At 41.9% G+C, this 65,376-nt stretch overlaps 1 protein-coding gene across 8 annotated transcripts; it reads left to right on the top strand.

The window, feature by feature from the left end:
- Positions 1 to 8,770: 8,770 nt before the first annotated feature.
- On the top strand, positions 8,771 to 44,493 carry Hnrnpc (heterogeneous nuclear ribonucleoprotein C). Of its 8 annotated transcripts, none has more exons than XM_042679734.1 (10): positions 8,771 to 8,910; positions 15,098 to 15,314; positions 15,599 to 15,624; positions 28,431 to 28,700; positions 31,183 to 31,297; positions 31,843 to 31,890; positions 42,399 to 42,559; positions 43,038 to 43,151; positions 43,843 to 44,024; positions 44,124 to 44,493. In XM_042679734.1, the coding sequence occupies exons 4-10, from the start codon at positions 28,460 to 28,462 to the stop codon at positions 44,205 to 44,207; spliced, it is 945 nt and encodes a 314-aa protein (XP_042535668.1). In that variant the 5' UTR covers positions 8,771 to 8,910; positions 15,098 to 15,314; positions 15,599 to 15,624; positions 28,431 to 28,459; the 3' UTR covers positions 44,208 to 44,493. The 8 variants fall into 8 exon arrangements, with proteins under 8 accessions (XP_042535668.1, XP_042535670.1, XP_042535673.1 ...); XM_042679736.1 differs by having other exon boundaries at positions 28,423 to 28,700; XM_042679739.1 differs by lacking the exon at positions 15,098 to 15,314 and having other exon boundaries at positions 31,183 to 31,258.
- Positions 44,494 to 65,376: the final 20,883 nt, after the last annotated feature.

Genomic DNA, 65,376 nt, shown 5'->3' with positions numbered 1-65,376 from the left:
GATGCCCCTGAATGGGGAGAGGCACCATTTCTCCATTTCCTGTGGGGGAGGTGGCCTTGTCAGCCTCAGCTAGCAATAAAACTCCTTTTCTTCTACATGACTATGTCTGTTTGGTCTTCTGGGATGGGTGCTTTCAGGCTTCAAACCATACTATTATCAGAGTTCAGCCTCCTGAGTAGTTAGGATTACAACATGAGCCACTGGTATCTGGGAGTCATTTTCTGTGTGTGTATGTGCCAGTCCAGGTGCTTGAACTCAGGGCCTGGGCTGTCTCTTGAGTTTTGTGCTCAAGGCTAGCATTCTACCACCCTGATCCACAGTTCCATTTTCAGCTTCTTGGTAGTTAATTGGAGATTAGAGTCTCATGGATTTTCCTTCCTGGGCTGGCTTTGAATCGTGATCCTCAGATCTCATCCTCCTGAGTAGCTAGGTATGAGTGACTGGGTCCTTGACAAGAAGTCTTTAGTTTGAGCTATCTTAGTGAGTAGGCCGCTGCATCATTAATTTACATTTCCCTAATAAGTAATCTTGTAGAACATATTTAGGGTACATATGCCATCTGTATGCCTTCCTTATGAGGAATGTGTTCAATCTTCTGTTTTTGGTCATCTTTTATTGTTGAGTTTGAGGGATTTTTGTTGTTGTTGTTGTTTGTTTTGTTTTGTTTTGGTCAGGATTGGAGTTTAACTCAGGGCCTGGGTGTTCTCCTTGAGCTCTTTTGTTCAAGGCTAGCCCCTACCATTTTGAGCTACAACACCACTTCTGGTTTTCTGGTGGTTAATTGGAGATAAGAGTCTAATTGGGACTTTTCAGTATGTTCTGGCTTCAAATCTTGATCCTTAGATCTCAGCCTTCTGAGTAGCTAGTATTATAGGCATGAGCCACTGGCACCAGGCTGGTGATGTGTGAATTTTTTTTTTTTTTTTTTTTTTTTTTTTTTGGTTGGTCATGGAGCCTGAGCTCTGGGCCTGGGAGCTGTCCCTCAGCTCTTCAGCTCAAGGCTAGTGCTCTATCACTTGAGCCATAGCGCCACTTCCAGCTTTTTCTGTTTATGTGGTGCTGAGGAATTGAACCCAGGGCCTCATGCATGCAAGGCAAGCACTCTACCACTGAGCCACCTTCCCAGCCCCTAGCATTTTTTTTTTTTTTTTTTGGGTCGGTCGTGGGACTTGAACTTGATGTGTGAATTTTTAAGAGTAAAGCCTAAGCTGTAATGGACACTCCAGGAGATGCTGAGAAGCTAGGATTGTCCTAGAGGAAGTCTCAGGGAAAAAGCAGAGGCAGCCTGGGAGACAGAACTAGTGGGCTGCAAATGGCCATTGCTGGAGTACCAGACATAAAGCTATGGGATTTAATGTTTGCCTGGCTGCATTTGTCTTGTTTTGGTCAGATTCTTCTATCCTTATGTATCTCCCTTTTGGAGAGGGAGTATTAACTCTATGCCATGGTATGTGGGTTATATAGCTTGTTTTCTGTGTGTGTGTGTGCGCTCATGCGTATTTATGTGTCTATACTAAGGCTTGAACTAGGCCTCACACATTTTCTTAGCTTTTTCTCTCAAGTCTGGTGCTCTAGCACATGAGCCACAGTTCCATTTCTGACTTTTTGGTGGTTAACTGGAGATAAGAGTTGTTACAGATTTTCCTGCGTAGGCTGGTTTTGAATTACAGTCTTCAAATCTCAGCCTCCTGAGTAGCTTTAATTACATGTATGAGCCACCTATGCCCAGCTTGAACTTGTTTAAATTATAACCTAAAATAGCTCTTTCACACTTTTTCTTTTTCCCCAGTCTTGAGTCAGAGCCCGGGCACTATCTCTGAACTTTTTGTTCAAGGATTTTTTTTCCTGTGTATGCTACACTAGAGCTTGAACTCAGTGTCCAGGCATTATTCCTTATCTTTTTTCCTCAGGGCAGCACTCTACCATTTGAGCCACAGCTCCACTTCCAGCATTTTTTGTTTTTGTTTTTGGTGCTATTCCTGGGGCTTGAATTCAGGGCCTGGGTTCTATCCCTGAGCTTCATTTTGCTCAAGGATAGTGCTCTACTACTTGAGCCATAGCATCACTTCCAGCTTTTTCTTTTTTTTGGGGGGGGGGTCCGGTCGTGGGGCCTGAACTCTGGGCCTGGGTGCTGTCCCTCAGCTCTTCAGCTCAAGGCTAGCGCTCTACCACTTGAGCCACAGCACCACTTCTGGCTTTTTTCTTTATGCTTATGTGGTGCCGAGGAATCGAACCCAGGGCCTCATGCATGCAAGGCAAGCGCTCTACCACTGAGCCACCTTCCCCGCCCACTTCCAGCTTTTTCTGAGTAGTTTATTGGAGATAAGAGCGTCATAGGCTGGCTCCAAACCAAGATCCTTAGATCTCAGTCTCTTGAGTAGCTAAGATTACAGGCAATAGGCATCACCGCCCAACTCACAACTTCTCTGCTGATTAACTGGGGATAAGAATCTTACAGATTTGGGCTGGGAAGGTGGCTCAGTGGTAGAGCGCTTGCCTTGCATGCCTGAGGCCCTGGGTTCGATTCCTTGGCACCACATAAGCAAAAAGAAAAAAGCTGGCAGTGGTGCTGTGGCTCAAGTGGTAGAGTGTTATCCTTGAGCTGAAGAGCAGAGGGACAGTGCCCAGGCCCAGATCTGGTTCAGGCCCACGACCGGACCCCCCCCCCCCAAAAAAAAGGTTTTTGCTGACTTTGAACCCTAATACTCATACCAGCCAAACTTTGTTTCCTTCCTTCCTTCCCTCCCTCCCCCTCCCCCCTCCCCCTCCCTCTTTCTTTCTTTCTTTCTTTCTTTCTTTCTTTCTTTCTTTCTTTCTTTCTTTCTTTTTTTCTTTCTTTCTTTCCCCCTGGGGGTAGAATAGAGCAGCTGGGTGCTGGTGGCTCATTCCTGTAATCCTCGGCTACTCAGGAGGCTGAGAGATGAAGATCACAGTTCCAAGCTACACTGGGCAGCAAAGTCCTTGAGACTCTTTTTTTTTTCTCTTCTTTTGGTGGGGCCTGAACTCTGGGCCTGAGTGCTGTTCCTCAGCTCTTCAGCTCAAGCATAGCGCTCTGCCACCTGAGCCACAGTTCCACTTCCAGCTTTTTCTGCTTATGTGGTGCTGAGGAATGGAACTCAGGGCTTCATGCATGCCAGGCAAGCACTCTACCACTGAGCCACCTTCCCAGCCCCTCCTTGAGACTCTTATCTCCAATTAATCACCAAAAAGCTGGAAGGGGAGCTGTGGCTCAAGTGCTAGACTTGTACTGAAAAAGCTTAGGGACAGCTCCTAGGCCTTGAGTTCAAGCCCTAGGATCAGCCAAAAGAGGAGGAGGAGGGGGAGGGGGAGAGGGGAGGGGGAGGGGGAGGGGGAGGAGGAGGAGGAGGAGGAGGAGGAGGAGAATAAATTTAGCACCTTTTACTTGCTAGACAATTTACTACTTGAGCCAATGTTAGCTACTAGGCTCACATAGGGTGTTCGTTTGTTTTTATGGTGCTGATCCTGTGGCTTGAACTCAGGGCCTGGGCACTGTCCCTGAGCTTTTTTTTTTTTTTTTTTTTCCCCCTCAAGGCTAATTAGTTCTATCACTTGAGCCACAGGGCCACTTCTGGGTTTTTGGTGGTTAATTGGAGATGAGAAGTCAGTCATACTGACTGTTCTGCCAGGACTGGCTCGTAACCATGATCCTCAGATCTCAGCTTCTTCAGTAGCTAGTATTACAGGCTTGTATTTTTTTGGTATTTAGATGTTTGTTCAAAAAGTCAGCCACTAGCATAATAGTAAAATAAGCTCTAATAGTGAAATGCAAGACTTATCAACTAGAAACCATTTTACAGGCTGTGTGAGGAATACCTTAGTGAAAACTTGTTGGAGTACAAAATCTTGTGTTTCCAAATCTGAGGGAGAACAGATGGCAAATGAATGAAAGAGGCTTAGTGTCAGAGAAGCCAGATTTAGGTCAAAGCAGATATGGATGTCAGAAGAGAAGCAAGGGGAACAAAGAACAAAGTAAAGAAACACTTTTCCTAAGAAAGGAAAAAGAAATAACAGAAGAAGAAATAACAAATGAATAGCAAATATGTACTCTCACAAGATCTGCTTGAAGGTACCTCCAGTATATAGGTTTCACAGTACTCTATACTTCTCATTACAATTTATTATAAACAGTTTTGTAATTACTTATTTAATATTGCTCTTAAGTTCAGGGCTGTGTCTGTTTTGTTTATTTCTATGTCCTTCTGGCTTAGAACAGAACTTGATAATTCATGAATGAATGGTAAATGTTTTTCCACATGGAAAACCTTATACAAGAATTTAGATAATTATTGTGTGGTTGTTAAAGTACATACTCTAAATGTACATCTTCCTGGATCAGAATCTTGGCTCTATCAAAAACAAGCTATGTTAAAGAAGGGATAACATTGTCCAAAAAAAGAAATTTCCATACCACCTGACTTACAAAATGATAACCCTTCTGTACAACACCTTAATGCTAACAATAAAAGTATATTAGAAAATAACTATCCATGTAAACTAGACGCTGGTGGCTTGTGCCTGTAATCCTAGGTACTCAGGAAGCTGAAATCTGAGCATCATGGTTCAAAGCCAGCCTAGGTAGGAAAGTTCATGAGATTCTTAATTCCAATTAATGACCAAAAAGTAGGAAGTAGAGCTTTGGCGCAAGTGGTAGAGTGCTAGCCCTGAGGGAAAAAAAAAGCTCAGAGACAATGTCAGGCCCTGAGTTCAAGCCCCAGAGCCTGCACACACACACACACACACACACACACACACACACACACACACACACACACAAATAGCTTCTCACCCAGGAAAAGGAATATAAAATTATAAAATTAACCATGATTCTATGAGGGAGGGTAGTTGTTTTTTTGTTTTTGTTTTTGTTTTTGTCAGTCGTGGGGCTTGAACTCAGGGCCTGGGTACCATCCTTGGGCTTTTTTGCTCAAGGCTATCACTCTACCGCTTTGAGCCACAGTACCACTTCCACTTTCTGGTTGGAGATTATTTGGAGATGCGAGTCTCTTAAGGACTTTCTTGCCTGGGCTGGCTTCCAACAGTGATCCTCAGATCTCAGCCTCCTGAATAGCTAAGATTATAGGCATGAGCCACCAGTGCCTGGTTTACGAGGAAGTTTAAAATAAATTGTAGGGGCTGGGAATGTGGCCTAGTGGTAGAGTACTTGTGTAGCATGCATGAAGCCCTGGGTTTGATTTCTCAGTAACACATAAACAGAAAAAGCTGGAAATGGTGCTGTGGCTGAAGTGGTAGAATGCTAGCATTGAGCAAATGAAGCTAAGGGACAGTGCCAAGGCCCTGAGTTCAAGCCCTAGGACTGGCAAGAAAACAAATAAAATAAATTGTAAATAGTACTGAGGCAATTATGGAGATTTTTTTTGGTATCTATTTGTATCTACCTTTGTATTTGTATCTATGTTTTGTATACTGTTTGTAAGTGTTTTTCTTCAGATTTCTCTTTCTTTTTTGGTCCTGGTCCTGAGGCTTGGGTGCTGTCCTGAATTTTTTGCTCAAAGTTAGTGTTCTAGCCAGGCACTGGTGGCTCACACCTGTAATCCTAGCTACTCAGGAGGCTGAGATCTGAGAATCATGGTTCAAAGCTAGCTCAGGCAGGAAAGTCTGTGAGACTCTTATCTCCAACTAACCATCAGAAAACCGGAAATGGTTCTGTGGCTTAAGTTGGTAGAGTGTTCACTTGGAGCTGAAGAGCTCAGGGACAGTGTGCCAGCCCAGAGTTCAAGCCCCACAATGGACCAAAAGAAAAAGAAAAAAAGAAAGTTAGTGTTCTACAACTGGAATCACAGCCCCACTTCTGGCTTTTTACTGGTTAATTGGAGATAAGTGTCTTACAGGCTTTTCTGCCCAGGCTGACATTGAACTGTCATTCTCAGATCTCAGCATCCTATGTAGCTAGGATTATGAGCATGAGCCACTGGTGCCTGGCTTTATCAATTTGGAAAATATATTTGATTGTTTTTTTTTTTTTGGTCCGGTTGTGGGGCCTGAACTCTGGGCCTGAGCACTGTCGCTCAGCTCTTCAGCTCAAGGCTAGTGCCCTACCACTTGAGCCACAGCGCCACTTCCGGTTTTTTTCTTTTTGCTTATGTGGTGCTGAGGAATTGAACCTAGGGCCTCAGGCATGCAAGGCAAGAGCTCTACCACTGAGCCAACTTTCCAGCCCCTGGAAAATATATTTGAAAAAGCACCAGAAAAGAATAAATGTAAACACCACACAGAATTGATCAGAAAAGAACCACTAACATTGGGCTGGGAAGGTGGCTTAGTGGTAGAGTGCTTGCCTCACATGTATGAGGCCCTGGGTTCGATTCCTCAGCACCACATCAGCAAAATGAAAAAAGCCGGAAGTGGCACCGTGGCTCAAGTGGTAGAGCACTAGCCTTGAGCTGAAGAGCTGAGGGACAGCACCCAGGCCCAGAGTTCAGGCCTCATGACTGGACCCTCCCCCCACCCCCCCAAAAAAAAAAAAAGAACCAGCATGTTAGCTCATACCTGTAATACTAGCTACTCAGGAGGCTGAGATCTGAGGATCGTGGTTCAAAGCCAGTCCAGGTAGGAAAGTCTGTGAGACTCTTGTTTCCAATTAATAACCAGAAAACCAGAAGTGGCACTGTAGCTTAAGTGGTAGAGCACTTGCCTTGAGTTGAAGAGCTCAGGGACAGTGCCCAGGTCCAGAATTCCAGCTCTTCCCTCCACTCCCCCCTCCAAAAAAGAACCATTAATAGCAGGTTAATTTTTTTTTTCTTCTGCTAGTCCTGGGACTTGAATTTTTTGCTCAAGGCTAGCGCTCTACTACCTGAACTACAGCACCATTTCTGTTTTTTTCTGTGTATGTGTATGTGGTACTAAGGAATCGAACCCATGGCTTCATGCATGTGAGGCAAGCACTCTACCACTAAGCCACATTCCCAGCCTCAGCAGGTTAATTTTTTCCCCCAATTCTTTTTTTTTTCCACTTGCACTTTTAATTTTTAAATATGCCACTTTTAACAACATCAGTTGTTAAACTGATGTTAAACAGTTGTTAACTGTTTAACAGTTGTTAAACTACTGTAGTAATGTATTACTCAACCCTAAGCCAATTTTTAAAAAAGTCAAATTAGTACACATAAAATAAAATAGTATAGAAAGGGTTATCAATGGAAAAAAATCCCCCCTACCCCCCCAGTAAGTTTCCTTGTGAATTTCTCTGGAATTCAGAAACACTCAAAACTACAAGTAAACTACCTTCACATATACATGTCTTTTAAAAAATGTATATTGTCACTGAACTGTGGAACTTGAGGGTATGGATGGGTTTGGGAAATGTGGGAAAGAACTTGGAAGGAGTGACACTGATCAAGATGCGTAGTATTCACAATCTGACTTGTGGATTAGAAATCTTTTTGCATATTTACTTAAAAAATGTACACAAGGGCTGGAAAGTTGGCTCAGTGGTAGAGCGCTTGCCTTGCATGCATGAGGCCCTTGGTTCGATTCCTCAGCACCACATAAGCAGAAAAAAAAAGTCGGAAGTGGCGCTGTGGCTCAAGTGGTAGGGTGCTGGCCTTGAGCTGAAGAGCTGAGGGACAGCGCCCAGGCCCAGAGTTAAGGCCCCACGACCGGACCAAAAACAAAACAAAACATCAAAAAAAAAACCCAAAAAATGTACACGAATAATCTGGACATGGTTGTGCATGCTTGTAATCCCAACATTTGAGAAGGTAAGGTCGGAGAATCAATTATAGAATGATGGTACATAATCACTTGTCTCAAAAAAATGTATAAAAATACATTAACTAGTGCTCTGCACCACACCGTAGCCATTTAATAATAGTTCCCTCCTAACACATAAGAAATCGCCCTTTTCTGTATAAATAAAACCAGAAAGGGATTGATTGATAGCCTGTGTCTGAAGGAAGTAGGCCACTTCAAGATGAAGAGGAATTAAGGGGACGGATTTGGAGGGGTAGCTCAATTTCTGATCTAGATTAGCGCAATAATTTGAGGCCAGTAGATGGGCGCAGTAGCATTACAAGCCCGCATTTACTTCTTTACTTTTCATAAGGGAAAGCCAAAGGGAGGTCAGCTGGTTTGGATGGGCCACGTGTTCTCTGCAGAATGGCCTGACAGGCTGAAGAGGGGAGTCACCTTCTGGGTAGCTAACAGAACCTGAAAACGAAAAGGAACTTGGGATTGAAGCACCTGTAAGTTTTCTATTCATTAACGTGGTCCAGTAATAATTGCTCCCTTCCCGTTCTAAGAAATGTGGTTTACACAGAAAGGTAAACGCTTTTTTTTTTTGGCGCTTTTTTTCCCCCAACGCCTGTGGGAAGGCGAGTGAGCACAACCTTCACCCCTCCCCCGCCCTCACGCCGCGCAAACTCCGGGGTGTAGGCGGATCTTGTACTAAGCAGAGATAGGACAAAGCAACCGCCAGTCAGATCTTCCAGATACCCGGATGTGAAGCAGAGCGCGATACAAAGGCGAGTTTCCACCCACCGCTTCAACTGGTACAGTGGCCAATAACCATTGCTCAAGCATTAAATGACATGAAATGTAACCAGTTACAAACTCGCTCCTGTCACGCATGTGGAAATTCTCTTACTTAGTCCAACCTACTTTTAATGCTGATTGGATACTGTTGTGAAGGGCGTTAGAAGTATCCAATTAGAAGTGGGAGCGAGGAAAGGGCCAGCCAATAAGAACGGTTCTCAGGAGTGGGGCGGGGGCTAGGTCTTCGCCTCGGCGGCAGAGGAGACTCGGGGGCCATTTTGTGAAGAGGCGAAGACCGGACGGTTGTATCCTCGTTGCCGACCTCGAGGAGCAGTCGACTTCTCACAGAACCTGGGAGTAGGAGATTCGAATAGAATCTCTTTTCCCTCCCGCCTTCAGGTAAGTTGAGGGGGGTGGACTCAAGGGAGGGTTGGCTTCCTGGGGCCGGGTTGAGGCCGTGCAAGCGGGTGCGGGGGAGAAAACGAGGGAACCATCCTCCCGGTAGAGTCGCAGGGCCCGCGTTTATTCTCTGGACGTTGCGTGATTACGTTTGAAGCGGGAGGGTTTCACAGGCCTCTGCGTTTTCGTGAGTTTAACCTGGTGTCCTCTAGGCCCCGGTCGGCAGGAAAGAATTCCTTCCCCTCCCCCCTCCCGCTCGTGTTAACGGCTGCTTTCTCTTCGTTTTCTCCAACCATCAGGACGCCGAGAGATAACACGAAAGTGAAGAAGGAGATTTTTTAAAAAATGTAATTGAGGTTGATATATTACTGATAACCTTTGTTCGATTGCCTTAATAATCGGGCGGGGATCGGGGAGGGTTACCTAGTAGGTAGCTTTAGGCGAGCTTCTAAATCTTGTCACGTGGCTTCATATTTTAACAATGGATCTAACATTTTCCTCATTTTGTTTTTTACTATTATTTGTCTTCCTCTGTGAGCAAATGATGGATCCTGGGAATATTTATTTTCAGTTATCTGTGTAAAAGGAAACGTTGTAGTGTAATTACAGCTGACTTTTTACCTTCAGGTTACAAATCACTTGAAATATTTAAGTTTAGTGCAACCTTGCTTGAGGTAGGTATTAATCATCTTTTACCAACAGAAAATTGAGTCATAGACGTTGGCTGCCAAGACTAAATCAGTAACAACTAAGAAGTTATCACTCCCTAGGGTGGGTGAGTAGTTTTACCTAGTTACCAGTAGTAGTTACTAAAAAAAGATTTAAGTCTTTCAGAGAGCCCGTTTACAGAAATCAGGAGGTAACTGAAAATGCTAAGCTGGACTTCAGAAAAATAACTACAAAACTTGGAATATACAACTTACGATGGCAGTACTTAAAATTTGGCATTAGTCCTGTCCATCTAAAGATTTTTAGACTACAACGTGTTAAGTATTATGCTCCTTTTTGGTAGGGTTGAAACCTGTTAGTTTTGTGATTAAATAAAATTGGGGCCAGGGTATAGTTTAGTGGCAGAGCCCATACTTTGCATGGAGGTATCCACTCTCAGTTCAATTTACTGTACCAAGATGAGTGAAAATTAGAAAAATTACATAGCTTTTTAGTGTCATATGTAGCTATTTGGGAATCAACCACTCATGCATATAAATAGTGTGTATTCACAAAAACTACAATGAAACATTATAGTTTAAATGTATTAAAGTTATTAGGAAGAAGTAAAGCAAGTAAGAAATAATTAGTCTTGGGCTGGGAAGTTGACTCAGTGGTAAAGCGCTTGCCTTGCATGCCTGAGGCCCTGGGTTCGATTCCTCAGCACCACATAAGCAAAAAGAAAAAAAGCCGGAAGTGGCGCTGTGGCTCAAGTGGTAGAGTGCTAGCCTTGAGCTGAAGAGCTGAGGGACAGCGCTCAGGCCCAGAGTTCAGGCCCCACAACCGGACCCAAAAAAAAAAAAAAAAGAAATAATTAGTCTTGTTTAAAAGATGGGCTGAGGATCAAACCCAGAACATCACAGTTGCTAGACGAGTGAACTTAATTATTGAGTTACATCCTGAGGCCTTCTAGCATTTTGGCAGTGCTGGGAATTAGCAACCCCTGTGTGGTAGGCAAGGTTTTTAGCTCTGAAAGGTTTATAAACTAATTGTGGGTTTAGAACTACTTGTTTTTCCGAATGACAAGAAGTGAGGTATTGGGAAGTAGCTATGCTAGTTAGTTACTGTATAGATTCTAGAAATAACGTAGATCAGTTACTTTCCTGTGAAGTGTTAGAAATAGAGAATATTGGGGATCAGGACTGTACCCAGATAATATTTATCAGGATTTGTTACCAGGATTTGTTCAGTTACAGAATAACCGAATTCTAGATAACATCTCAACTAGGTAAGTGTTGATACTATTTTAGTTTTGACTAGAGGAAAGGTTTAAGACTGATTAAATTTCAGGCCTTTGGTCTTTTTTCTGGTTGTCCAGCTATTCTTGGAAACACTTGGTTTTTGCTATTCCTTCTGTAGCAATTTTAAACACAACTTGTTCTTAATTAGATCTCCAGAGGGATTGACATAGCTTGTGGCTTTGTTTTGGATGAATTGGCTGTTAAAAACAAGGAATAAATCCCCAAATGGCTAGTTCTAATGTTAGATTAATTAAATGCTGAATGTTGTTATCAAAGGAGCTGGTAACAGTGGAAATGATCTTGACCTAGGAGTCAGAACTAGATTTTAATCCCTCTTGTATCAGTGTAAAGCAAACCATCAGCATTTCAGTTTTATAACCACAAAATAAGGAGGCCTAAGCAACCTAAACTGAAATGTCAAGCTGCAGTGAGAAGGCTGAAAAGCGCAGAAAGTTTTATTAAAATGGTATTCTAAACCAGGCCTTGGTGGCTCATGGTTGTTAATCCTAGTTGCTCAGGAGGCTGAGATCTGAGGATTTCCGCTTCAAGCCAGCTGGGCAGGAAAGTCCCTAAGACTCATCTTCACTTAACAGCAAAAAGCCAGAAGTGGGATCTGGCTCAAGTGGTAAAGTACCAGCCTTGATCACAAAAGCTTAGGACAGCATCCAGGCCCTGAGCTCAATCCTCAGTATCAGCAAAAATAAAAAGCTGTCTTTCTAAGTTGGTTACTGTCAGTACTAGCTAGCCTAAAGTTGATCTGCTTATACTTTAAACTCTGATTGGGAAAAGAGGTTTTGTGTATATTAGGGAATTAACTTGGCATAATATAGCTGCATGTTCTTCAGATAGTGAAAATTTTGGATTTATGAAAGGAAAAAAATTGCCTTAAGTTTTAGCTTCTCGGTACATTTATTCAGGCTACTATATTCTTGGGTTTATTTTTATTATGCAAATGTTTGAAGCTTTGGTGCTCAGTGCACGACAAGTGTCTAAGGAATGCAGTCTTAATGTCTGTGGGGCAGGGTATTTGTTTCTCAACTTGTGGGATAGGGCTTCCTTGTCCAAAAATCTTGACAGGTTGCTTCTCATTCTTGAGCTGAGGAGAACATCAGTTCAGCAGAGGGCTAATTAAAACAGGTAGTCTTTCCCACCAGTTTTTAATGGGTAATTCTAGTGGGATTGCATTTCAAAGTAGGGCCTGGAGATACAATTCCAGCAAAGGCTAAGTGTGAGGATTTTAAATTCAATGCTAGCCCAGGCACTTGAAAAAAAAAAACCTCAAAAAAATTTGCCTTGGGGCTGGGAAGGTGGCTCAGCAGTAGAGTGCTTGCTTCCACTGCTTGAGGCCTGGGGTTCATTCCTCAGCACCACATAAACAAAAAAAGGCAGAAAGCAGCACAGTGGCTCAAGTGGGAGAATGCTAGCCTTGAGCTGAAGGGCTCAGGGACCGTGCCATGGTCTAGAGTTCAAGCCCCACGACTGATTAAAAAAAATCAATTTTCCTTTTCAGTGCAAGGTGAAACTACTTATTCTCTTGGTGGAATTACTCACTTCAAGAGTACTTTTTGAAAGGAGCAGTCAAATTTCATGGGTGTTTGAACTTGGGACCTTATGGTTGCTAGGTTGGCTACATCTACAACCTTGCTTCCTAAGGCTATGTCCTCACACCTTAGGATCTCAGCCTCCAGAGTAAACTTGCACTACTTGTTTTTTAAAGCATTTTTTTTGGTCAGTGGTGGGGCTTGAACTCTGGGCCTGGGCGCTGTCCCTGAGGTCTTCAGCTCAGTGCTAGCACTCTTGCCACTTGAGCTACAGTGCTACTTCTGGTTTTCTGAGTGGTTTATTAGATAAGAACCTCTTGGACTTTTCCTGCCCGGACTGGCTTTGAACTGTGAACTTCAGATCTCTGCCTCCTGAGTAGCTAGGATTACAGGCTTGTGAGCCACTGGCACTTTGGGCTAATATCAGCATATTATGCTAATAAGTTTTACATCACATAGAGAAGACAAGTCTTTTTTTTTTTATTCTAGTACAGAGCCTTGAAATTTGTATGCTTTGTACATCTCTAGCCCATGCCCCCACATAAATGTCAGTCTTGGGGCTTGAATTTCAGGCCTGAGCACTGTCTCGGAGCTTTTGGGTTTTGTTTTGTCTTTGTGTCAGTTGTGGGGCTTGAACTGGGGCTGGGCTCTAGCTATCCCTTGGCTCTTGTGCTCAAGGCTAGTGCTCTACCACTTGAGCCACAGCGCTACTTCCGGTTTTCTGGTGGTTTATTGGAGATAAGAGTCTGCTTGGCTTGAGCTGAAGCGCTGAGGGACAGTGCCCAGGCCCAGAGTTCAGGGCCCACGACCGGACCCAAAAAAAAAATTAAAAAAGAGTCTGCTTGGGCTGGCTTGTGATCTCAGAATCTCAGCCTACTTAGTAGCTAGGATTACAGGCCTGAGCCACGGGTGCCTGGCTTTTTTTTTTCTCCCCCCTTTAATTGGATATGAGTCTCTCGGATCTTTACTTTTTCTTGGCTTTAAACCCCAATTCTCAGATCTCAGTCTCCTTACAAGCTGGGATTACTGAAGTGAGCCACTGGCTATCACCGGTACTTTAAATTTGAGAGAAATGTACTGTCTAGGGTGGCCTTGAATTCACACATCTTGACTCCAGAGTAGCAGGGATTATAGGCCTGTACCATGCCTGGTTTACCTACACATTGATCTTAAAAGATAAAAATCCCTTTTCCTATTACTGATTTTTAAGCCTTGTGGCACATATATCAAGGATTTATGGATGAGTCATAAATCCTGAAAATTAGGGTGCCTCTTTTATATTGACCCCAAATAAAATTGTTAAGCTGGACACGGGTGGCTCATGCCTGTATTCCTAGCTACTCAGAAGGCTGTGATAAAAGGATCCTGGTTCAAAGCCAGCCTGGACAGGAAAGTTTAGGAAACTCATCTCCAATTAACAACCAGAAAACTGGAAGTGGAGCTGTGGATCAAAGTGGTAGAGCTGCTGACGTCAGCAAAAAAGAGTTTAGACATATCTAGGACCTGAGTTCAAGCCCCATGACCACCAACAATAAAAAGTTGAATCGTGATTCCTTACAAAATGAAGTAACATTCAAATGTGCATTTTCAGCAGTTCAGTACATAATCTTGGTTTACATTCGTTTAATTTTATACATCAAATGTAAAAATAAAATTTGTCTTAGTTTAAATTTTTGTTCACTATATATGAAGAATAAGACCTTATGGCTGAATATGCAAGTGTGAATACAACCATGCTTATTTGCACAGTGAGCTAGACTAACAGCAGTTTTAGGTGATGAAACAACCAGTTTTGTTACCTATTTTAGTATTAATGTCTCAGCTCCTTCATACTTTGGAATTAGCCAAATGTACTAGAAAAGGCACAGAAACATTCCATAAGGACCACAGTGTGGGTTTTTTTTTTTTTTTGGTTGGTCGTGGGGGCTGAACTCTGGGCATGGGCGCTGTCCCTCAGCTCTTCAGCTCAAGGCTGAAGTGCTCTACCACTTGAGCCACAGCGCCACTTCCATCTTTTTTCTGCTTATGTGGTGCTGAGGAATCAAACCCAGGGTCTCATGCATGCAAGGCAAGCATTCTACCTCTGAGCCAACTTCCCAGCCCCAAGGACTACAGTTTTAACCTGTTGTATTAACTGATGAGACTATAATCTTTTCTTCCATATATATGATCATTTTCATGTCAGTGGAAAAAAAATGGCTCCTTATTTAAATCATCTTTCTCCCTAACCATGAAATTTTGTGGTTTGATCACTCATGGGTTTTGCAAACAGATGAGTCATCTTGTGTAGAGAACGATAGACCATGCACCTTCTATTACAAACAGGAAACAATACATGAACTTAAACTTTAAAGATCATTAATCTGCTTACCTCCATAATCTCAGTATTATTCCATTTCTTTTTTTGAATTGTTTTTTCTCTTCCTTTCCCAAACTGCTGATTACCAACATTCACCACGAGCCCCTAAAGAATGTAGGTACATGAATTTAGTAAATTTTAACCATCTATTGATGTTGAAGAGTTATAAAAAGTCACTGGTAGATGTAATGATTCTATAAAAGCTCTCCCCATCCCAGTGAAATGTTATGCTTTACCAAAATGTGTTAGATGCAACAGACAGATCTTTCTGTCTTGGGGGTTTAGGGCACAACATTTCTGAGGAACTCTGACTCAATCTGTCCCTTCTCCTTTCACAGGGCAGCAAGGCGAACCCCATCCCTACTCACTGGAGCTCAGCTTTGATTTTTTTTAACCTCCCTTCCCCACCTTTCCAGAACACACACATTCCCATTCTAAAACTGATTTTATAACTACATTTTAAACATAATGATGCAACTTGGTGTGCACTACAGCAAATTTACAGGTGTTTTTTTTTAAATTGTTTCAAGAAAAAACGGGACCTGGATTTAAGATGTAATTTTTAAAGTTTCTATTTCTATTTTTTCTGCAGCAGTTGGGTTAGAGGAGGAGGAGCCTTTTAGCCTCTCATAAACTGACCTCTCTATTTCCTCGTGTATTTTTAAGATTTAATTGATGATGTGGAAAGGGCTTTGCTTGTCTGCTATTGAGAACATTACCCTGGCGGTTTTTGTGGAAACTGCTTTTGGGAAGAGAAAAGAATTGAACTTTACTGACTTGACATTTTTGCACCTCCAGTTTTTCTAATCTGGGCTATTTTTATTTTTGTTTTTTTACAGTGAGATTTTTTTGATCTTCAGCTACAGTAAGTTATTCCAATTTTTTTTTTACATTTTTCCTGACTTTCCGCTGATTTCCTTTTTATTGTTGTTACTAGTTATTATTATTTATTTACTATTATACTTATGATGGTGATGATGATGATGATGATGATGATTTTTAACCAGATTAAAATCGAGTTTTTCTGAATGTTCATAAGAATTTCTTCGGCCTCCTGATTGACTTTGGAGTTTTGCATCTTGGGAGAGAAAGTGAAGGCATTAGTATTTTTAAGTGGATTGATCACATAAACCTTTTCTCTCCCAACCCCACCCTTGCCCTCAACCCCCTTCCCCACACTGGAAGTAATTTTACTGGCTGTTAAGTCTGTGACCTTATTTTTCCTTATCTTTAACTTAACTGTTTTAGAGCATCTCTGGACGTCTGTATTTTTCATTTTTTTATTTTTGTTTTTTTATTTTTAATCTTTCATTTGTTAAATTTTTAAACTGTGCTGCAATAAAATGTGTGTGGTACTACTTAACACCTATGATGGTGATGGCGTTTTCCCAGAAAGCCATCTTCCTCCTGTTTCCCTTGAAATCCCATCCTGCTTTTCCTGTACACTACCCTTCACAAACCACAAGCCGCAGCAACATGGATGCCCAGCCTGGGAGCAGCATCAGCCAGGATGACCTGGAGCCAGGGGGGCCTTCGGAACAGATGCACACCCTTCCTGGGTGATGGTAAGAGGTGTGAGGTCCACTTGGTTTCATTGCACAGACAAGTAAATACACTTTAGTTGACATGGTTTAGGTCAGAGGCTCTGGAAATGTTTAACAGCCTTTTGTGTGTGTTTCTCAACAGTTACTTGTTAAATCCTCTTGAGTTATTGCTCAACCTCCGGCTTTTTTGAGTATTATTAGAGATGAATCTCACCGTTTCCTGCTGGCTTCAAACCTCAGTTCTCATATCTGCCTCCTGAGTAGTTAGGATTATAGGTGTAAGCCACCAGTGCTGCAACGGTTACTTGTGAGTTTATTGAAGGGGTTTCTAATGAGCCAAAGCTGATTTAATTTTACTTAGGAAAGTTGCTTGAAGTTGTTTCTTCAAATGATTTGGCAATAAGGTACTCTTGAGTTTTGGGTTTTTTTTGTTTGTTTTTTGGTTATTTTGTTTTTTTGTTTTTTGCAAGCCTGGGAGCTTGAACTTGGCCTGGATGCTTCTCTGAGCTGCATTTGCTCAAGACTAGCACTCTACGATTTGAGCCACAGTGCCACTTAAGGCTTTTTCTGTGTATTTGGTACTGATAAATCTAACCCAGGGCTTCATGCAAACTAAGCAGATATTCTACCACTAAGCCACATTCCCGGCCTTCTTGAGTTTCTTAAAATTTTCTACAATGTAGAATAAATTTTTTTTTACAGTTTTGGATTATGTTTATCTTGCTTAATGTGAATCTTAACCTTAAGAGACACACTATCATATTAAAATGCCATCTGAATAAATACAGGTTTTCAAGTTACCCAGTGTGTTGCCAAGAACGATTGGAAGGGATAAATCCTAAATATTCCCAAGAGTAATGTAGATGTCTGGGGTTAAGAATTTTAGTAATACTTTACCAACTGTGTGTTTGCCAGTCCTGGGGCTTTAACTCAGGATTTGTGTACTGCCCCTGAGCTTTGTGCACATGGCTAAGTGCTTAACCACTTGAGAAATGGCTCTACTTCAGGCTTTTTTTTTAAATCGTTTCAGTAAATATAAGAGTCGTAGACTACTGCCCTTGCTGGCTTAGAACCACGATCCTCAGGTCTTGGCTTCTTAAGTAGCTGTGATGAAAGGAGTGAGCTGCTGGCGTCCAGCTACAGTATAATATTTTAACAACCATTTTAGGGTTCAGTACAATTTACCTAACTTTTTTGAGCTGGTACTGAGGCTTGAATTGGTCTAGAACTCTTAGGTGATTTTCCCTCTCCCCCCAAAAGCTCTACCACTTGAGGGCTGGGAAGTTGGCTCACTAGTAGAATGTTCCCTTGCATGCATGAGCCCCTGGGTTTTTCCTCAGCAACACATAAGCAGAAAAAAGTCGGAAGTGGCACTGTGGCTCAAGTGGTAGGGCACTAGCCTTGAGCTGAAGAGCTGAGGGACAGCGCCCAGGCCCAGAGTTCAGCCCCCACAACTGACATAAAAAGCTCTACCACTTGAGGCATGCCTCTATTACTGGCTTTTTGTTATTTAATTGGAGATAAGATTCTCAAGGACTTTCCCTCTGTGCTGGTTTTGAACTAGTCCTCAAATCTTAGCTTCATTTTTATTTTTTAAATTTTAAGCATTTTAAATTTTAAGAATTTTTTTGTCAGTCATAGGGCTTGAACTCTGGGCCTAGGCACTGTCCCTCAGCTCTTCAGCTCAAGGTAAGCACTACCTCTTGAGACAGTGCCACTTCCGGCTTCTGAGTGGTTTATTGGAGATGAGTCTCACTGTCTATTCCTGCCTGGGCTGGCTTTGAACAAGATCCTCACTCAGATCTAAGCCTCCTGAGGAGCCAGGATTACAGACATAAGTTATTCTCAGTTGTGGGGCTTGATCAAAAGGCCTGGATGCTCTCTCTTGAGTGTCTTTCTCCAGGCTAGTGCTCTACCACTTGAGCCACAGTACCACTTAAGGCTTTTTCTGAGTGGTTTATTGGAGATGAGTCTTACAGACTTTCTATTTGGGCTGGCTTCGAACCACAATCCACAGATCTTCCTGAATAGCAAGGATTTACTGGCATGAGCTATCAGCACCCAGTTTTTTTTTTTTGCCAGTCCTGGGGCTTGAAATCAGAGCCTGGAGCTTCTTGCTCAGAGCTATTAATCTAAAAGCCACAGTACCACATCCAGTTTTTTCTTTATAGTACTGAGGAATCAACCCAGGGCTTCTTAAAGGCTAGGCAAGCATTCTACTACTAAGCCACATTCCCAGCCTGCTTTTTTCCCTTAAATGCATTTTTTTTTTTTTTGAGGGGAATAGTGCCAATCCTGAGGCTTGAACTCAGTACCTGGGCGCTCTCCCAGAACTGTTTTGCTCAAGGCTAACACTTGAGTTGAGCCACAGATCCACTTTTTTTTTTTTTTTTTTGATGGTGTACTGGAAATACAAAAAAAGACTTTCCTGTCTAGGCTGGCTTGATTCTCAGGTCTCAGCTTCCTGGGCAGCTAGAATTGCAGGTATAAGCAAACACTTGGCTAAATTCGGTGAGCTTTTTAGCAAACTTTTTTTTTTTTTGGTCGGTCGTGGGGCTTGAACTCTGCGCATGGGCGCTGTCCTTGTGCTCTTCAGCTCAAGGCTAGCACTCTACCACTTGAGCCACAGCACCATTTCCAGTTTTCTAGTGGCTTATTGGAGATAGGAGTCTCACGAACTTTCCTGCCCGGGGTGGCTTTGAACCGTGATCCTCAGATCTCAGCCTCCTTAGTAGCTAGGATTACAGGCCTGAGCCGCCGGCACCCGGCTTTAGCAAACCTTTTGGAGGTTTGAAGATAAGACTGAAATTAACACAAGTGTAGCACAGTTTGTATAAGTTTGAAATAATGCAAAATCAGTATTTAAACAATTCAACCATAAATTGAATTGATTAAATGGTGAATCCCTTCGAGACTATTAATCAGAAAATACTTGCTATCATGAATGTTTATGTTGAATTATCTGTCCTCTTTTTGGGGGGTCTGCTACTTGTTATTAAAATCAGGCCTTGTGATTTCAGCTTAAGCTGCCTTTTCTACTACATACACGAAGCACACTGTTTAACTGCCAGACTGACTTGCAATCCTAATCCTTATATCTCAGCCTCCTGAGTAGGATTTCAGGTGTGAGCTACCAGTGCCTGGCTTTATTTAACCTTTTTTTCTGCCAGTCCTGGGGCTTGAACTCAGCCTGTGCACTGTCCCTGAGTTTCTTTTGCTCCAGGTTGGCACTTGAGCCACAGCATCATTTCTGGCTTCTTTTGTTTATGTGGTACTGAGGAATTAAACAGGGCTTCGTGCATGCTAGGCAAGCAGTCTAAGCTACCTTCTCCCAGCCCTTTTATCTTACCTCTTAATGAAGATCATGTTCTGTTGTAATAGAGAATCTGTTCAAAAAGTGAATTTGCAGAGATGGAATGTAGGTAAGTTGCATGACCCATTTTGTGTTGTGTACAAGCATGCATGTGCAGGTCCTGTGGCAAGAACTCAGGGTCGAGCACTCTCCCTGGGCTTTCACATTCAGGGCTTGTACCACTATGAGCCACAGTGCCACTTCTGGCTTTTTCTGCTTATGTGAGTCTGAGGAATCGAACCCAGGGCCTCATGCATGTCAGGCAAATACTCTACCACTGAGCCACTTTCCCAGTCCCGTGTCTGGCTTTTTGATTATTAGAGGTAAGAATGATGGACTCTGCTGCCTGGGCTGACTTCTAAGGGTAATTTTCAATCTAAGTAGATAGGGTTATCAACATGAGTATCTGCCATTCAACAAGACTGTTTTTATTACCTAAGGAAGAAACAAGTTGAGTCTGGTGCAGTTATTGGACTCTAAAATGTAACACTTGAGGTACAACTCCTTTTATTTTTTGGTAGTTAATTGGATATGAGTCTCATGGACTTTCATGTGCCTGCTGACTTGGAACTAATATTCTCAGATATCAGCCTCCTCTATAGTTAGGACTATTGGCATGAGCTGCTAATGCCTGGCTGGGTGTTTTTTTTTTTTTTAAGGTTTATGTACCATTTAATGATGCCACAGTTATCTGTGGATTAAATATAGAGAATTGTGGTAATGTGCCATTTTTGGTGATCAGTATGTACTGTAGAGATACCTGTTTTTTGTATAATTACAATAAAATTGCAGTGTACTTAGAAGTTTCTGTGCTGTATTGAGTCCCATTTCTTGTATAATTAGGAATTGTATTGAAGAAAATTCTGTTTCCTAACTTACCCTTTTTTGTTTCTTTTTTTGTGTATATGTGTTTTTGTGTGTGCTAGTAGTGGGGTATCTATGTACTAGGTACTTTTAGGCCATGAGTCTTGTGTGCTTTTCTGCCATGGATGGCTTTGAACCATGGTCTTCTCATCTCAGTGTCCTGAGTAGGTAGATAGGATTGCAAGCCTGAGCCACTAGCTCCCAGCTTTTCTTCTTGATCAACTTTTTTTTGTTGTTTCATTCATTAAGTTTCAGAGCAACATAATGCTTTTTTTTTTCTTTTGGTCAGTCATGGGGCCTGAATACTCAGCCTGGACGCTGTTCCTCAGCTCTTCAGCTCAAGGCGAGTACTCTACCACTTGAGCCACAGCACCACCTGGCTTTTTCTGCTTATGTGGTGCTGAGGAATTGAACCTAGGGCTTCATGCATGCAAGGCAAGCACTCTACCACTGAGCCACATTCCCAGGCCTAAATAATTACTTAAAATGATAATATGGCTTGAATTTTATTTTGGCATTAGCCATCACTTTAGTTTTTCATTTGTTCCTGCTCAAATGTTAGAAGGTTTCATTTTTTTAATATTAATAAGTTTTTTTATTGTGAAAATACCGTACAGAGGGGTTACAATTACATGAGCAAGGTAATGAGTACATTTCTTATCAAGCATTGTTGCATCCTCCTTTGTTGCCCTTTATTATCGCTGTCTCCCCCAGAGGGTCTCTTAGTATAATAAATACCCAGCAAAGCTTCAGATTGACTGCTAATTTCCATTGTTAAAAATTGATATATATAGCCCAGGTATTGATGACTTACACCTGTAATCCTAATTACTCAGGAGGCTGATAGCTGAGGATTGCAGTTTGAGGTCAGCCCAGGCAGAAAAGTCCATGCGACTCTTACCTCCAGTTAACCACCAAAAAGCCAAAGTGAAGCTGTGGCTCAAGTAATAGAATGCTAACCTTGAGCAAAGAAAAAGCCCAGGGGAAGCACCTGAAATACACAAGCTGAGTCCCAGTGGCTCATGCCTGTAATCCTAGCTACTCATGAGAGTTGAGGATCACAGTTCGAAGCCTGCCTGGGCACAAAAGTCCGTGAGACTCAACTCCAATAAACTAGGAAAAGCAGGAAGTGGCCCTGTGGCTCAAGTGATGTATAACACTACTCTTGAGCACAGAGAGGCTCAGGGACAGCACCCAGGCTTGGAGTTCAAGGCCCAAGACTGGGCAAAAGAAAAAAAAATACACAGTTGAGGGGAATTAATGCTTTGCATGAGAAATCAATGAAATATTCCAGGCCTGGGTGCTGTGCCTGAGCACTTCAGCTCAAGGTCAGTGCTCTACCTTTTGAACCACAGTGCCTCTTCCGGTTTTCTGGTGGTTAATTGGAAATAAGAGTTATGACTTACTTGTCTGGACTGGCTTTGAACCGTGATCCTTAGAACTCAGAGTAGTTTCCAGAGTATCTGAGCTGTAGCAACGATTACAGATGTGAGCCACCAGCATCCTGCATTGAAGACTTTCTTCTAATTCAAATTACATGTAAAAGTAATGTATGGAATGCAAATGAATCCAACCAAAAATTGAGTACGAATAAGGATTTTACCTAATAGTGAGTTGTGAATGTGTTTAAAGTACCTAAGTTAAGGAGGCATGGAGTACACAGTTGGATTATTACCTTCCAAGGGATAATGATGGGGTAAGTTGCACTTTTTATAAGGCATAGGATGGAGAATAAAGATTTAAGTTTGATCCAGTTGTAGTGGTTCATTTTTTTTTTTTGGCCAGTCATGGGGGCTGAACTCGGGCCTGGGCTCTGTCCCTCAGCTCTTCAGCTCAAGGCTAGTGCTCTGCCACTGAGCCACCTTCCCAGCCTCCTGGCTCATCTTTTTAATCCTAGCTAGTCAGGAAGAGATGAGGATCATGTTTCAAAACCAACCCTAGTGGAAAAATCTGTGAGATATTTCTGACCAGCAAAAAGTTGGAAGTGGAGTTGTATTTTATGTAGTGCAGCACTAGCCTTGAGCAAAAAGGCCAGGCTGCATTATTAGACCCCGATTTCAAGACCCAGTATTGGCATGAAAGAAAAAGTTGGGCTGGAATCATTTCTCGCATATTTATAGAGTAAGATCTTAAGTTCAACATCCAGGTGATAGGATGAAACTTGGAATAATAATGGATAAGCAAGCCAGGCACCTTGGCTCACACTGGTAATCTTAGCTACTCTGCAGGCTGAGAGACTCTTACCTGCAATAAACCATTAGAAAATCTGAAATGGCACTGTGGCTCAAGCAGTAGAGCACTCTCCTTGAGCTGAAGAGCACAGTGATGGCGCCCAAGCCCAGAGTTCAAGCCACACACCCAACAAAACAATGCAAAAGCATTAAAGGAAAGAGTGAACATAAAACATTCAGCTGGATTAAATACTAAAATCTCTCCATTTGATTTTCATGTTTTGGTGACTAGTTAGTACAATTGTTGGGTGAGAAAGGGTAGAGGGAACTTGAACATCTTGAAGAGATTGGGAACTATTGAACTAAGTGATCTTAATTGTTTCAATTTGATACTTACATTCTAGAAAATTAACAGGAAACTAAATGCTTAGTAAAGAAAATTTAAAGGAAACATTTAAAGGGAATATTAATGGCATTAATGTCCAAATACCCATAACAGTTTTAGTTTTTTTTGTCTTTCCTTATGTTTTACAGCTAAAGGTATGCATTTACATATGACTTTCATCAGCATAGAATCTTTTTTTTTTTTTTTTTGTCGGTCTTGAGGCTTGAACTCTGGGCTTGGGCGTATAGTCTCTTAAGAAGGATTGCTTTAAAAGGTCTTCCTCCATATCCTTCCTTTCTACTCATTCTCCTCTGCCAGCTATACCTCTAGTTCTATTGTTTTCTTAATAACATTTTCTTAATAGCTACAGTTGTAGTCCATGGTAGGATGCATAAGGGTGTATTTTGCTTTAGTAAGTGTGAGAACTTGTGATTGATTTTCCTCCAACCTTTTTAGCAAAAAGAATTTTCAACTGACATTGGAATCTGTACTAGTTAGTGGAAGTACAAGTTTCCCCCACTGGATGATTTGGCAGGAAAAAAAGGTTATTGTGATGGGCACTGGTGGCTCACGCCTGAAATCCTAGCTACTCAGGAGGCTGAGATAAGAGGATCGCGGTTCAAAGCCAGCCCGGGCAGGAAAGTCCATGAAACTCTTCTCACCAGGAAACTAGAAGTGACATTATAGTTTAAGTGGTAGCTTGCTACCCTTGAGCCGAAGAGCTGAGGAACAGCACTCAGGCCCAGAGTTCAAGCCCCACAGCGACAAAAAAAAAAAGGTTATTGTGTTCTTAGGAAGAATGACTTCATGCATCATTTTTGCATTTGCCAACATAGGTACTTTCAGCTCTTTTTTTTTTTGGTCGGTTGTGGGGCTTGAACTCAGCTTGGGAGCTGTCCCTGCACTCTTCAGTTCACGGCAAGTGCTCTACTGCTTGAGCCACAGCGCCACTTCTCTTTCAGCTCTTTTGAATGGGTAATTTGTATGTTTGTAGAGAATACGGTACCTGTTCAGCTCTCATGACAATCTGTTGACAAGACTCAAAAGGTAAATCATTCTTCAGTAATAAAGTAATGTCACATTTTCCACATTAAAATCCTTTAGTAGTTAGGTAAATTTCCTATTAGTTGTATACAGTATTCTATGAAGTTTGGTTAACTTCATGACCAGATTCAAGTTAAGAATATTGCATAAGCTGGGTGCTGGTGGCTCAGGCCTGTAATCATAGCTACTCAGGAGGCTGAGATAGATGTGAGGATTGCGGTTCAAAGCCAGCCCGGGCAGGAAAGTCGTGAGACTCCTCTCCAATAAATCACTAGAAAACCGGAAGTGGCGCTGTGGCTCAAGCGGTAGAGGGCTCACCTTGAGCTGAAGAGAGTGCAGGGACAGCACCCAAGCCCAGAGTTCAAGCTCCAAGACCAACCAATTAAAAAAAAAAAATATTACATAGAGGCTGGGAATGTGGCTTAGAGGTAGAGTGCTGGCCTAGCATGCTTGAAGCTCTGGGTTCTATTATTCAGTACCATACAAACAGAAAGGGCCAGAAGTGGCATTGTGGCTCGAGTGCTAGCCTTGACCAAAAGAAGCTCAGAGACAGTGCCGAGGCCCTGAAAAAAAAAGAATAATATGCCTAGGTAGTGTGTGTGTGTATGTGTTCATTTGTGTGTGCTTGCACATGCTGGTACTAGGACTTGAAATCGGCCTGGATGCTATCCTTAATTTTATTTTTTTGGTTGGTCATGGGCCTTGAACTCTGTGCCTGGGCACTATCCCTCAGCTCTTCAGCTCAAGCTTATTGCTCTACCACTTGAGCCATAGCACCACTTCCACTTTTCTGAGTGGTTAATTTGGAGATAAGAGTCTCACAGTTTCCTACCTGGGCTGGCTTTGAACGGAGATCCTCAGATCTCAGGCTCCTGAGTAGCTAAGATTATAGGCAGGAGCCACTGGTGCCCGGCTTTATCCTATTTACCCAAGGCTAGTACTCTTCTACTTGAGTCACAGCTTCTTTTGATTTGGTAGTTAATTGTAGATGGAAGTCTCAGACTTTACTGGCTTTGAACCACACAATCTTTAGATCTCAGCCTCATGAAGAGCTAGGATTATAGATGTGAGCCACCAGGGCCATAAATGAAGTTTGGTAATTAGCTTTGTTTTTTTATTTTAGTGTTTTTAGCTAGTAATCTAGCTCCATCGTAAAGGTTTCTTAGGTAATAGTTTGTTTCTTGTTTCTTATCTAAAGAAACTGATGAATTGGTTTCCCAATGTTAAAAATGGTGTAATGTGGGATTGGGAAGGTGTGGCTCAGTGGTAGAGTGCTTGCCTTCTGTGCATGAGGCCCTGGGTTTGATTCCTCAGCACCACAGAAGCAGAAAAGCTGGAAGTGGCACTGTGGCTCAAGTGGTAGAGTGCTAGCCTTGAGCTGAAGAGCAAATGCTATCTTTCTGAGTATTGGGAAGTTAGATACAGGCTTGCACCAGTACATACTTTCTAGTTTGACCTGTGGGCCAGTGTAATCCTAGCTACTCAGAAGGAATGTGTTATAAACTGGAAAGTCAGACTTCAACCAGCAAAGAATTGGAAGTAGAGGCATGTCTTAACTGTTAAAGAGTGCCAGACTTAAGCAAAACAGTTCAAGCCCTGAGTTCAAGAGTTCAAGCCCTAATACTAGCATGCACTATTTATAATTTTGTGATAACTGGGATTTAAACTGAATTGGGTATTGACTGCCTAGGTTAACTTCAATGTTTGATACTCTGCTTTTGCCTTCCTGCATAATGTGAGTCACTAGGGCTCAGCTCCGTTTTTATTTAAAAAATCACTTCTTTTGGAGGCTGTTTTGTTTGCCTGTTGGATATTCTAACAGCACATTTCTTATGTTATTTGTTTTACATGGAACTTTTATCTAAATATGACCAGTGTTGTTGCTTAAAAAACTGTCTCAGAAGTAGCCACTATACCACTGTGTGTGTGCGAGTAATGGGTTTGACTCCTCAGATTTCAGCTTCCTTACTATGATTACAGGTGTGAGTCCCTAGTGCTTGTCAAGTGTAAAATAGGTGTAAACAAGTGTGACCAACTGAAATAGGTGCAAAGAATTGGCAAATGGGCGGTAAAATAATGATTGAAGTACTTCACGTTGGAATGAAATAAAAGCTATTAAGTTAATCAAAAAAAGGGAAGAATATGAATGTAACAGGGTAATTTGATCACAGTATATTTACATGTTACAGAAATAACCAATCTTTGCACAATTAATAGGGACAATGTGTAGGAGACAGATTACAAAAAAGGTAAAGAATAATAAAGTGGGCTGGGAATGTGGCTTAGTGGTAGAGTGCTTGCTTAGCATGCATGAAGCCCTGGGTTCGATTCCTCAGTACCACATAAACAGAAAAGGCTGAAAGTAGTGCTGTGCTGTGGCTCAAGTGGTAGAGTGCTAGCTTTGAGCAAAAGTTCAGGGACAGTGCACAGGCCCTGATAGGAAGCCCCAGGACTCCTCCCCCCCAAAAAAACAAAAACAAAGCCACGCACTGATTATTTTCTAGAGTGTTTGAGTCTTACTAGGTTTTGAACTTTAAGGCTTCAGACTTTCTATGAAAATGGCTTACCATTTGAGCCATGCATGTATCCAGTTCTAAGATTCTTTGGCAGTGGTCCCTGTGTGTCCTGTTCTAATGAAAAATTGATGCATCAGAAACTGATGCCAGTTAAGCACTCTACCTCTTGAGACATGGCCTTCTCCCCCTTTCCCCTTTACAAATTGCTTGTCCTCAGGACAGTGATAACATTCATGTTGTTGACTTAACTGGCATTGTTGAATTTTGGTGGTTGTAAATGCTGTCTTTGGGATTTGATTTGCCATCCTCTAGTTTACTATGAAGATTTAGACAAAAAAAAAATCCCAACACTTTCACAAGCTGAAGTTCTTTTCTACTAGGTTCTATGCATCTTAGGGTATTAATCTATTCTCTTTTAATTCATTTTTGGGGGTAGGGGCTCTGGCCTTTCTGGTTTTTTTTTGTTGAAGGTTAGCACTCTACCACTTGACATAGTTCCACCTCCAGCTTTTTTTGGGTGGAAGTGGGGCTTCCACCAAAAATAAAGAGTCTCATACTTTCATGGGCTGGCTTTAAACCAGTCTTCAGAGCTGTTAGGCAAAACAACCTGAACTGGTATTACTATATGCCTCTTCTCTTGGCTTATATAAGACAATGGATTTACTTCTCAATAGTTGGATATTTGGAAACATATCAAGGTATTGAAAGATTCATTTTGAATGTCTTTCCTGTTTCATAGTTTGTAGCACCTCTTTACCATGTCCTTTGCTCATGGCTCCATATTTTAAAATAATTTTTTAACTAGTTTATGGAATGTTCCTCTTTTATTTTGGCCTGGTACACTCGTATTTATTCTGTGTTCTAATGGTTTTATCATCATCACCATCCAATATTATTAATAAATGCCCTACCTATAAAAAGTAGGTTAAAAGTCATAATCTATGTAAAGACTATTGATTCCTATAAATCTCTAACATAAGTTAACGTACTTGTATATTGGTATTTACAGAGTGAATGACTTTGAATTTTTTTTTTATTATAAGGTTTTTTTATACTTAAAGGAAAGCCAAGTTCTGTTCATTTTGTTAAAAATGGTTTGGGGTAGAATTTGGAGTATTTATTTTGAGGAGGAATAAATGAGATTTAATGTAAGATGTGTAACAAGGTAGTTAATGGGAAGTTAAAAGAAACAAATGGTATAGAGCTTAGTGGGTCCCAGTTTGCTTAAACACTTCAAATTACAGATATTTGGATATAGTGTCTCTTAAGAGGATTGTGTTTGTCACTTATCTATGAAGAGGATTTTTGTCCTGAGAAATATCCTAGTGCTCCTTGCATAGAAAGAGCCAAGAAAATTTTATTTCTTTTTTAAGGCTACATTTAGGAGTACCATTCTCAGGATAGTAATAGTTGTTGTAAGATCTCAAGTTGACTTACATTCTAGGTAGTCACAATGGCTCAAAATTTAGATTTTATTATTTTGTGTGTGTGTATGTTGGTCCTGGGGCTTGAACTCAGGAACTAGACACTGTCCCTGAGCTTTTGTACTCAAGGCTAGTGCTTTACCACTTAAGCCATCTCTACTTGTGACTTTTAAAAGTTTATTGGAGATGAGTCACATGAACTTTGCTCCCCCAAGCGGGCATCAAAGCACAATCCTCATAGCTCAGCTTCCTGAGTAGCTAGGATTATAGGCGTGAGCCTCTGGCAGCGGACTAAAAATTTAGTTTTTAAAGAATACTGTGACTACTAACTGCTCACCTAAATTCTTTCCCCCTCCCTATTAATTTTTCAGCTTTGTGAGGAGCCAGACTATCAGACACAATGGCTAGCAATGTTACCAACAAGACAGATCCTCGTTCCATGAACTCCCGTGTATTCATTGGGAATCTCAATACCCTTGTGGTCAAGAAGTCTGATGTGGAAGCAATCTTCTCGAAGTATGGGAAAATTGTGGGCTGCTCTGTTCATAAGGGCTTCGCCTTTGTGCAGTATGTTAATGAGAGAAATGCTCGGGCTGCTGTAGCAGGCGAGGATGGCAGAATGATTGCTGGCCAGGTTTTAGGTAAGGTCTGGATGAGTTAAATTTACTTTATTAATAAAATCCCTACCTTAAATTTTGTTTATTCATATTTCTCCTTTTGTAAAGCTACTATATGAAACATTCTGGAATGTCTTACAAGTATATAATGACTTCCACATAATGACTTGTAATGACTTACATACTCAAGGATTTTTATGTGTGTGGGAGAGAGCTGGGGTGTACTAGTGTTTGAACTTGGTCTTGTGTTTGCTCTTTCACTGCCTAAATGCCATTAGAAATTCTAAAGCAGTGGGTTTTCTACTTCTGGATCTGTTACCTGTAATTTTTCTAAGATTAACATCCTAGATAAATTTTTGATTGTTTTTGTGCCAGTGCTGTGGCTTGAACTGAAAGCCATGACAGTACTGCCTTTTTCTACTCAGTGCTGCCACTTGATGTTTATCATCTCAGCCATGACTCTAGCCCAGCTGCTTTGCTTACATCAAACCAAACATTGACATCCTGAATAGGTTAAATTACTGGCATGATTCATTGGTGCCTGAGTTTTGTGTTTTGAAGTCTTTCAAATTTTGATACGATTAATTGTTAATCTATTGCTTCTAAATACAACTGTGGCTTAGACCTAACAGTTACAACTGGTTCAAATTCCTAGCCTTAGTCTATTGCATATACAACCACTATTGTCTTTATTTGGATAAAATAACCAACAGTATGCAATGATTTCATACTGTTCTAAATGACCAAATTAATCTTTTTGGTGGGGGGGGGGGGTCCAGTCATGGGCCTGAACTCTGGGCCTGGGTGCTGTCCCTCAGCTCTTCAGCTCAAGGCTAGCACTCTACCACTTGAGCCACAGCGCCACTTCCGGCTTTTTTCTTTTTGCTTATGTGGTGCTGAGGAATCGACCCAGAGCCTCATGCATGCAAGGCAAGCGCTCTACGACTGAGCCAACTTCCCAGCCCCAAATTCATCTTTTGTTAGTGGTTTTTGAATTCTGAACACATTTCACCATTTGACTTAATAAAAATTTTTGTTTTGCCTGGCACAGGTGGCTCACGCCTGTAATCCTAGCTACTCAGAAGGCTGAGATCTGAGGATGGCAGTTCAAAGCTGCCAGGGCAGGAAACTCGTGACACACTTTATCTCCAATAAACCACTCAGAAAACCAGAAGTAGTGCTGTGGCTCAAAGCTAAAGAGCTGAGGGACCTTGCCCAAGCCCAGAGTTCAAAACTTAAGACATTTTAGATGAGATTAAAAATTAGACTGTTATACAGCAGAGTGACAAAGTACTTACCAGTTTTTCAAATGTTCGTGGGTGAATTGTACTTTAGGGAGCTGGATTTTGACTAATTAGTTAAGTTTTTATTTTTTGTTTTTGTCAGTTGTAGGACTTGAACTCCAGGCCTGGGCACTGTCCCCAAGTCTTACACTCAAGGTTTTTTGGTGGTTAATTGGAGCTGAGTCTTACGACCTTTGTTGTATGGGCTGCCTTTGGACCAAGATCCTTAGATCTCCGCCTCCTGAGTAGCTAGGATTATAGCCATAAATGTCCATCTGCCAATTGGATTTTAATAGGCTTTTTGTCTGAAAGAAGGAGAACATAAGTCTTAGTATATTTGAGTTTTACTTAAATGTTTTGTCCAATCACTTTTTTCTGTTTGGTGCTACTATAGGGTTTGAGCTAATCATGCTTTCCTTTAGCTTTTTTGCTCAAGACTGGCACATCTCCACTTTCAACTTTTTGCTGGTTAATTGGAGTTAAGAGTTTTGGGCTGACTTTTAACTGCAGTTCTCAGATCGTAGCCTCCTTACTTGGCTAGGATTTTGTAAGAAAGTTTTTTTTAAACACAGTTTAGGGGAGATTTGAATGTCCCACACTTCATCCATAATATGAATTGACATTTTGTAACTGTACTAATTATAACTATTTACACGTTTTTATTAATTTTAAATATACCAGACAATACCTGGAAAAGTGATTATTAGTAATTAGTGATACATTCTTTCCCTGATAAATGAATATGCAGAGTTGAGTTTTAATGTGTGCTGGATTAAAATTTGATTAATGTCCACCAACAAAGGCAAAATCCTTATATAGTTTGTCCATAGTTTCTATATGGAAAAGTAAGAGAACATATATTTTTGAAAACTTAGTTGGAGATGTAGTTTGGATTGTTTTTCTCCTATGTTCCTGTGGCTTGAACCTCAGAATATAAATTCTGTATCTTGAGTCCCCCCCCCCCCCCCCCCCCCCCCAAGGCTAGTACTCTACCACTTGAGGCACTCTGCTTTTGTCTTGTGTGAGTGTGTTTATTGGAAAGTTTCTGCTGGGGGTGGCATTGAACTGGGATCCTCCTATCTCAGCCTCCTGAGTAGATGGGATTACAGGAGTGAGCTATCAACACCCAGCTCAGATCTAATCTTGAGTAGCTAGTATTAAGGGTTGAGTCAGCAGCACCCACTTTTTTTCAATGTCTCAGTTGTTTTTTTTTATTTCTTCAGATATTAATCTGGCTGCAGAGCCAAAAGTGAATCGAGGAAAAGCAGGTGTGAAACGATCTGCAGCGGAGATGTACGGGTCAGTACCAGAACACCCTTCTCCGTCCCCTCTACTCAGGTCCGGAACTTTATTATTTATAACTGCATTGTGTCCATCAGTGGGCCTCTTCTCTATCTGTTTTTTCAATGTGGGGAGGGTTTAATATTAAACATAATGTTTTATTTGTGTAAGAGTAATGCATTCTGTATTAATATATTTTCCCCTTTCTGAAAATTGCTAGAAATCCTTGAAATTTTTATTATTAAAAAGTAGTTTGTATGAATATAATAAACTGAACTTGTGCTAGAGTAATCTAGATTATAAGAAATGGGAAAGTAGTGGTATAATTTTAATTTAGTGTATATTGTGGTGCTCATATATTAGCTGGTAGTTTGTGTTGGAATTATAGTTTTTTACCTGAATTACTTTTAACCATTGTATGTGTCCAGTGATTTAACTTGATTGGAATTTAGTGATTTATTATTTAATGACTAGAGTTTTTATGCTAATCTTTATATATATATATGTATGTTGTGATTTGTTTGGCTTGCTGTTCCCCTGTCTCCTGTTGTGAATTAACATTAGCAGCTCCAAATTAATCTTCCTTGGTATTTATTTTTCAGCTCCTCGTTTGACTTGGACTATGACTTTCAACGAGATTATTATGACAGGTACGTTAAGGTATCTTATTTTGTTCATTGTAGTATAAAGTTATTTGGTAAAAAAGTTTTGTTTTTCTCTTGAACAAACATTCCTTTAGCAAAAATGCTCCCCTTTCACAAACAACAAAAATTACCTACATCAAAATAACAAGATAGATGAGGCACTCATTTTTGATTAAAGAACATATGTACTGTTCTTAAACGGTTTGCTTAAGGCTAGCTCTCTACCACTTAAGCCACCTTCGAACCAGAATCCTCGTTTAGCAAATCAGTTGGTAACTAAATTGCATCTTGATCAATGTCAACCCTTCCACCGTTCTCCTGATTGAGTTAACCTTTTAAGATTTGTAAATTAAGAATTATGAGCATGTGAAATCCAATCCCATGGATACCATTAGATAAATGATGAATTTTTCATGCACCATTGCCCCAAGCCTGTAATCCTAGGTTCTCAGGAAGCTGAGTCTTTGAGGGTTTAAGCATATACACAATCTGGCCAACAGTCTTCAAAAATATGGAGCTGGAGTTATGGCTGCAGTGGTAGTGTAGCAGTTGTGAACAAAATCAAGCCAAACACCTGTGTGCCAGTGGCTCATGCCTATAATCCTAGTTACTTAGGCTGAGATTTAAGGATCATGCTCAAAGCTAGTTAAAGAGAATTCCATTAGTCTATAATTAACCACCAAAACACACTGTCAGCCTTATTTGTAAATGCTAAGGTAGAGTGCCCAGGCCCCGAGTTTAAGCCCCAGTTGCTGGCAAAAAAAAAAGTCAAGCCAAGCATGAGTTCCCTTATTGGAAGCCATAGTATAGAGGGTCTGTGGGCATAAGGGATTTTGATGCTCTATTAAGCAGATTACAGCTCCCCCCCATATTAGAACCCAATATTCCAAGCATTCTTATGTTTCTGATATGTGTACAAATTTTGAATTTATCAGTTTTGAAGAATAAACGGGCTGGGAAGGTGGCTCAGTGGTGAGAGTGTTTGCCTTGCATGCATGGGGCCCTGAGTTCAATTCCTCAGCACCACATAAGCAGAAAAATCCAGAAGTGATGCTGTGGATCAAGTAGTAGAGCACTAGCCTTGAGCAGAAGAGCTAAAAGACATTGCCCAGGCCCTGCGACTGAGTTAAAAAAAAAATTAGTAGCCTGATTAGAAATAGTTCACAGAACAGAGACATATACTCTTGATTTAAGGAAGTATGTCAGCCTGTAAACACAGTTGTAAACACCTAAAAGCAAACATTTTGAGAAATAATTTCCAGATTATAATAGCTTGGCATTAAAAGGACAGAAGGAAAACTGGAAATAATGCTTAGACTATTATGTTGTAAAGGACCTTTACTTTTCAACATTAGGATTATAGAATTTGAATTTCATTTGTGTTCAAACCATGTTTTGAAACTAAAAAATAGCTTGTACTTTTTTTGGATGGTGGTGAAAGAGCTAGTACCTACCTACTGAGGCTTAGATGGGAGGATCACTGTTCCAGGCCAGCTTTGGCCATAAAATCCAATAGCCTGCAAGCTTATTCAGTCGTTGAGGGAACATAAGAAACCTGGTTTGCTTGCCTTTAGATGATATAACTTTGTCTTAGAATATTTGCCTAACATTTAAAATTGTTTATAAAGTTCTGAAGATATTTGGATTGACAGTGATAATCAAGGAATGAACATTTTTTGAGGGTATTTTTGTGCTAGTCCTGGGGGCCTGAACCCAGGAGCTGTGCTCTGTCCCTGAGCTTTTTTGGTTTTAGGCTAGTGCTCTATCTGTTTGAGCCACAGCCCCAGTTCTGGCTTTGTGTGTGCCTGTGCGTGCGTGCGTGCGTGGGGGGGGGGGGGGGGAGTTCTAGAGATGAGTCTAGATTTTTCCTGGTCAGACTGGCTTTGAAGCTGGATTCTTCTATCTACCCTCTATCTCAACCTCTAAAGTAGCTCAGAATATAGGCATGAGCCACTAGCACCTGGCAAATAGTGATTTAAATTGAGAGTATGGAAAATGTTGGCTTGGTATAGCATTCAGCGTCTTTGGAGCTGAGTATTTTAAGACGAGCCTTTACCCCTTTATGTGCTTTACCTTTGAGCTAACTAACCCTCAGTAAAGCTATTTTGCCTCTCTGGTTTGGGCATACTGTGTTCTAAACTCAGCTTTTGCCTTTTACTCTCAGGCCTCCTGCTCTAATACTTGAGCCTCAATCCAGTCCAGTGTTTTCCCTGGTTAATTGGAAACCATTCTGCCAGTCTCCTTACACTGTGTCATAAACACTCTTCAAGAACCAGTGTAGTGGGGCTTGGAAGGTGGCTCAGTGGTAGAGCGCTTGCCTTGCATGCATGAGGCCCTGGGTTCAATTCCTCAGCACCACATAAGCAAAAAAGAAAAAAGCCGGAAGTGGAGCTGTGTCTCAAGTGGTAGAGCGCTAGCCTTGAGCTGAAGAGCTGAGGGACAGTGCCCAGGCCCGGAGTTCAGGCCCCACGACCGGACCCAAAAAAAAAAAGAACCAGTGTAATCAGTAATATACAGGAAAATAAAAGATTTGTCTTTAGTAAGGCAAAATTTCTCCACAGAGGGTGCTCCATCTGCCAAAAGTCTGACAAGCACACACAGCAGGGAGTCTGCTCCCTTATTTATCTATAACATACAGGCCTTGTCCTTCTGCTCACATTGGTTGAGCTCAGGTTCACAATCTGCTCACGATATTCTACATTGAGTATATCAATGTATTTACATAAAGTAATTGTAAAACAAGATTAACTGCATGAGTAGTGTGAAAATAAACCCATAACCTCTGATATTTCCTGAACAGTTAGGGATTATGGGCTTGTCATAAAAAGAGCAAAGCCACTCAGCCAAATCAGGAATGTTCAAGAAACACACTTGGATGGAAAAGACTATTTTTTTCTTAAAATTGGTTGTTTTGAGATTGGGCCTTTATTTGCCTTGGTTACCCTGAGCACCTGGTCTCATAGTTGGGATAACATGTGCTACCACTCAGTTTTCCTTTTACTGCTCTTAAAAATTTCTATCATGGGCTGGGAAGGTGGCTCAGTTGTAGAGCGCTTGCCTTGCATGCTTGAGGCCCTGGGTTCCATTCCTCAGCACCACATAAGCAAAAAGCCGGAAGTGGCGCTGTGGCTCAAGTGGTAGAGCGCTAGCCTTGAGCTGAAGAGCTGAGGGACAGCGCCCAAGCCCAGAGTTCAGGCCCCAAGACCGGACCAAAAAAAAAAAAATTTCTATCATTCTTCCTAGCAACAGCACCTAGCAGAAACTTTATTTTTAGTGAGGCAGACTAATGTCATCATTTGATTGTAAATAAATAAGCTCAGGCCTGTAATCCAAACTATACCAGAGGCTTAGCTGGCACTTCAGTGCCAGCCTAGGCAGAATATCTGATATTTTTATCTCCAGTTATCTACCAAAAAGCCACAAGTTGAGCTGTAGCTCCCGTAGTAGACTACTAGCCTTGAACAACAAAGGTTGAGGCAGTACTCAGTCCGAGATCAATCCACAGGACCCAGTGCAGTAATACACATACTAATAAACTTGGAAGAAAAATACTTGAGAGATTTAGAAGCTGTTTAGAAATCATATAGACAGGTGGTATGAGTGTTTAAGGAATTTTACTTTGCAAAAATTGTTTCAGATCCACCACTGTTGTTTGACCCTAGAAACTGCCAGTCTTGTTCTTCAGTTTTTCAAATGCACTTTTACCAAAACACTCTGTTATGCCTTTGTATTTTGACTACAGTGAGTGTTTTTCTTACTGTGTTCTTAATTAAGCCTTTAGGATTTTGATAGCTTATATAGCACCTAGTTGGAGGAACTGATTCTCTACTAAGAATACTGAGATCTGGTGTGGGAAATGAACATGTAAGAGATTACACGTGCTGAAGACTTAAATAACTTAAGTTCAAGTTGAATGGTAGGTTTATTGTGGGGTGGGCTGAACTCTGATCCCTGGCGCTGTCCCTGAGCTCTTCAGCTGAAGGCTAGTGCCCTACCACTTCAGCCACAGCACCACTTCCGCCTTTTTTATGCTTATGATGCTGAGAAATTGAACCCAAGGCCTTATGCATGCAAGCAAGCACTCTACAACTGAGCCAACTTACCAGCCCAAATAGTAGGTTTTAGTTCATGTATAGTATTGACAAGTGAAAAGGAAAAGGGAGAGTATTCACTAGTCTGAGTTTGGCAGATAATATCTGCGAAATAATAGATTAGGCAGGATCTGTGAAACCTTAAATTTCGGCCATGTAGTAAAGAATAAAAAGATTTTATTTTTGTTACTGTCCTCAAGAAAATACTCAGAATTTTTTTTTCTTTTAGTCCCTAAACCCTTCAACCATGTGAGTCTCTTAGATGAAAAAGAAGTTGGCTCTGAATGCCAACTTTTCCAATGCCACAGACTTCAAACATTGCCCTGTCACCAAGATCTTCAGCACTCCAACCTTTCTTTGTATATTATGTAAGGTTTTAGTTACTCTGTTAATGTCTTACTAAGTTATCTAAAGTTACCCTACGTTAAGACTGCAGATTGTACTTAGCATATCTTTCTGCTATATGTATTTCCTGTGAAATGGTAGGTACTTCTGGTACCTTAATGTTTGGATTTTATTTATTTTCCATGGGTGGTTTATATGGAAGGAGTTTGGAATATTTGAGATACTGAGTGTTTTAATAGTATTTAGCTTGTGTTTTGACAACCTTGTAGACCTTACTACTAATTATTGCTGGTACCAGGCTTAAACTCCTTGAGTGAAGTTTTAACAGATTGCCACTCAACTTGGCTTTCTTGAACAGGATTGGTTCTCTTCCGCTTGATTCATTACCTCTAGGTTACCATTTTTGTATTTCAGCCTCCTAAGTAGCTGAAATTATAGGCATGAGCCACTGATTGTGGTGAGTTATGTATTTCAGAAATCAGGAAGTGAATATTTTTTAAAGCATTAAGAGTGATATTTGGGACTGGGTTCCAATGAATTATGCCTACAATCTTAGCAGCTCAAGGGACTGAGACTGAGGGTTGTGCTTCCAAGCCAACCCCGGCAGTCTATGTAATACTTTTACCTCCAATTACAGCCAGAAGTTAAGCTGTGTCTCAAATGGTGTAGAGCATTAGTCTTGAACAAAAAAGCTCAGGGACAGCACCAGTCCCCAAGTTCAATCCCCTGAACCAGCACTAAAAAGAAAATATGACTTACACAAAATACCATTCATGCCTCATCCGTGCTGGGTATACAACATAACAAGCAACATCACCAGCCCTGACTTACCTTTTTTTCTTTTCTTTCCTTTTCTTTTTTTTCTTTTTTTTTTTTTTTTTTGGGTTCAGTCGTGGGGCCTGAACTCTGGGCCTGGGCACTGTCCCTCAGCTCTTCAGCTCAAGGCTAGCATTCCACCAGTAGAGCCACAGCGCCACTTCCGGCTTTTTTTTCTTTTTTCTTATGTGGCGCAGAGGAATCGAACCCAGGGCCTATGGCATGCAAGGAAAGCGCTCTACCACTGAGCCATCTTCCCAGCCCCAACTTACCTTTTATCTAGAGGTTCTTTTTACCATCTTTTTGTGTTCCTCATCCCCTTATATACTTCTCCCTGCTCTCATTTCCCTCCCACCCCACCCCACCACCCAAGACAGTAGATTGCTAGATAACCAAGGCTTGCCTCCAACTCTTAGTCCTTCTGCTTAGTGGATAAATGCTTGGGTTGTGTAGTCTTTGTTGAGTTATAGTTACTTTTGGTATTTATAAGAGTAGTCATCTTGTAGTAAATGTTTTTTAACTTATTTTCTTCATTTAGTGTATACTTGTGAAATATCCAATTGATTACTCTTCTCAGTATATCATAGACTATCCATTCTAAGTGGTTTTTAATGGGCCCTCACACCTGTGAGGAATGTGTTCTACCTTTTGTACTGCTATCTTACTAGTTCCCCCCACGACCTCCCCTTTTGCTAGACCAATCCTGGGGCTTGGACTCAGGGCCTGGCTATTATCCCTGAGATGCTTTTGCTTAAAGCTAGCACTCTTAGTACTTGAGCCACAGAGCTACTTCTGGCCTTTTGTGTTTATGTGGTACTGAGGAATCAAATCCAGGACTACAGCATTCTAGGCAAGCACTCTACCACTAAGTCACATTCCCAGCCCTAGTCTCCTTTTTTCATTGGTTATTTTGAGATAACCCGTATGCATCCTTTGAGGATGATGTTTTAAATCATTCCAACATTATTGCAGGGCTAGGCCCTGCTGCCTCTTATCTACTCTGGCTGAGACCTAAGGATCATGGTTTTGAGCCAGCCTGAGCAGGAAAGACCTGGGCACTTCAGCTCCAACCACCAAAAAAATTGGGAGTGGTTGGTAGCTCAGTGGTAGAACGCTAACCTTGAAAAAAAAAAATGGGCAGGGACGTGGCCCAAGTCCTGAGTTGAAGCCCTGTGACCGACCAAAAAAATTGTTAGATAAAAATAGTTACTAGGAGGCATGGGAATGTGGCTTAGTGGTACAGTGCTTGCCTTGTATGCTCAAAGCCCTAGCTAGGTTCAATTCTTAATACCACACATAAACAGAAAAGGCTGGAAGTGCAATAAGATGTCCAAAATGGTCCGGGAACTGGGAATGTGGCTCAGTAATAGAATGCTTGCCTCTCCCAAGCATGAGGCCCTGGGTTCGATTCCTCAGTACGACATAAACAGAAAAGGGTAGAAGTAGCACTGTAGCTCAAGTAGTAGAGAGCTAGACTTGAGCACCTAGAGTGCCCAGGCCCTGTATTCAAGCAACAGCAAACAACAAAAAGAGTTATTAGAAGGGAAGGGGTGCTAATGTTCTAAAAGAAGTGTACTCTTTACTTGACTTACATGAAAATTCCTAGTGTTTCAAATATACAGGTACAAAGATTATACTTCATTGTTTTTTTTGTTTGTTTGTTTGTTGTTTTTTTTGGTCGGTTGTGGGGCTTGAACTCTGGGCCTGGGCGCTGTCCCTCAGCTCTTTAGCTCAAGGCGAGCACTCAGCTACAGCGCCACTTCCGGTTTTCTGGTGGTTTATTGGAGATAGGAGTCTCACGGTCTCTCCTGCCCGGGCTGGCTTTGAACCGCAATCCTCAGATCTCAGCCTCCTGAGTAGCTAGGATTACAGGCGTGAGCCACCAGCGCCTGGCACTTCATTGTTTTTTGATGCTCATAGTTCATATGTGCTAGCAAAACTTGCAAGCCAAAGTTTTTTTTTTTTTTGGGTCCGGTCGTGGGGCCTGAACTCTGGGCCTGGGCGCTGTCCCTCAGCTCTTCAGCTCAAGGCTAGCACTCTACCACTTGAGCCACAGCGCCACTTCCGGCTTTTTGCTTTTTGCTTATATGGTGCTGAGGAATCGAACCCAGGGCCTCATGCACGCAAGGCAAGCACTCTACCACTGGGCCACCTTCCCAGCCCCAACAAGCAAGCCAAAGTTTTTGAGGATGATTCTTCTGAGCACAAAAATGAATAGAACTAAAAGTAGATTTAAAAGTTCTAGCTGGGTGCCAGTTGCTCTCACCTGTAATCCTAGCTATTAGGAGGCTTATACCTGAGGATCATATTTCAAAGTCAGTCCAGGCAGGAAAGTCTGTGAGACTTTTTGGGGGGGGGGGTACAGTCGTGGGGCCTGAACTCTGGGCCTGAGCGCTGTCCCTCAGCTCTTCAGCTCAAGGCTAGCGCTCTACCACTTGAGCCACAGTGCCACTTCCAGCTTTTTTCTTTTTGTTTATGTGGTGCTGAGGAATTAAGCTCAGGGCCTCAGGCATGCAAGGCAAGCGCTCTGCCACTGAGCCACCTTCCCAGCCCCAGTGAGACTCTTATCTCTAATAAACCACCAGAAAAACAGGAAGTGGCACTGTGGCTCAAGTGGTACAGAGCCTTGAGCTGAAGGGCAGTAATCAACCCCAAAGCTCAAGCCCCACAACCACCACCAACAGCAACAACCAAAAAACCATTCTGTAAATTTTACCAATTGTCTTCTTTTTCCTTACTTAATATTGTTCACCAGGAATATGTTTGGGATTACTGTTCAGTACCGCAGAACTCTTTTAATATGTTAAAGACCTAACAGTTTGAACTAAAAGGTCAATTTTATGGTAAGCAAAGGCGACTTAAATTGAGGATGAAGAGTCACTCAGTCATGGATAACCAAGTTGTTATCCATTCTTCATTTGGTTGAGAAGATGGGACCATAGAAAACATTGTATTAAAACATGTTTTATTGGAAGATAGGTAAATATACTAAGCAAGCTTGACATGGCTTTTAAAAATGTATAGATCAAAGTTTTCGCTTTAATTCATTCATTGATCTTTGGGGTATTTCATCATCATTAACATTACATTTTACATATGGTACCTGGTACATAGTATAAAATATTTTCTTGGATTGCAGAATTCTTCCACTTTAGGGTTTTATAGTGTTTTTTGTGTATGTGTGTGTGTTTGGTTTGTTTTTGTTTTTTTTTTTGTTTTTTTTTTGTCGGGCTTGAACTCTGGGCCTGGGTGCTTGTCCCTCAGCTCTTTACCTCAATTCTATGGTTTTACCTCTTGAGCCACAGCCCCACTTCTGGTTTTCTGGTGGTTAATTAGAGATGAGTCTCGCAGACTTTTCTTTCCTGGGCTGGCTTTGAACAGCAATCCTCAGATCTTGCCCCCTGTGTAGCTAGTATTATAGGCATGAGCCACAGGTGCCAAGTTTTATAGTACTTTTGAATATAGTTACAATAAACAGTCTAACATTAAAAGTCCTGTGAAATTAATGACTGTCTCCTGCATTTTGCAGGATAATAAATTAGAAAAGATTTCAGAAGTATTGTGATCATGTTTTGAGAGGTGCCAGCTGTGATTGAAAGCTGTGTGAAATGGTTATTTTCTTAGAAACAATCACATGACTAGAAAGGTACACTAAATGTACTAAGTTATTGGCATGGTTCAAATATTAGAATGGAGACACCATAGACTACTAAAGTAGGATTTATTTTATTTATTTACTTATTTATTTTTTGGTCACTTGTGATGCTTAAACTCTGAGCCTAGGTGCTCGGCTCTTCAGCTCAAAGTGAGCACTCTGCCATTTGAACCACAGTGCCACTTCTGATTTTCTAGTGGTTTATTGGGGATAAGAATCTCACAGCCTTTCCCTGCCCGGGCTGGCTTTGAACCCCCATCCTCAAATTTCAGCCTCCTGAATAGCTAGGATTACAGGCACGAGCCACCGAAGCCCTTCTGAAGTAGGTTTGTTTTTTATTTTTTTCCTTCTTTATCCTATATATTGAGCTGTCAATCTGCTCAGTATCCAGAACACTGAGATACTCATGTGTTTCCATAATGAATATGAGTTTGATTGATGCTCATGTAATTTAGGGCACATAAAACCATATGGGTGCTGAGAGGAGCTTGAACTTGTGCATGGGCTTCTGTCCTTGAGCCTCTCTGTGCTCAAGGCTTCTACAACACCACTTCTGCCCTTTTCTGTTAATGTGGTGCATGCTAGGCATACATTCTACTACTAAAACACATTCCTCTCCCCCTTTTTTTATTTGGCACTGTCTTCGAGGTTTTTTGTTGTTGTTGTTGTTGTTGTTTTGGCTCAAAGACTAATGTTCTACTTCTTGAGCCACAGTGTGTAGTTTTTGGGTTTTTTCACCTTTGTGGTACTGAAGTATTAGCACTCTACCTCTGATCCACATTTCCAGCCCATAGTCATTTTATTTTGATGTAATAAAAATACTTCTAGCATCCTGATGTGTAGAAACAAAAATGAGAAATTGAATATTTTTTTTTAGGAACTTGCTATTTTCTGTGACTGTTGTCTTTTTGGGGGGGAGGCATCCTGGGGCTTAAACTGTGGGCTTAGGCAGTTTCTGAGCTTCTTTTGCTCAAGGCTAGAGCTCTATTACTTGAGCCACAGCACTACTTCCAGCCTTTTTTGCTTATGTGGTAATAAGGAATCAAACCCAGGACTTCATGCATGCTAGGCAAGTACTCTAACACTAAACCACATTCCCAGCCTGTACTTTGTTTTATAGCAAGTATAAGTATACTATTTGTGCATATCTAGCTTTTTCACTCTCCCTTATCTTCATTCAAGACTATTACTGTTACTACTTGAGCCACATTCCTTTTTGGTAGTTAATTGGAGGTAAGAATCTCACAGACTTCATTGCTCAGGCCTCAGATATCAGTATCCTTAATAGGTTGAATTTCAGGCATGAGCCACTAGCCACATGGCTTTAAAAAGTAAGATCCAGATAAGGCTACTTTTAATTTAAAAAATAATAATGCTCTGTTGCTGCTGTGTGTGATTGCCCATTCCTTTAACCTACTCAAGGTAGAGATGAGGATTACAGTTTGCCAAAAAATTAGCCAAAAGACCCTATCTCTGAATAAGCCAGGCATGGTGGTTTCTTTTTTCAGCTCTGCAGTAAGCATATTTTGTACTTAATCTGTCTTGTAAGTGTACTTATCTTTTTTTACTTTTAATTTTGAAGTTACAATTTTTTTTAAACAAAATAGGATGTACAGTTATCCAGCACGTGTGCCGCCACCGCCTCCTATTGCTCGGGCTGTGGTGCCCTCTAAACGTCAGCGTGTATCAGGAAACACCTCACGCAGGGGCAAAAGTGGCTTCAATTCTAAGAGTGGACAGCGAGGATCTTCTTCCAAGTCTGGAAAGTGTATGTTTTATTTCTACTTTGTGCTTCTGCTGTTTCTTGACCTAGGGTAGTTAATAAAGGTTCAGTGTTCAATTTTTTTTTCTCATGTCTAATAAAGGTTCTCATTTTTTCCCTAAATACTAAGAATTTGAAAAGTTGTCATCAGACATGCAGGCCTTGGGCTTATTTTTATATTATATATTTCTTTGTGTAGTGTAAGAACGAAATTTAAATGGGATTTACTTCACATGAGGAATTATTTCCTGCTTTTGCCAATGTAATGAAAATGTGTTTGTAAAACAAAGCATTTCAATATAGAATTGAAATCTTCTGCAATCTCTTAAGTTACAATGTTACTCAAAGGAGATTCAAATTTTAGTTGTCATGTAGCAGATCAAAGGCCCGTGTTACTCCTTTGACATTGTACTGGGAATATATTTTGTAGCAGGTATATATACTCGCACTCTTGATTCTAATGTAAAATTTCTTTATAATAAAGTGAAAGGTGATGATCTTCAAGCCATTAAGAAAGAACTGACCCAGATTAAACAAAAAGTGGATTCTTTGCTGGACAGCCTGGAAAAAATTGAAAAGGAGCAGAGCAAACAAGCAGGTAAAATCTTTGTGCTTAGTAGGTCTAAAATTGGGTTAGTGCTGAAAGGTGGTGGATATGTATGAAACTTGGAGCTGGGCACTGCTGACTCTTGCCTGTAATCCTCACTACTGAGAACCAAGGCTGTGATCTGAGGATTGCAGTTAGAAGCCATCCGAGAGAAGAGTGTGTGTGTGTGTGTGTGTGTGTGTTCATGTTCGTGTGTGTTCCTTCGTGTTCATAAGGTTTGAACTCTGGGCCTGGACACTGTCCCTAAGTTCAAGGCTAGCGCTCTACCACTTGAGCCACAGCACCACTTCTGGTTTTCTGGTGGTTAACTGGAGATACGAGTCTCATGGACTTTCCTGCCCAGGCTGGCTTTGAACCAACTTTCAGCCTCCTGAGCAGCTAGGACTATATCCTAGAGCCACTGACACCTAGCTCCCCCCAGACAGGAAAGTCTTCTGAGACTACTACCTCCAATTAAATCACAGAAAACACTGGGAGTGGCATGTTGCTCGAATGGTGAGTGCTAGCCTTCAGCAAAAGTAGCTCAGGGACAGTGTCCAGGCCTTGAGTTCAAGCCTTAGGACCATCAAAAAAAGAAAAATAATTTGGGTGTTTGAGTTGGGGAGGGTGTTGGTGGGGCAACATGCTCAATCCAACTTGATGATCATAGTGGGGACTCTTTGCTTCCTTGCTCCCCATACAGACCTGTCCTTATCGTCAACAGTCGAAGTGAAGAATGAGAAGTCAGAAGAAGAACAGAGCAGCAGCTCCCTGAAGAAAGATGAGACTAATGTCAAGATGGAGTCTGAGGGGGGTGCAGATGATTCTGCTGAGGAGGGGGACCTACTGGATGATGATGATAATGAAGATCGGGGGGAAGACCAGGTGAAAACTATGGGAAAGAATAGAAAGAGGTGGTGGAGGGGGGACCAGGGACACATGGAGTCCCTCTAACTCCATCATGTTTGTGTCTGTTTCTCACAGCTGGAGTTGATCAAGGATGATGAAAAAGAGGCTGAGGAAGGAGAGGATGACAGAGACAGCGCCAATGGCGAGGATGACTCTTAAGCACATAGTGGGGCTTAGGGATCTTATCCCATTATTTCTTTACCTAGGCGCATGTCTTAAGATCAAAATTTCACCAGATCCTCTCCCCTAGTATCTTCAGCACATGCTCACTGTTCTCTCTATCCTTGTCCTTCCCATGTTCATTAATTCATATTGCCCTGTGCCTAGTTCCATTTTCACTTCCTTTGATGCTCCTGATAGTTTTGTTAAGTCTTACCCTGTAATTTTTGCTTTTAATTTTGATACCTCTTTATGACTTAACAATAAAAAGGATGTATGGTTTTTATCAACTGTCTCCAAAATAATCTCTTGTTATGCAGGGAGTACAGTTCTTTCCATTCATACAAAATTTTAGTATTTGCTTCCCTAACTGCCAAGGCAATCTCATGCATTTAGTTGTAGCACTGGATAGCAGCTTTAAGTTAGAAATCTTTGTGTCATGCCCCACATGAGAGTGCTGTGTGGGGATGTTAAACAGAAATGTAACAATGTATTTTTGTGAATGAGAGTTGGCATGTCAGATGCATCCTTTAGAAAAATAATTAGTGTACTAGTCTTAATATTTGTTTTCTAAAGTTGATACTGTGGGTTATTTTTGTGAACAGCCTGATGTTTGGGACATTTTTTTCTCAAAAAATAAACAAGCCCTTATTAAACCAGGAATTTGGAGAAAAAAAAACACCTGGTTTTTTATTTTTGTATTTTATAACTGTTTACTTCAAATTCCTTGTTTTGTTGCAGCGGCCTCCACAAAATCTTTAGATTGTGCTAAATACATTTGTCTCGTCATGTCTATCAACATACACTGTTAAAATTGTTTTTCTAGTGTAATCTTTTTACTGAACTCTGCCTCAGAGTTCAGTGAAAATAGGAAAAGCATTTGCTCTCTCTTTTCTAAAACATTGTGAGGATTATGCATGTAGCTTCCTTAGAATGATCTTGTACTTAGCCAAGTCTTTCTTAACCTCTTCACCTTTGCCCCCTCTAATTGCAGCCCTAATCCCATTTTTGTCATAGTGCCAGGTAGCATCCAGCTGTCTTAAGGGTAGATCTAGTATGAAATACCGAAATTCTAATGCTTAGTTCTGAAAGTCCAGCTACTTGATGTTTTATGCTTCACTTTTTTAATACAGCAGCAAGGGAGACAGTTAACAGTTTATGCAGACATATATTCCTCGGGTTTAAGATTCATTGGAGTTTGCAGTGCAGGCATTTTTTTCCCCCAACTCTATCTACTACAGTAGACCAAAGTTCAGTCATGTTTATAAGGCTTTCATAGGTTCTTTTTTATCTGTAAAGGACAGTGGATCAAGCAATGGTTGCTCACGCCTGAAATCTTAGCTGAGATCTCAGGATCATGGTTCAAAGCCAGCCTATGCAGGAAAGTCTGTGATTCTTATCTGTAATTAACCACCAGAAAACGGAGTAGTGCTGTGGCTCAAGTGGTAGAGTGCTCACTTTGAGCTGAAGAGCTCAGGGCCAGTGCCCAGGCTGGGACTTAAAGCCCCACAATTGGCAAGACAAAAACAAAACTGCCTTTCAAGTGCAAATGCAGTATATAAAAGTGGTATTTCTTGTTAATTCAGTAAAAAGAAAAAAACGCAAAACTTGTGTCTTTATTTTATTTTTATTGTGTTGGTCATGGGGCTTGAGCCTTGGGCCTGAGTGCTGTCCCTGAACTCTTCAGCTCGAGGTTACCGCTCTACTACTTGAGCTATAGTGCCACTTCCGGTTTTCTGATGGTTTATTGGAGATAAGATTTTCATGAACTTTCTTGTCTGGGCTGGCTTTGAACTACAATCCTCAGATCTCAGCCCCCTGAGTAGCTAGAATTACAGGTATGAGCCATTATCACCTGGCTTCTTTATTGTATTTTTGATGCGGTCTGTTCATACAAACATTTAGCAGGTGGTCCTAAGTGGTAAAGAAAACTGTACCCTAAAAATTCCAAGCCTAAGATACTAATAAAATAAAAATTAAAAAGTTTTTGATGTTTGAAAGCTATTGGATAACTTAGTTTGTAATTCAATGTGTACTCTTTTATTCTGTATTTCTGGAGATTTTTTTTTTCATTTTATTATCCGACTTGTGATTGCTTTAAATTCCCTAAGAAAGTATTTACATCAGGATGCATTTTACTATAATAAGACACATACTAGGGTTATAGCCAAAAGTACCACAATACTTTTTTCAATATACTGCAAGTAATCATCGGAATGCCTAATTATGCTTTTAGGTTTCTATGTCACCGCTGCAGCACTGTAGGTAGGATTGGAATGTCATATAGTCAAATATCCTGAAATGTTCAAATGCATGTTGGTAGGTATGGTGACATTACCTGGTTCTGTTAAATGAAAGGTGTACCAGTTACAGAATCTGCAAATATTGTTTTTACAGAATGTTTTGTTGAATAACCTCAGTTCAGTGTTAAGATTTCTAGCCATGAAGATAGGTATGCTTTGATAATAATTGAAAGAAACATATTTAGTATGCTTATGGAGCCTAAGAAAGTAGCCTTATTACGAATAAACGTAAAATGAAAGGAGTTTACCAGAAGCTTAGTGGCTGACAAGTCTTTGTTCTGTTCATAGTCCCTTGACATAGAAGACTTGCAAAGATTGTATGAATGGTATCAGTTGTGGATTTTTTTGTTGTAAAGTTTTTGTTCTGTCCTGGGGCTTGCAATTCTCTGGGCCTGAGCATTGTCCTTTGGCTTTTCTGCTCCAGACCAACACACTAGTTAACCCACAGCTCCATTTCTACCTTTTTTGGTGTCCATTATTATCTCATTGTGTTCCCTGGCCTGGCTTCCAGCCTAGATCCTCAACATTATTCACAGACACTGACTCAGTTGTGTTCCAACACCTGTTTTCAAAGGGAAGCAGAATTCAAGACAATTCAAATAGCTGCAAGAAGATTGGTGAATTGGAAAGAGCTGGAATCAATGAAGATTTAGAAAATTCCAATTGCTCGTGATTGGTAGTAGCTGGTCTCACATAGCAAACCTAGAAGGAAAAATGTGATCAAAACTAGAACTTATACCTATGTGGAATCATGGGTAAGCATTAGGATAAAATGGCTAGTAACATACTGTTTCCCTTCACCCCATAAAAGGGCAGAAGATTGACATGCTTCACTCAGTGTTTTAAATCCAAGCTGTGAAAAGCATAACCTGTTAGGAGTACTTAGAAGAACCCTGTTGTATAGTGGTTTATATAGTAGAAATAGAAACCATGAACAGGGAGGTCATGGGTGAATGCTGAAAACTAGTACACTTAATCTCACAAAGTTAAAGGTGGTAGGATAGTAGGACATCTGAGCCATTCATGAGGTGACATGAAGTGAAGTTTAATAAAGATAATGTGTCTTACTTAGGGTTTGATACAAAGCAAGTGTTTTGAAATTGTGCACCCTATTGGAGAACATCTAGGTTGATAAGAATGTTAGATGATGAAACAAAACCACTGAGGTTCCAGAACACCAGGCTGAAATGTACCAGGCTTGAACACTACTTAGCATCTTCAGAATAGTCCCGGCACACATGATATATATTTCCAAAAAGAAGACTAATAATTTGGGGGTGGGGGGAGGGACGGTGGTGGGGCTTGTACTCTGGGCCTGGACACTATCCCTTATCTCTCCAGGTCAAGGTTAGCATTCTACCATTTGTGCCACAGTGCCATTTCCTGTTTTCTGAGTGGTTTAATGCAGATAAAGAGTCATGGACTTCTCTGCTTGGGCCGTCTTTGAACCACTATCCATGTGAACATCTATGATTACAGACCTGAACCACTGGCACCCAGCGTCAGTTAGCTGGTACATTTGTATAAAAATGATAATTGCTGTCTACTGGTATAAGACCTAAGTTTTTTAGGTAGTTTGATTTTGTGCCTATCTTACATGAGACAGTTCAGGTCAAGCTACCACTGTCATTACAATAGCTTCATGTCTACATCTGTTTATAAAGCAAGTTTGTGGGACATACAGGTTGACCTTGAACTTAGTGTTCTGTCTCTGCCTGCAGTTTCAAGTGTCCATGACTGACATTCTGGAATATGACAATGCTTGGCTTACATTATGCCTGTTGGGAATAACAAAATACAGCTAGATCCATGCTTTAATGCCTTCTAACTTATCCTATAGGTGAATTTATTTTTTTGTGTGTGCAGTTCTGGGTCTTGGACCCTGGCCTGGACACTGTCCCTCAGCTCTTCAGCTCAAGGCTAGCGTTTTAACCACATGAGCCACAGTGCCACTTCTGGCTTTTTCTGTGTATGTTGTGCTGAAGAATCTAATCCAGGACCTCATGCATGTGAGGCAAGTACTCTACCACTCAGTCACCTTTCCAGCCCAAATTTAATAATCTTAAGTGACAGACTAAAACAGCCACTCAATGCATGTCTGATATCAAAACTGGGAAGAGCCTAGTGGCAGTAATGTCTGTAATCATAGTTACTCAAGGGCTTGAGAAGTCAGAATTGCAGTTCAAAGCCAGCCTAAGAAGAAAAGTCAGACTCTTCCCCATCAGCCAGTTAGATGCTGGAAGTTGAATTGTGACTCAAGTGGAAGAGCACCATCCTGGAGCAACAAAGCTAAGGAATAACACTCAGACCCCTGAGTACCTCAGTGGGCATGGCATGTGTGTGCTTTATGTTTGTGTATGTATGGGTACCCATTATACATAGATCGAAGAAAGGGCATGTCCAAGAAAGATCTGTTCCCTTTATAGTCCATCTGTCTCAATACTTTAAATTTCCTACCCTTTGCACATTTTTTGGGGTGGGTCCAGTCATGGGGCCTGAACTCTGGGCTTGGGCGCTGTCCCTCAGCTCTTCAGCTCAAGACTAGCGCTCTACCACTTGAGCCACAGCGACACTTCCGGCTTTTTTCTTTTTGCTTATGTGGTGCTGGGGAATTGAACTCAGGGCCTCGACCATGCAAGGCAAGCGCTCTACCACTGAGCCACCTTCCCAGCCCTGATGCACATTTTTTAAATTCAGATATACTAAAAAAAAATGGGCAAATTTTAAGTATATGGCTTAAAAGATTTACAGAGTGAAAATTCCTGTTAAACCTTGGGAATGGGACCACTCTTGTGTATCTCCAAGAATGGACTTGGCACCTTTCTGTGTTACGTAACAATAGAATAGTGTTCTAAACCTGTGTTGATGGCTCATGGGTATAATCTTAGCTACTCAGGAGGCCAAGATCTGAGGATCCCTGTTTGAAGCCATCTCAGGCAGGAAACAGATTCTTATCTCCAATAAACAAGCCAGAAGTGATGCTGTAGCTCAATTGGTAGAGTACTAACCTTCATCAAAAGAAGTTCAAGAACAGCATGTAGGCTCAGAGTTCAAGCCCCAAGATTGGCGCACACACTAAATGTTCTATTGTTGAAGTTTTGATTTCCTTTGAGAGGAAAAAACGTGGGTGTAGTAGTTAGGAGATGAGATTCGAGGAGGATAGTGAGACAAGTGGGGAAAGCCAGTGTTAGGATGTTACTGAGATGGATTCATAACATTTCCCAGAATTGTGTGACCTATGAAAGCAGAGGTGGAAGGATTTATCCACTGGGTCTGGTTCATTAATCTTTTTTGGGGGGGGTGGGGTGGTCCGGTCGTGGGGCCTGAACGCTGGGCCTGGGCACGGTCCCTCAGCTCTTCAGCTCAAGGCTAGCGCTTTACCACTTGAGCCACAGCACCACTTCCGGCTTTTTTCTTTTTGCTTATGTGGTGCTGAGGAATCGAACCCAGGGCCTCAGGCATGCAAGGCAAGCGCTCTACCACTGAGCCAACTTCCCAGCCCTTTAATAATCTTTCTTGAAGTATAGTTACCATAAAATAGGTGTACAGTTGTTATTACATAATGAGCATAGACGCAGCAAGATCTTACATAGAGTGATACACACCTGTAATCCTAGGACTGGAAAGGCCAAGGCAGGAGGTTCATGAGTTCCAGGATTGCATGGACTACATAGAACTCTCAATAAAAATTAACTGAAAAAGCAAGCAAGCAATACTGCAGAAATCACCAGTGTTGCAGAAATCTTGCATGTGCTTTCTTATAGTTCCTATACCATTATTTCAAAGGTACCTATTGTCCTTACACCGTAGATTTGGTATGACTGTATCTGAACTTCAAATAAAATTAATAATATGTATCTTGTTGCCTGGCTTCTTTGATTCAACAGTGTGTCTGTATAATCCATGTGTGTTGCTGCATGCTCTAGTTTATCCATTCTGCTGTTTATAGTACTGCATTGTACAACTACATTTTACTAATAGGCATTTGGGCTGTTTCTAATTATAGCTGATATGAATAAAACTGTTATGAACACTATAGAGGTGTCTAGTTGAACATGTGTGTGTGTATATATACATATATATTTGCTGCATAAGAAAAAACTAAAAATGAGATTCCCGAAAGATAAGTGTTGTTTTCACACTTGTCACTTCATTTTTTTCTTCAGGCTCCCCCTTCCCCCTTCATATGTGCGGTAGTGTCACATTTTTTTAAAAGAATTTTTGCTTTTCTAAAACTGTATTTTTGTGTTGGTACTGGGGCTTGGTTTAAGGGCCTGAGCACTCTCCATTAGCTTTTTTTGCTGAAGGGTCACAGTCTACCACTTAAGCCACACCTCCAATTCCAGCTTTTTGGGTGGTTAATTTGAGTTAAGAGTCACAGGCTTTCCCCTGCCCAAACTAGCTTCGAAATGTGATCCTCTGATCCCAGCTTCCTGAGTATTACAGGTATAAGCCACCGGTGCTTGACTCTCAAACACTTATTTTTTTCTCTCAAACATTTATATATAGGGGTGTTACATTCATGGAAGAGTTGTAATGTTAATATCTGAGCGCTGTTACCATGGTCTTTTTGCAGAAACATGAAACCAACACATAAAATTATTCATGAAACCTCAGACTTTATTTAGTTTTCCTAAGTTCTTAAGAGTCATGGGCATACACTATGGCACGGATAGTATTCACTACAACATCTCTCATCCTCTCTTCACCATCTTTAATCTCTGGAAACCCTGTTTTTCATCACTGTAATTCTGCCGTTTCAAGGAATTATATGAGTGTAGACTGTGTGTGTGCACACATGCACACACATTGTTATTGGGGCTCATACTTGGTCTGGCACTGCCAGTCGGTCGTGGGGCTTGAACTCTGGGCCTGGGCGCTGTCCCTCAGCTCTTCAGCTCAAGGCGAGCGCTCTACCACTTGAGCTACAGCGCCACTTCCGGTTTTCTGGTGGTTTATTGGAGACAGGAGTCTCACAGTCTCTCCTGCCGGGGCTGGCTTTGAACTGCGATCCTCAGATCTCAGCCTCCTGAGTAGCTAGGATTACAGGCGTGAGCCACCAGCGCCCGGCAGCCCCTGAGATTTTTTTGCTCAAGGCTAGCACTCTGATTTGGGCCACATCTCTACTTACAGCTTCTTGGTGGTTAACTGGATACAAGTCTTAGAAACTTTCCTACCTAGGTCAGCTTTGAACCATGATCCTCCGGTCTTAGCCTGAGTAGCTAGGATTACAGGTGTGAGCCACCAGTGCCTGGCTTTGGAGTATGTACTTAAAAAATATTGTGAAGATGATGTTCAGAGGAGTTAGTTATATAAGGTAGATAAAGAGTGTGTTTCTTTTGGGACAATGTCACCCTTTCTCTTGCTCTCAGTTTTTCCCTCCAATCCCACATACAAGTTGTATAGTTCTTTTCAACATAGTGTCCAGTGAGTACCCTTGTTGCATTTGTTCAACCCTTTGTCCCTCCATTTTTTTTTTAATTGTAAAGCTACTATACAGAGGGTTACAGTTACATGAGTGAGGTAATGAGTACACTTCCTCTTGAACATTGTTACCCCCTCCATTGTTTTCCCCCTACCATCCCTTCCCTCCCTCCCTTCCCCGAGGTTCTTTTTTTTTTTTTTTTTGATTGTGATTAAATGATTACATAATTTCAAAGTCACAAGTTCATTCTAACTTCCCTGGAGCAAATTGTCTACCACAGTCTGTAATATATAACAGTGTTCACATGTTATATACCATATTTGTGATCAGCAGCATGAGGATATTTAGTAGTGGTTCAACCAGATGAGCGGGAGTTCTTTGTTTCTTAAGTCCTGTTAGTTTTGTCGTATCACCTAACCTTTTGGATTTAGCATCCACTTATGAGGGAGACCATGTACCGTTTGTCTCTTCGTTCTTGGCTTACCTCGCTCAACATGATTCCTTCTAGCTCCATCCATTTCCCTGCAAATGCCATTATTTTGTCATTTCTAATGGCTGCATAATATTCCATTGTGTATAGATACCACAATTTTTGGATCCATTCATCTGTGGTGGGGCACCTAGGTTGTTTCCATATCCTAGCTATTGCGAACAGTGCTGCAATAAACATGGAGGTGCACGTGTCCTTGTATATTGGTTCCTGTTGTTCAGGGTAGATGCCTAGAAGTGGTATGACTGGGTCGTAAGGGAGGTCAATCTTTAGCTTTCTAAGGACCCTCCAGACTGCTTTCCAAAGTGGTTGTATAAGTGTACATTCCCACCAGCAGTGTAATAGGGTTCCTCTTTCTCCACATCCCCTCCAGCATTTGTCGTTGGCTGATTTGTGGATGTGGGACATTCTGACTGGGGTAAGGTGGTATCTCAGGGTTGTCTTTATTTGCATTTCCTTCACCACCAGGGATGATGAACATTTCCTCATGTGTTTCTTTGCCATTTTTATTTCTTCATTTGAGAAGTCCCTCTTTAGTTCCCTTGCCCATTTAGTAATTGGTTTGTTAGGTTTGGGAGGGATTAGTTTCTTGAGTTCCCTGTATATACAGGATGTTAACCCCTTGTCTGATATATTGCTGGTAAATATTTTTTCCCAATTAGTTGGTTGTCTTTCTAGCTTAGTTGCGATAGATTTAGCTGTGCAGAAGCTTTTTATTTTAAGGTAGTCCCATTTGTCGAGTCTCTCTCCAACTTGTTGTGACCCTGGGACTCTGTTCAGGAAGTTCCTTCCTGTGCCTATTAGTTCAAGTGTCTCTCCTACTCTGTCCTGCAGTAGTTTCAGAGATTCAGGTTTAATGTTAAGGTCTTTAATCCATTTTGAGTTGATGTTGGTGCATGGTGATAGGCTGGGGTCCACTTTTAGTTTTCTGCATGTGGCTGCCCAGTTTTCCCAGCACCAGCGGTTGAAGAGGCTGTGTTTCTTCCATTGTATGTCTTTGGCTCCTTTGTCGAATATCAGCTGGCTGTAGGCCTGTGGATTTATATCTGGATCTTCTATTCTGTTCCATTGGTCTTCGGGTCTGTTTTTGTGCCAGTACCATGCTGTCTTTGTGATTATAGCTCTGTAGTAGAGTTTGAAGTTCGGCATGGATAGCCCTCCCATATTGTCTTTATCCCCTAGAATTGTTTTGGCTATTCTAGGTCTTTTGTTGTTCCATATAAATTTTTGGACTGTTTTCTGTATTTCAGTGATGTACGTCATTGGGATTTTAATAGGAATTGCATTGAATTTGTATATTAGTTTTGGAAGTATCACCATCTTTACTATATTAAGTCGGCCTATCCAGGAGCATGGGAGGTCTTTCCATTTCCTAGTGTCTTCTGCAATTTCTTTCTTTAACTTTTTATAGTTCTCATTAAATAGTTCTTTTACATCTTTGGTTAGGTTAATTCCTAAATATTTTATTTTTTGGGAGGTTATTGTGAATGGGGTTGTTCCCTTTATTTCCCTCTCTTCCTGTGCGTTATCAGTGTATAGGAAGGCAACTGATTTTTGTGGGTTTATTTTGTATCCTGCTATTTTGCCGAAGTGACTTATGATTTCTAAAAGTTTGGGGATGGAGTTTTTGGGATCGTGGAGGTATAGTATCATGTCGTCTGCAAAAAGGGATAGTTTCACTTCTTCTTTCCCTATGCGGATCCCTTTAATGTCTTTTTCTTGCCTTATTGCCCTGGCTAAGGGTTCTAGGACTATGTTGAAGAGGAGTGGAGACAGTGGACATCCTTGCCTTGTTCCTGTTTTTAGGAGGATTGGTTGTAGCTTTTCCCCATTAAGTATAATATTGGCTATTGGTCTGTCATAAATGGCTTTTATTGTTTTTAGAAATGTTCCTTCTATTCCTATTTTCTCCAGAGCTTTTAGCATGAATGAATGTTGAATTTTATCAAAGGCCTTTTCTGCATCTGTGGCGATAATCATGTGATTCTTGACCTTGGCTCTGTTGATATGCTGGATTACATTTATTGACTTACGTATGTTAAACCATCCCTGTGTCTCTGGGATGAAGCCTACCTGATCATAGTGTATTATTTTTTTTATGTGTTTCTGGATTCTGTTAGCTAGAATCTTGTTAAGGATCTTTGCATCTGTGTTCATCAAGGAGATTGGCCTGTAATTCTCCTTTTTGGTTGGGTCTTTGCCTGGTTTGGGGATGAGTGTGATATTGGCTTCGTAGAATGAGTTTGGGATAGCTCCCTCCTTCTCTGTTTCTCTGAAGAGCTTGAGGAGTATGGGTATTAGTTCTTCTTTAAAGGTCTTATAGAATTCTGCTGTGAATCCATCTGGTCCTGGGCTTTTTTTTGTTGGAAGACTTTTGATAGCTTCCTGTATCTCATTATAGGATATTGGCTTATTTAATTGGTTAACTTCTTCTTTGCTCAGTTTGGGTAACTTGTATTTCTCTAAAAATGCATCCATTTCTGCCAGATTTTCTTCCTTTAGAGAGTATAGCTTTTGAAAGTAGTCTGTTAGAATTGTTTGGATATCTTGGGTACGTGTTGTGATGTTTCCCGTGGCATCCCTAATCCTATTAATATGGGTTTCCTCTCTTCTTTTTTTAATTAATCTTGCCAACGGGCCATCAATTTTGTTTATTTTTTCAAAGAACCAGCTTTTTGTTTGGTTTATTTTGGTTATGGTTTTCTGATTTTCTAATTGGTTAATCTCTGCTCTCAATTTGGTTATCTGGCTTCGTCTAGTAGCTTTAGGTCCCATTTTTTCTTGTTTTTCTAGCTGTTTTAGTTGCAACATGAGATTATTTACTTGGTCTGTCTCCATTCTCTTGATGTGGGCACTGAGGGCAATAAATTTGCCCCTCAGGACTGCTTTTGCTGTGTCCCACAAGTTTCTTTGTGAGGTGTTTTCATTTTCATTGAGTTCTAGGAAATGCTTTATTTCTTCTCTGATCTCTTCTGTTACCCAGGCCTTGTTAAGGAGTGTGCTGTTCAATTTCCATGTATTAGAGAAATTTCTGCGGTATGCTTTGTTATTGAGAGCTAGCTTGATTCCACTGTGGTCAGATAGGATACAGGGGATTATGTCGATCCCTTTGTATTTGCTTAAGTTCCTTGAATGAACTATGATATGGTCTATTTTGGAGAAAGTTCCATGAGCTGCTGAGAAGAATGTGTACTGTGTTGTTTTAGGGTGAAATACTCGGTAGATGTCAGTTAATTCCGCTTGAAGTATGGCCTCACTTAATTCGGTAGCTTCTTTGCCAATCCTCTGGTTGGTAGACCTGTCCTTTGGTGAGAGTGGCGTGTTAAAGTCTCCTAGTATTATCGTATTGGGATCTATTTTATTCTGTAAGTTTGAGAGCATTTGTTTAACATATCTGGGTGCACCAATATTTGGGGCATATAAGTTGATGATGGTTATATCCTCCTCTTGGATTGTTCCCTTTATTAATATGTAGTGTCCGTCCTTGTCTTTCTGTACTGATTTTAATGAAAAGTTTATTTTGTCAGATATCAGGATAGCTACACCTGCTTTCTTATTGGGGGAATTTGATTGGTAGATCCTTTTCCACCCCTTCACTCTGAGTTTGTTTGTATGTTTGGCTGAGAGGTGGGTCTCCTGAAGGCAACAGATGGATGGGTCTTGTTTTCTGATCCAGTCCTCAGTTCGTTTTCTTTTAATTGGCGAATTCAGCCCATTTATATTAAGAGAAAGTATAGAGAGATGCATTGTTGTCCCTGCCATTCCGTTTTCCTAAGTTTTTCTTCTTTCCTTTCCTCCTGTGCTTGCTCAGTTAGACTTTGAGTAATGCGTTTGGGGCAGGTCCCAGTTCCTGGTTGCTTTCTTCAGGTTGTGTCCCCCCTCTTAGAATTCTTTGTAATGCTGGCTTAATGTTTATGTATTCATTTAGTTTTTCTTTGCTATTAAAAGTTTTCAGTTCTCCATCGAATGTGAATGCTAGCTTTGCCGGGTATATCAGTCTGGGTTGGCAGTTATTGGCTCTCAGGGCTCGTATGGTGCTTTCCCAGGCTTTTCTTGCATTCATTGTTTGTGTGGAGAGATCTGCAGTGATTCTAATTTTTTTCCCGTTGTAGTATAGCTCCTTCTTCATTTTTGCTGCATGCAGGATTGTTTCCTTATTGTTCAGATCCATCATTGTTACTATTATGTGCCTAGAAGTGTTTCTCCTGGGATCTTGCTTGTTGGGTGTTCGATAAGCTTTTGTGATGTAGTTAAGATGGTCGTTTTTGAGGTGGGGAAAATTTTCATTGACTATCTTGTTAAATAGGTGTTGCATTCCCTTGCTCTGGAATTCCTCACCTTCGTCCACTCCGATTATGCGAAGGTTAAATTTTTTAGCATTATCTGCTTGCTCTTGAATTTCCCTTTGGTTTAATTTGAGTGATTTTTCCATATCTGTCACTTTTTGGTCCAGTTGGTGTATTCTGTCTTCTGTATCTGACACTCTACCTTCCATTTCATTCACTCTGTTGACCGTGGCTTCTATTGTGGTTTGCATGGTGGAAATGGATCCCTTTATGGATTCAATGTTGGTTCTCAGAGTACTGATCTCACCTCTCAATGAGGTGAGATCAGTATGCATTACCTCTAATTTGGCGTTTATCTCACTTCTTACTGAGGTTTGTGCAGCTTCTATTTTTGTATCCAATTTTTGTTTGATATCCTGTATATCTTTTGATAGTTCATCCTTGTGCTCTTTCAATTTCTGATCCATTTCTCGCTTTATTTCTTGAGTCATTGCCTCCAGCAACCCTTGGATGTAGTTTTTGTCTTCCATTCCTGCTTTGCTCCCACTGGGGCTCTCCCCTGAGTGGCTGCTGGCTTTTGAGGTGAGCTTGCTGTCCTGGGTAGTGGTAAACCTTGTGATTTTTCTCTGTGATTTTCGCATGGGGGTTCAGGAGACTGCTCTTCAATCTTGTTTTGGTGTGTCTGTCTTTGCTTGGTTGCTGATTTTGTATTGGTAGAGAGGGTCTGTGCCTGATCTGGATTCTGTTGGGAGCCTATTTCCAGCTGCTATTCACTTAGGATTCTCAGCTCTCTGCTGTAGCAATTCCCGCCTTTGGAAGGGTTGAGCAGCCTAGACTGCTTGTGTTTGCTCCTGCGGGTGCTCTTGGGAAGATCAGATGCTCTGGATGCACTCTCCCAAATACTGGAGTCTGCTATGGGCTCCTGATGTGTTTTTGTTTGTTTGTTTTGGGCTGGTTGTGGGCTTGAACTCTAGGTTTGGGTGCTGTCCCTCAGCTCTTCAGCTCAAGGCTGGCACCCTACCATTTGAGCCACAGCCCCACTTCTGACCCTTTTTGCTTTGTTCAGGCGCCGGTCCCCTGGCCTGGTTCCGGCCCCAGCCTGGAGCGCGCTCGTTAGGCCTGTGCTAATGTGTATACCACCTTGGTTATGCAGCCTGGAGGACACAGTTCAAATTTCTTCTACTGTTGGTAGTCTTGACCCAGGGGCACTGTTCCTGGCTTGAGCATTTAAGCTCCCTTCCAGAGGTGCTCTTGCTCTGGACTGGCCAGCAGAGTGTGCTCCACCGGCTGGTGGAGCTCTCGAACAGTTCCCAGTTTTAGTGGGTCCTGTGGTCCGGGTGTTGGGGTAGGGAGTCTAGGTCAGGGTCTGGGGATTCCCTCCAGCTCTGGTCTCCCTTGACGGATTCCCTGTCCCCTGATGGGTACTCACCCTGTAGGTCGTCAGTTGTTGTTGCAGTCCGAGTTCAGTTGGGGTGGTTGCGGGCTGGGTTGGGCGGCCCCCCGCCGGGTCGTTGCGATCGCGATTGGGCGGGTGGTCTGCGGACAGGTCCCTTTGTGGCGCTGCTGGTGCCGGGCGGCTTTGGCGGGATGGAGCCTCTCCGCTCCGGTGGAGAGTGATGGGTGGGGGTGGGATCCTCCTGGAGACTCCCGGCTGGTAGGTTTCTCTGTTCCTGGCGATCCGCTGTTCTGCAATCCGGTACCTGGTGATCTGCAAGCAGCCCCCTGTGTCTCTGTGGCTCAGGCAGCCCCCGCCGGGCTGGCTGGCCGGCGGCTTGGCGCACTGCCGCGCGGCCAGTAAAGGTTGGGGGAGGGGTCTTCGCTCTTCTCTGTTCTGAAATTCTTCTTTTCCTCTCTTTCTTTTTTTTGTTATTTTCCACCTCTGGTTTTTCTCTGAGTGTTCGTCTTTTTGTTGTTGTCGGTCTCTTGGGGAGATTAAAGGTTGGAACTCGAACTCTCTTTTTGGTTGGAGAGAGCTGTGGCGTTTCCCTACTGCCCCGTCGCCATCTTGGTCCCCCCCCTAGAATAGTTTTTAATATATATCATGTTATGCCAAAAAGTTTTCACGAATTTAAGAAGAGTGGCTCATACCTATAATATTAGCTACTCAGGAAGCTGAGGTCTGAGAATCAAGGTTCAAAGCCAGCTGGGCAGGAAAACATGAGACTTACTTTCACAGCATGATTGTATAGGAAGCTTGACTTGGTGGTGTATGCCTGTACTTTTAGCATTCAGAATTCCAAGTCAGGAGGATCATGAATTCAATGTAAACTAGAGTAAAACCTAGTGTCTTAAAGAAATCAAAGAGGCTGGGCGCTGGTGGCTAATGCTGGCAATCCTAGCTACTCCGGAAGCTGAGATCTGAGGATCATGGTTCAAAACCAGCCTGGGCAGGAAACTCCGTAAGACTCTTATCTCCAGTAAACCACTAGAAAACCAGAAGTGGTGCTGTGGCTCAAATGGTAGAGTGCTTGTCTTGAGCTGAAGAGCACAGGGACAGCACCCAAGTCCAGAATTCAAGCCCTACAACAGAAAGAAAGAAAAAAAGAAAAAGAAAGAAAGAAAGAAAGAAAGGAGGAAGGAGGAGGAAGGAGGAAAGCGAGAAAGGAAGCAAGAAAGCAAAGAGAAAAGCTGAACTTCAGTGGCTCATACTTGTAATCCTAGCAATTCACCAGGCTAAGATCTGAGGATCACTGTTCAGTCCCAGCAGGAAAGTCCATGAGATTCTTATTTCCAATTTACCACCAAAAAGCCAGCTATGGCTCAAGTGCCAGTCTTAAGCAAAATAAGCTAAGGAACAGTGCCCAGGCCCTGAGTTCAAACCTCAGTTCTGGCAAAAAGAAAGAAAAAGGAAGGAAGGAAGGAAGATAAGGAAGGAAGGAAAAGAAAAGAAAAACAAAAAAGAAAACACCTATATAATTTAGGTTGGGTGTCAGTGGCTCACACCTGTAATCCTAGCTACTCAAGAGGCTGAGATCTGAGGTTTGCAGTTTGAAGCCAGCTCAGGCAGGAAAGTCTGTGAGACTCTTATCTCCAATAAAATACTCAGAAAAAGCAAGAGGTGGTGCTGTGGCTCAAGTGGTAGAGCTCTAGCCTTGAGCAGAAAGAGGCTCAAGGACAGTGCTCAGGCCCTGAGTTCAAGCCCAGGACTGGCAAAAAACAAAACAATACAATACAATGCAGGATTTATCATTGGGATGCAAGAAACATCCGGCATACACAAATCAGTAAATATGCCATGCCTACATAATGAAGGACAATAACCTCAATGTGTTTGTCTCAATAGAGGCAGAAAAGGAATTTGATATAATTTTTAATCCTTTCATGATAAAAACTCTAATCAAATTTGGTATCCAAAGAATGTATCTCCACACAATAAAGGCATTATATGGCAACCACAGCTGACATACTTATCAGCACAATGTTGAGCATTTTATGTCCAATAGCAGGACCAAGACAAGGATGCCCTTTCTGTCATCTCTTCTACTCAACATAGTACTACTGGCAGGCCAAGCCGGAGCAATAGACAAGAGAAAGAAAGAAAAGCCATCCAGATGGAAAGGAGGAAGTCAGCTTGTTTCTATTCAGACAGTGTGATCTTATACATAGAAGCCTCAAAGACACCACTGAAAATGGCTAGTAAACTTGCAGGTCAGAAAAATCCGTATGTTAAAATCAATAGCATGTTTATATATTAAAGATAAACTAAATGGGGCGCTGGTGCCTGTAATCCTAGCTACTCAGAAGGCTGAGATCTGAGGATCGTAGTTCAGAGCCAGCCCAGGCAGGAAAGTCCGTGAGACTCTTATCTCCAATCAACCACCAGAAAACCAGAAGTGGCACTGTGGCTCAAGTAGAACACTTGCCTTGAGCTGAAGAGCTGAGGGACCCAGGCCCAGAGTTCAAGACCCACGATGGAAAAAATATAAACTACCTAAAAAGAGTCAAGATAACACTTCCATTTATAATGGCTACTAACCTTCCCACGACCAAAAAACGAAGAATAAGGTTAACTGAGGATGTGAAACCATCTCTACACTGAAACCAATAGACATTGATGAAATCTACTAAGAGAACTGTAGCTCAGCACTTTGGAGACTGATTAGAAGGATAGCAAGTTTCAGGCCAGCCTAGGCTACATAGGAAGATCTCTCACACTTATCTCTCTCTCTCTCTCTCTCTCTCTCTCACACACACACACACACACACACACACACACACACACACACACACCATGATACTGGCATTAAAAACCCACTATAGAAAAATGGAATAGAGGCCAGAAATAAATGCATACATACACTCCTCCTTTGTTTACCCTTCACATCCCTTTCCAGCCCCCCCTACCCCCCCACCCAATCCATCCCCCCTCCCCCACCAAAGTTGTAAAGTTCGTTTTCAACATGACAACTTGTACTTCTCATTGTTGCAGTGGGTCCACCTGTATTCTTAAATGACTTGTTTGTCCCCATCTCCTCCACAAATTATACTGACATCAAATATAGTGAAAGCAGGGGTTATACTGTGGGTCAATTAATTTTTGACCAATGTGCCAGGTACACCTGTTGAAACCTGCTGCAGATGCTGCAACCCGCTGAAACTGGGGACAAGGCAATAATGGAAACCGGACAGTGGAATTGAGGTTTGGGGTGCCAGGGGACCTGTAGCCTTCCACCAGCTTCAGATTCCAAGGTTCCATTAACCAAAGTTTTGCATTTTATATAGGGAAGTATGTGTGGTAAATGTGTACATGTGACAATATTTTGTATACAAATGGTAGATGACTTTCTTATTTTGTGGAAGAGAGCTAAATAGTAAACAGCTTACAATTTCCATAAACCTTATTCTACCCTGAGGCTCCCAGGCAGGTTAGGGTGGAATTAGCTCACATCCAGGATACAAATCTGAATTCCTGTTAAGCCAGGACTGATTGGCCTTTTTCAGAAACTCTCAGTGTTCTGAGAGTATATTGGGAAAAGACCTTCCAAACACTCAATCCTTTTGGGTCTCATAGCTCTGCTTTTCAGGCTCTCACACACACCCAATTGGGAAAGGATAAACTCTTCAGTAAAGGTTGTTGAAAAAAACTGAATGTTCATATGTAGAAGGATGATATTAACTCATTACCTTACACTACATGCAAAAATCAATTCAAGAATGAATATAACACTTGAAACCATAAAACTACTAAAAGGAAACAGAGGAGAAAACTCCAAGACATTGGTCTGGACTGTGCTTTTTATGTATAATGACCCCAAAGCACAGACCACAAAAGCAAAAGTAGACAAAAGCAATTACAGCAAACTGAAATGTTTATGTATAGTGATGCATAAAATGAAGAGGCAGCCTATGGAACAATGGGAAACATTTGTTAAGCATATCTATGATAAAGGGGTGATATAAAAAATTATATAAGCCCGCTGGGAACGTGGCGTACTTGTAAGAGTGCTTGCCTAGCATTCATGAAGCCCTGGGTTCCTCAATACCAATAAACAGGAAAAGCTGGAAGTGGTGCTGTGGCTCTGTCACTTGAACTCCACCTTCTAGCTTTTTCTGGTTAAATGGAGTTAAGAGTCCCAGGGACAAGCCGGGCGCTGGTGGCTCACGCCTGTAATCCTAGCTACTCAGGAGGCTGAGATCTGAGGATCGCGGTTCAAAGCCAGCCGGGCAGGAGAGACCGTGAGACTCCTATCTCCAATAAACCACCAGAAAACTGGAAGTGGTGCTGTAGCTCAAGTGGTAGAGCGCTCGCCTTGAGCTGAAGAGCTGAGGGACAGCGCCCAGGCCCAGAGTTCAAGCCCCACGACCGACCAAAAAAAAAAAAAAGAGTCCCAGGGACTTTTCTGCTGAGCCTGGCTTTGAATTTCAATTCTCAGATCTAAGTCTCCAGAGTATCTAGGATTATAGGCATGAGCCACCAGCATCTGGCAGGACTTTGTCTCTTAAAATGAACAAATGAGTAAATAAATAATGGGCAAGGGATCTGAATAAGCTTGTCTCAAAAGAACACACACAAATGACCAACAGATGTATGAAGTGGTAATCATCACCAATCATCAGGGAAATGAGAATTAAAATCACAGGGCTGGGAAGGTGGCTCAGAGGCATGGGAAGCATGCCTTGCATGCATGAGGCCCTGGGTTCGACTCCTAGCACCACATAAGCAAAAAGAAAACAGCTGGAAGTGGCGCTGTGGCTCAAGTGGTAGAGCGCTAGCCTTAAGCTGAAGAGCTGAGGGACAGCGGTCCAGGCCAGAGTTCAGTTCCCACGACTGGACCGGAAAAAAAAAAAAATCTCAGTAAGGTATTACCTAAGAGCCAGCCAGAAAAGTCTATGAGACACTTATCTCCAATTAACCACCACAAAGCCAGAAATGGAGCTCAAGTGGGAGAGTGACAGCCTTTTGCCAAAAAGTTAAGGTACAGCACCCTGGCCCTGAGTTCAAGCCCCAATACCTACATAAAAAAACAAGATATGGATCAGTCATCAAAACAGAACACATTATAGGCCATACAACAAGACCCAAGGGGCTGGAAATACAGGTTGGTGGTAGAGTGTTGCCTAGCATGCATGAAGCCCTGGGTTCAGTTCCTCCCTACCACATAAACAGAAAAAGCTGGAAGTGGTACTGTGGCTCAAGTGTTAGAATGGTATCCTTGAGCAAAAGAAGCACAGGGACAGAGCCCAGGCCCTGAGTTCAAGCCCTAAGAAGGGCAAAAAACAAAACAAGAGAGACAGAGGAGAAACACGCAGAGCCACCACTGCCCGGCCCAGCCCACAGCATCTCAACTGAACTCCGATTGCAGCGGCAACCGGCCACCTGCACCACACAGTAGCAACTAGCTCCAGGGTGAGCGCCCTGCAGGGGACAGTGTATCTCGCAAGGGAGAACAGAGCTGGTGGGAATCCCTAGACCTTGACCCAAACCTCTACCCCAACACCTGGACTATAGGACCCACTAATACTGGGAACTGTTGAAGAGCTCCACCAGCCCCTGGAGCACATCCAGCTGGCCAGGCTAGATCAAGAGTGCCTTGGAAGGGAGCTTAAACACCCAAGCCAGGAACAGAGCCCCTGTGTCACAACAGCCAACAGTGGAAGAAACTTGAACTGTGTATTCCAGGCTGTGTAACCCAGGCAGGATACACAGCAGCACAAGTCCAACTGGCGTGCACCAGGCTGGGGACCAAGAGCCAGGACCTGGCCTGGGGAGCAGGTGCCTGAGCAACACAACCAGCTCCTCCCATTTGAAGTCAGAAGCTGAGCATACACCTCAGCAGAGGGGGAAAAACAGGGAACTGCACCCACTGGGAATCATGTCAGTGACAGCAAAAGACCCGGGTGTCCAGGGCAAGAGAACCAGAAGCCCAAATCCCACTAGAACCCAACCCATATATCCCAGGCTGGGAATTGGACTAACCAGGCCACCAGCACCTGATAATAGTCAGGAGCTCAGGCTGGTAAGGTGGTTCAGTGGTAGAGTGCTTGCCTTGTGTGCATGAGGTCCTGGATCTGATTCCTCAGCACCACTTAAGGAGAAAGGGCCAGAAATGGCACTGTGGCCCAAATGGTAGGGCACCAGCCTTGAGCTGAAGAGCTGAGAGACAGTGCCCAGGTTGAGTTCAGACCCACAACCCACCAAAAACAGAAACAAAACAAACCCCCCAAAATGTCAGGAGCCCATAGCAGACTCCAGCAACTGGGAGAGTACATCCAGCACACCCGATCTCGCCAAGAGCACCTGTAGGAGTAAACAGGAGCAGTCTAGACCACTCAGTCCTTCTAAAGGCGGGAACTGCCAGTGATCTACAGCAGAGAGCTGAGAGCCCTATGTGGGTCAGACCAGCAGCTGGAGCTCGGCCCCCAACAGAACCAAAACCAGGTACAGACTCTCTACCAGCCCAGAAACAGCAACCAAGCAAAGACAGACATCTAAAACAAAATAAAATTTCAGATTAGACTCCAATAATCCCTGAATCCCCGTTCGAAAATCACAGAAAAATTACAGGGTTTATCAACACTCAGGATAGCAAGCTACCCCCAAAGCCAGCAGCCAGCCAGGGGAGAGCCCCAGTGGGAGCAAAGCAGGAATGGAAGACAAAAGCTACATCCAAGAGATGCTGGAGGCAATGACTCAAGAATTAAAGTGAAGCTTATTCACTTCTGACTTCTGGTAACCCAATATAAAATTAACAGAACTCTATCCCCTCTAGTTTCATAATTAAAAGGGGTAAAAGGAAAATAAGCCAGAACTTAACAATACACAAGTCCATCAAAACAAGAGTGTTTCTTAGCTTAGGCTCATTGCAGAAAGTGAACTCAACAGACTGATTGACTTTTATTTTGGGTAAAAGCCTAAGAGGGACACTAGAGTACTCCAGCAGAGACAATGATATGCTCTCTTACAACTGAGGTCTCCTTTGATTAGGCAGAGAGAGTGAAGTCAGGCAGGGCAGGAGTCTAGGATAGTTTGTCACAGGAAAGGGACAGGATGAGAACAGGGAAAGGGGTTGTTGTGCTAGATTGAATCTTTCCTTGAGTTACAAGGAAGCATCTGTTTTTAGCAGACATGTGCACAAACCATAGGGCCTTCAGTTCACAGGTTATGTCTTTTACAACCACTGGTTATGTTTGGGGAGAGGGAAAAGGGTGGCAGAGGATGCAGATT

This window comes from Dipodomys spectabilis, unplaced genomic scaffold (genome assembly GCF_019054845.1).
Source record: "Dipodomys spectabilis isolate Male_0828 unplaced genomic scaffold, ASM1905484v1 ptg000054l, whole genome shotgun sequence".
NCBI lineage: Eukaryota > Metazoa > Chordata > Mammalia > Rodentia > Heteromyidae > Dipodomys > Dipodomys spectabilis.
Note: the sequence above shows the minus strand (reverse complement) of the source record. Positions and strands in the feature narration are given on the sequence as shown.

Coding starts and splice junctions, on each gene's coding strand:
- Hnrnpc (XM_042679735.1), top strand. CDS start 28,460: ATGGCTAGCAATGTTACCAACAAGACAGATCCTCGTTCCATGAACTCC. Junction 28,701..31,182: donor GATTGCTGGCCAGGTTTTAG/GTAAGGTCTGGA, acceptor TTATTTCTTCAG/ATATTAATCTGGCTGCAGAG. Junction 31,298..31,842: donor TCTCCGTCCCCTCTACTCAG/GTCCGGAACTTT, acceptor TTTATTTTTCAG/CTCCTCGTTTGACTTGGACT.